The sequence below is a fragment of the Neurospora hispaniola genome (genome assembly GCF_033458365.1).
Source record: "Neurospora hispaniola strain FGSC 10403 chromosome Unknown B0T23scaffold_11, whole genome shotgun sequence".
NCBI lineage: Eukaryota > Fungi > Ascomycota > Sordariomycetes > Sordariales > Sordariaceae > Neurospora > Neurospora hispaniola.
Genome location: NW_026944416.1, coordinates 288,365 through 360,453, shown reverse-complemented (window position 1 = coordinate 360,453; position 72,089 = coordinate 288,365). Strand labels below are relative to the sequence as shown.

At 37.3% G+C, this 72,089-nt stretch overlaps 7 protein-coding genes across 7 annotated transcripts; 4 read left to right on the top strand and 3 right to left on the bottom strand.

Moving 5' to 3' along the window:
• Positions 1-10,507: 10,507 nt before the first annotated feature.
• On the top strand, positions 10,508-11,312 carry B0T23DRAFT_327420 (uncharacterized protein; the record flags this gene model as incomplete). The annotated part of the gene is made up of 2 exons (XM_062835613.1): positions 10,508-10,731; positions 10,808-11,312. 2 exons carry the CDS (start codon positions 10,508-10,510, stop codon positions 11,310-11,312), a joined length of 729 nt encoding a protein of 242 aa, XP_062688055.1.
• A 17,990-nt stretch (positions 11,313-29,302) lies between these two features.
• B0T23DRAFT_327477 (uncharacterized protein) lies at positions 29,303-31,077 on the top strand (the record flags this gene model as incomplete). The annotated part of the gene is made up of 2 exons (XM_062835623.1): positions 29,303-29,377; positions 29,461-31,077. The coding sequence occupies 2 exons, from the start codon at positions 29,303-29,305 to the stop codon at positions 31,075-31,077; spliced, it is 1,692 nt and encodes a 563-aa protein (XP_062688054.1).
• A 1,168-nt stretch (positions 31,078-32,245) lies between these two features.
• Positions 32,246-35,669, bottom strand: B0T23DRAFT_433197 (uncharacterized protein; the record flags this gene model as incomplete). Its single annotated transcript, XM_062840419.1, has 2 exons — positions 32,246-35,571; positions 35,654-35,669. The coding sequence occupies 2 exons, from the start codon at positions 35,667-35,669 to the stop codon at positions 32,246-32,248; spliced, it is 3,342 nt and encodes a 1,113-aa protein (XP_062688053.1).
• Positions 35,670-37,091: 1,422 nt separating this feature from the next.
• Positions 37,092-38,778, top strand: B0T23DRAFT_51307 (uncharacterized protein). Its single transcript, XM_062841392.1, has 4 exons — positions 37,092-37,602; positions 37,669-37,855; positions 37,917-38,409; positions 38,464-38,778. Exons 1-4 carry the CDS (start codon positions 37,314-37,316, stop codon positions 38,668-38,670), a joined length of 1,176 nt encoding a protein of 391 aa, XP_062688052.1. The 5' UTR covers positions 37,092-37,313; the 3' UTR covers positions 38,671-38,778.
• Positions 38,553-41,150, bottom strand: B0T23DRAFT_436731 (Adenylylsulfate kinase-domain-containing protein; the record flags this gene model as incomplete). The annotated part of the gene is made up of 4 exons (XM_062840588.1): positions 38,553-39,320; positions 39,407-39,659; positions 40,476-40,489; positions 40,551-41,150. 4 exons carry the CDS (start codon positions 41,148-41,150, stop codon positions 38,946-38,948), a joined length of 1,242 nt encoding a protein of 413 aa, XP_062688051.1. The 3' UTR covers positions 38,553-38,945.
• Positions 41,151-42,617: 1,467 nt separating this feature from the next.
• B0T23DRAFT_327433 (CBF/Mak21 family-domain-containing protein) lies at positions 42,618-45,888 on the bottom strand (the record flags this gene model as incomplete). Its single annotated transcript, XM_062835617.1, has 3 exons — positions 42,618-43,415; positions 43,477-45,153; positions 45,211-45,888. The coding sequence occupies 3 exons, from the start codon at positions 45,886-45,888 to the stop codon at positions 42,618-42,620; spliced, it is 3,153 nt and encodes a 1,050-aa protein (XP_062688050.1).
• Positions 45,889-46,460: 572 nt separating this feature from the next.
• B0T23DRAFT_390751 (prolyl-tRNA synthetase) lies at positions 46,461-48,802 on the top strand. Its single transcript, XM_062837897.1, has 3 exons — positions 46,461-46,990; positions 47,050-47,132; positions 47,209-48,802. Exons 1-3 carry the CDS (start codon positions 46,780-46,782, stop codon positions 48,676-48,678), a joined length of 1,764 nt encoding a protein of 587 aa, XP_062688049.1. The 5' UTR covers positions 46,461-46,779; the 3' UTR covers positions 48,679-48,802.
• Positions 48,803-72,089: the final 23,287 nt, after the last annotated feature.

Sequence of the window (72,089 nt, the reverse complement as noted above, 5' to 3'; positions counted from 1 at the left end):
AATTTATACGCTTTAGACCGCTATCGGTCTAAGGGTAGTAAATAGTATTAAAAAACTGTTTAATCCTGAATAGTTTGTAGAGTCTACTTTAAAACCGCCTAGTTTAATTAGAGCCCCAATTACTAACTATAGACCGTAGCCAACCGTAGTACCGTACAAAATAATTTATAAATCTTTTAATATAAATTTCATTATTTATTAATAATATAAACTTTAATATAACGTTCTTACTAAGGCGGTCCTTAATAATAAGTAAATAAGTATTCCCTCTAATTAGCGGAAGGTCCGTGATAAAGTCCATCTATATTTCTCAGAAGAATTAGTCTAATACTAATATCAAATAGAATAACCCTTTTCTCTAGGTTCTTTAGTATTTAATAGAATTATATATATAGCAATTATAAAGGAATTATTTTATATAAATCCCTAATAATAACTAATAGAAGTAACGGACTAAAACCGCAATAGTACCTTCTCTACCGGGGTGCCCGAATACTTAGGAATTATATATAATCTAAATAATATAAATATAAAGCGGTCTAAATTCCCGGTTAGAATTAAATAGTTTTATAGCCTCTACTTTAATAATTACCGGATACCTAGGGATTTATAGCCTCCCCTAATATCTAAAACGCCTACGGTTATTAATAGAGTAATTGGCAATTTGGACCTTAAATTTAAAGAAAGGGGGTAAATCTTTTATATTATCCTTTACTACCTTAATAATTTATTAGTATATAGCGTGGTTCCTTGTAATAGAATTTCAGAACTATTATAAATTTAAATTTTCAAAAACTTTTATACCCTTCCTCCGGGTTATTCAAAAGCCCCGAAGGTTTATTACCGAAACATAAATATAATTATACAAGGCGGACTTAGGAATAAGCTAATAGTCTTAAATTTTTCTATCGTCCTTTGTAGGTCGGTCTTAGTCCTATTAAAATAATATATCCGGTATTACTATCTTTTTACCTAACTAATATTAGAATTTAAAAACAAACTAGGAAAAAAATCTAATTTAATAAATTTACTATTCCAATAAATATTACCGTATTATAAAGTATTTTAAATTATAGTAGTCTACTAGGATTATAAAACTATTATAATTATATAATTTAACCTACTATTCCTATAGATAATCAATAATCGCCAATATCTCTTTATTATAAATGGAGTAATTGTATTCGGCTAATTTTAACTTCTTTAAATAGAAGACTATAATATATTTCTAACTATCTATTTCCTAAATTAAATAACCCCCTAATATAAAATTACTGTAATCGATTTAGAAGAAGATTAGGCATTCGGGGTCCTATTCGGTTAATATAGGTATTTAAATAAATAATATCTTTAATAATTAAAAGGCCTCTTCGTAAACCGTAAACTATTCGAATAAAATTCCTTTACTAGTAAATACCGCAAGTAGTACTATTACTATAGCGAATTCCGGTATAAATATCCAATAGTAATTTACAAACCCTAAAAAACTCCGAATTCCCTTTCAAAATATTAGCACTACCTATTCCAAAATAGCTTTAACCTTCTCAGGGTTAATTTAAATACTAATACTAGTATAAATAATAAAATTAAAATATTTAACCTTTTTAATTACATACTTATACTTATCGGAATTTAAATGGAGTCTAGCGTCTCAAAAGCGCTCGAACACTATATAAACCTTCTATATATAATCCTCTTAAAACCTATCCATAAAAATTGGAACATCGTTTATATACGCTAAATAAAAATTATTAAAGAATTCTCGCAAGACCTAGTTAATATATTATTAATAAGTAATTAAAATTCCGTATAACCCAAAGAGGCCTACTAACTACTTAAAGAGACCGTAATATATTTAGAATACTATTTTATATTCTTCTCCTTTTACTATCTGTATTTTATAGAATACTTATATTATATCTACCTTCGAAAACTATTTAATCCCTTTAAATATTCGGAATATTTCCTAAATAAGTAGTAGGGGGTACTAATCTATTCCAATAATTACATTAAATACCCGGTAGTTATAATAAAAACGGAGACCTCTACCTAACTTTCGAATAAATAGGACGGGAATTCTAATAATAGAACTATTAATCCGGATAAATCTTTTATTTATTAAATTCCGAAATATTTTTTAAGTACTAAGAATTCTTCTTAAAATATATTATATAATAGGCCGAAGGGAAGGGGAAAGTCCTTACCATCCAATCCCTTCTTTAATTTAATCTTTAAATCGATACTAGGCTTATAATTATTAAAGTAATCTACTTTTTACTTCCCAAACAAGGGGATAAAATCTTAGAAGTCCTGAGGAATAATTTATTAAAATTCCTTATCGGTCTAAACCCGCTTAAGGGTTAGAACTTTTCTAATATTTTCGAACCGTACAACGAATATAACAGCTTCTACAACAGCCCGGCCTTTAAATTTCGTAATCCGACGGAAATACCCTATAAAGGTAATAGCAAAAATATATATAACTCCTTTAAATTCTTTAAAAAATAGGGTCTTAACTTTGAATTTATTAATATAATTCACATAAAATTATATAATACTATACTAAAGCCTCTTTTTGTCAGGAACTGAATATATTTAATTAACTATCAATTATAATTTCCCGAAAATAATGGGGGTTTTCGAACTCCAATACTATATAAGTATAAATTAGAAAAATATAGCCTTAGGATTCCGTAAGGAAGTAGGTAATACTTTGAATAGTAGCGCCCCCTATAGTAGCTATAGCACTTCGGATTTACCAAACTAAAATCGGAATAACGGGGATTTAAAAATTTTAAATAATATTTTTACTAATAATAATATAATATTAGTAACCTTTATTAATAAGGGCGTAGAATAAATTAGTAGAATTAATAACAATTAATATTAAAATTAATTTTATCTCTACTTAAATTTTGAATTCTTCTACTTTACTTAGTACTTCGGGGGTAAACTCTAATACCCGACTTTATATTAGAACTATTCTTTTTCCTAATTTAATTCAGAATCCGAAATCTCAATTACTCGAAATTTATTATCAAATAACAAAGCTACTTAAATAGCCTAAGTATATATTCCCTTACTTTAAAAGTTTATAGCCAGGAAGTACGGACATTTAATAATAATATAATTAATAATACTATAATAAATATACTATCTTTCAATATAATACTTATCCTTCTCTTCCTAAAATACCTATTTAGTACGCCCCTTTAATTAAACAGCAGAGGAACCCTTACTTTGAATACTACGAATATTAATTGTACTTATGAAAATATTACTATTAGTATTATATCTCCTTATACCGTTGCAAATGAAGGTGGAGCCGCGGGGTAGGAAGTGAAGGGCCGGGGCGGAGGTAATAGTAAACGGAATAAGGAGGCGGGAAAGTAGAGTAATAAACGGGAAGATAGGATGGGGTAGTAGGGAGAAGGCGGAGGAAGGAGCGGTGGATATTAGGACGGAGGGACGGTGAAGGGAAGCGGCGCTCTAGGTTTGGATCCTATTCCTATTATTCTAATTATTCTAATATTAGGATAATATAGCGGTAGGAGAAACGAAATCAATTCGCTATAGCAATAGGTAAGAACCGCTATAGCTATAAATAAAATAGGAGCGGCGTAAGATCTATAATTAAAATATAGTTGGGGGTTTTTATTTAGCGGCGTTTAACGCCGTACAGTTTTCCCCTCTAGGGAACTAGAAAAGGACCCTATGCTAAGATGGTACTATAGTTATATAGTATAGGGAATAAGATTATTATTATTAGTATTATATCGAATCCTAAAGGACGAAGTAGAGGGAGAAATATAAATTTAGTACTAAGAATTAAAATAATCCGAAGCGGTAGTAATGGAAATATATATTCCAAGCTGCCGATTATTCCGATTATTATTCTTTAAATAATTTTAATAGAAGGCCTAAAACTCTATAATCTTTTTGTATTTATAAATAATATTCTAAAATCACTCTACGTAAATAAAGTAATTATCGGAAAATTCTACAATAAAAAAGTAATTACTAAACTTCTTATTAATAGTACGGCGAAGGAACTCTAATTTAGTACAGCTATCCTAATTATAGCCGCTAATTTTTAAGAATTTATTATTAAAATTAATAAAAAATTCGAAGAATGAATCGCCGTCCTTCTACTTCATTTTAATAAGGTTATTAAAAGCATAATCCTAGATATAATAGGTATTAAAGATTTATTAAATCTATTCGAGTAATTCGGTCGGGTCCTTATTATTAGAGAGGGTACAGGCGGTTTAATATCCTTTTAACTGCTACTATTTATTAATTAGTAGGGTATTAAGGATCTTAATCTACGTAGCGTTGGAATTAGTATATAGACCAGCCTTAAAGTCTATATTACATATTTTAATTAACTTATTATAATAGAAGAGAAAAGTAGTAGGTTTACTATCCTACTTAGGGAATTCGAACGGCTTCTATTAATACAATTTATTAAAATTACTATTAAATTCCTCATCGTCGTTTTAGAACTTTCCTTTATCTTTACTACTACTAAGGGAATTCTATTTAATAGGGTATATAAATTTAAACTTTAAAGTAGGCTAGGAATAAATAGAAAAGAAGATTATAAATTTAACCTATCCCTTTAACTTTAGACTAGCCTATAAAGCTCGGAGTAAATTACTAAATAAACCGGTAATATCAGGGGGAACTCTAATACTCCCAATCGCTAAAAAATTATAGAAAATCTCTATATTAGTATTAATATTATTATTATCATTTAATACAAAAAAAGAAACCATTCCAATACTAGTCTATACCGCGTTATTAGCTACAAACAATCCTTCCTTCCAATCGATTAACCAATAGGAAGGTAGAACCTAATATAAAGGGATGATAGAGTAATATATAGGTACTAGCCTTATATATATATATTAAGGTTTTACGAAGAAAGAAAGAAGAAAACGCTACCCTCCAGATAGTTAGAATACTAGAATTTAAATAACTATACGCTCCAATACCTTATAGCCTAAGGCCGCTAGAAAATACTCTAAAAGATTAGAGCGCTACTATACCGCGGTCCGAATCGACTAGGGTAGTCTCAATACGGGTTACCGTCTTAGCACTCGAGTTTAGCTAATTAGAGCTAGATGCTCTATCCAGCGCCAGTCCTATAATAATTAATAATATATTAGCCTCCACTTTACTTACAACCTAGGCGAATTTTTCAATTCTATTAGGGTAGGGCGACCTATTTCGTTAGTACGAACTAAGTATATTCAAAAAGTAGCCTATTCTTCAATTATTAAAGTTCTCCCCATACCTCGGATTCATCTAATAGCCTTTAAAGTTATAGAATAATTAAACTTTTTTAATAATATTCCCAAAATTATAGAACGACCTATTCCAGGGTTATTATATACTTTAATATATAATTCGTTGGAGTAAAACTTAATTTCTACGCATAAGTAAATATAAGTAGATAGGAGTCTTTACTTCATATTTCTATTATTAATTTCTAGTACCTTTTTAATAGTATATTTAATAATTATAAGGACGAAGGGAGTATTATCTAAATTAAAAACCTAGAAGATAATATAGGGTTTTCTAATTTTATTCTATTAGGCTTACTATATATATTTGAAACGCCCATTCCTTTACAAATTCGTTGTCGGGCCCAAAACTCGTGGCAGAAATCCACACTAGAGGTCGTAGTGCCATGGGCCCACTTCGAAGCAAAGAAGGAGCGGCGGTTCTATCTATAGCAGTCCAAATACTATTAATTGCGGAGCCCTCTATCCTAAAGAGGAAATTCGAACATCGAGCTGAACTCGAAGCCCGTGCTTTCAACTGCAAAAAGCCACTTTTTCCTTTACAATTGAAATTGCTTATCAACCGTCGCGTGTATTAAAGTATACAGGGTATCAAAATAATGAGAAAAATAAGGCGGTCATTTTAGTACCGGTTGTATTATAGTATACGTTCTAGTTGTCAAAAAAAAGCAAAAGAAAGTAAAAAGAAGAATTTTAGTTATAATAACACCTTTAACCCTAATTTCTAGAGAGAAGGTTAGGGTTAGGGTTGAAAATGAAATATCGAAAATTCTGTAAAAGAAAAAAAAACTTTTAAATTTTTCTATTTAAAGTTTTTTTTTCTTTTTTCTTTTAACCTTTTAATAATATAAACAAAGAAAAAGATATCCCTTTTCAATAATCTGAGTTAGTCACCCAATAAGCTTAGTAGCTTAATGGTTATTATATTGCTCCAACGTTATAGAGGTCGTCTGTTTAATCCAGTTTAGAATTAAATTTTTATTTTATAAAAGAATAAAAAAGTTATTTAAAAATGGAAAATCAATATAAATATATAAAAAAAAATTTATATAAATATATAAGTATTAGAATAATAATAGTATCGAATTCTTTTTATTACTTTACTATTTATTAAGTTAAGATAATAGGCGTTTTACTGTCTTCGTTGGCCACATCTGGCTCCGGCCAAGGAATGACTATTTTATATAATAGTATATATATATAACGGATTTACGGGTCTATATAATACTCTACGAATATAAGCAACTATATGTGGGTAATGTATAATATATATATATACCTAATATTTTTAGTTAATTTTTATTGATTTTATTCGATTATATATATCTGTAGTTGAAATTCTACTATATAACCCTAACCCTCGTAGAGGGTAGTCTACCAGGCTCGCCAAGGCGGCCCAGAAACCTAGTGTAGCTTAGGGAGGCTTAGGGAGCCTCAAAGAGTCCCAGGGTAGAGGAAACCTCCCGGGTAGACAGGGGTCAAAATTATAAGTGGTAAATATCGTAGATCTTTTAACTTCGTTAACCTTATCGATTTCATTACCACTCCCGTTAGTCATTTCTTGACGGAAACAAACAAACAGACCATCTTCGGAATCTCCGGAAGCCGAAGAATCCGACGGAGTAAACGGCCGGACCGTAGGACAACCGGTTAGTTTAGAAAGTCTATAAGAATAGAGTTTTCCCTCGAGAAAAAAGCTTTGTTTCTTCTCCTTAAATACTCTTCTATATCTTTACTAATATAAAAGCTATATATATAAACTACATACCGTTCTACTCGTCTTTGACTCCTCTACACAACCTATATACCTTCGAAAGCCTACCGTGCAACCATCTTTCTCCACAATCAGAATCTAAATATTATTTATCTTCTTATCCATTCCGACTAATATTTTAGAGCGTTTACAACCAATTCATTATCGAAACCAGTCCTTATACTTACTTCCTTTCAATTTCTAAGGTGGGTAGTTAGTTTAATAGTTTAATTATAATTACTACTTAGTATAAAAATTTAGGATTCTTATAGAAAACTTTATATTTAATATTCTAAGTAGGAAGCGTAATACTTAAGGAAGGGAGTAGGCTAGTTGGAGAGAGCCTTATAGTCTAATTAAGTAAGTAATTACAAAGCTTCTAAAAGGTACTACCCTTCTTTTAGTAAATAGTAGCCTTAGTAAAGTAGTTATAAAGGTTACAAGAATCTTTATAGCCTTAGTAAAGTAGGTAAGGCTGGCTGGAACTAGCCCGGTACCTACTTGGGAGTTTTAGAAGGTAAATTTTTTAAGGTAGGGAGTATACTATTTATTTATATATTGTATATTTCTTATATTAATAGGATTAACGCTACTATCCGTAATAGAAGATTGTTTAGTTGGATTGAGTAAGATTACTTAGAATAAGGACGTAAGAAGTATATTACTTACAATAGTTACTACCGTAGAGTTGTAGCTACTATCTAATATAAAGGGTAACCTTTATATATAATAGTAAATATAATAAAGAAAGGAAAATATTATAAGAAAGAAGGAGGTTACTAGCTAGCTATTTATATGTAGTAAATATATTACATAATAAATTAGAATATAAGTTATAAAGTAGTTTAAGTATAGTAATTTAGAAACATAAATTAAGTACAGTACGATATAGTAAGAAAGCTTCTAGTAGCTTAGTTAATTTAGGCTATTATAGCTAGTTTAAGTTATAATATAGTATAAATATGGAAATTTAGGAATTTTCTTATTAAATTACATTTAAGGTTTTGGACACTGCTTATTTTTAATCTTATTAATAGTTTTATAGTTATAGAAAATGAATAGTGAGGGTAGCCTTAACGAGACGATTCTAATAATATTATTTTTATAACGCTCGAACCACCTATTAAGATACTGCAACCTCGAGGGGGTAGTATTCTATTTTTCTACCTTAAAATTTATTTAATTTATTAATTCGTTTGTAATATAACGAGAAAACTAATCCCGTATAGAGAATGTCCTTATTAAGGCGGTTCTAATAATATCATATTTATAAAGCACGGACCACCCTTTGGAGTAATGTAGCTGAAGAAGAGGAATCCGGATCTTCGACGACGGTAGTTGTAAAGACGGTATCGTTAATAAGAAAGTTAGAAGGATGGATAATAAGATAGAAATAGTCTTTCTTTCTTTTGTGGAGGAAAATGGTTGCAGTGTAGGAAATCGAAATTTCTTAAGGCATAGGCGTATAGAAGAGTCAAAGACGAGTAGAACGGTATATAGTTTGTATACGTAGCTCTTATATTAGTAAAAATATAGAAGAGTAACTATAGAGAAGAAAGAAAGCTTCTTCCTCGAGGGAAGGCTTCCTTCTTATAGACTTTCTGAACCAACCAGCAGTTCTACGGACTAGCCGTTTTTTCCGTCGGATTCTTCGGCTTCCGGAGATTCCGGAGATAGTCTATTTGTTCATTTCCGTTGGGAAATAGCCGAAGGGGGTAGTAGTAAAACCAATAAGTTAAACGAGATTAAGTCTCCACTTTTCATTTCGACCCCTGTCTACCCGGGAGATTTCCTCCACCCTAGAGCTCTTTGAGGCTCCCTAAGCCTCCCTAAGCTACACTAGGTTTCTGGGCCGCCTTGGCGAGCCTGGTAGACTACCCTCTACTAGGGTTAGAGTTATATAGTAATATAATCGAATAAAATCGATAAAAATCAACCAAAAAAACTAGGTATATATATATATATTATATTACTTATATATAATTACTTATACTCGTAAGGTATAATATAGACTCGTAAATCCGTTATATCTATATACTATTATATAATATATATAGTAAGCCTAATAGTAGCCTTAAGAGGGTAAAAGCTTTAAAGTTCAAAGCCTTACATCTTAGCGAATATTAGTTGTATACGAAAATTAAAACTACCATTAATACTTAGTTATTCTTCTATAGCCGACGGCTAAAAACTTTAAAACCCGCTCAGACTTACTACTATAAAAATAGGGGGTAGGGTCGGGGGGTAGGGTGGGTTTTAGAAGTTAAGTAAGTTATAAAAACTATAACTATCTTCTTCACTAGTTTCAATTCTTAGACCTACTACCTCCGAAACTACCCTACCCTACTCCACACCACCCGTTTCTACAATAGCAGGTCTGAGCTAATTTTGAGCATTTTAGCCGTAGGCTATAGAAGAATAACTAAGTATTACTATATATTATAATTCTAATAAAATTAGTATAACTAAGTAAAAATACCTTTTATATAGAGTTTTCCACCTTAATTCCAATAGTAGTATTAATTTTCTTATACGGCTAATATTTATCGAGATACAAAGCTTTAAACTTTAAAACTTTTATCCCTTTAAGGCTATATTATCTTAATAGGTAGTCTGTGCTTTATGAAAATAGTACTATTAGAACCGTCTTATTGAGACGATTTTCTATATATAATTACTTTATTTATACGGCTAGTAATAAGGTTAAAAATAAAAAAAATTTAAAAGTAGAAAAATAGAATACTACCCCCTTAAGGTTATATTACTTCAACGGGTGGTCCGTATACTATAAAAATAGTACTATTAGAATCGTCTTACTAAAGCTATCCTCTACGTGCTATTTTTTTCCATTATATAATAATTTTCAAATTTTAGATTAAGGAGTATCTAAAAGTTCTTAAGCTATAGCTACTAACGAAGGTTTACCTTTAAGGTTGCATTACTATAACGGTTAGCCCGAGCTCTATAAAAAGTATATTTTTAGAAAGAGTTTAAAAGGACTAGCTTCTGAGTATCTTATTCTTAATTATACTATTTTCCGTTAATTTATTATAAAGAAATATAAAAAAAGTAAAAACTCTAGTTTATATAGGATTTACAGCGCTTGACGGCCGAAATGCTCAAAATTGGCACAGACCTCCTCTTACAAAGTTCGAGGAGACCCACATTTCATGTGGGGCGGGGGGTACGGAGGCAGAGGGGGTCTGTAACAGAGACTACTTCTTCACTCAGCCTGCCCACTTTTGCTAAAGCAGACCCAAACTACTGTGTAAAGCTTGGCGCTAAAGCTTGGCGCTGCTCTCCCCCCGGCCCTCCCTTTCCCCTTCCTAATCTTCTCTTTTGAGAACGCCTATTTTGAGAGACTACCTAGGTAGTGGGTGCAGCTTGGGATCCCAAACATAGGTAGACACGTTTCCACTGTCCCTGAACAGCTGTAAACAATCAGATGTATTCTCACACACCACCTCTTCTGCCGCCCAAGCCATCAGGAAGTCACGAGGCGACACACATAAACATAGCGGAAACCTCGCCCTCGCCGCGGCCCCCCGAACGTCCGGAGACAGGGGGTCCCGGTGCCGATGGCTTTCAACAAGGAGGCTTGACCCACAACGGGCAAACCATCTCGGACCCCGGCGAGCAATGGTTGCCTAAGTTTCTCCAAGACAAGTCGTGAGTCTTTTCCTTTACAAAAGCGATTGTTCGAATTCGTACTCCAGTGACTGACGCCATCTGATCGCTGGAATAGCAAGCAAGACGATCTCGCCGTGATCCTCTCCAACTCATCGCTTCTCTCCGCCTTGACACACTCACCGGAAACCATCCACCCCTCTTTACAGGCGTCACACGACACATTGCAGTCTGCGCTGGCTGAGAACGTCCAGCGGGCTGCTCAGCTGCTGAATCTCGAGGCACGCCTTGCGAACCGACGATCATCGACTCAAGCTCAGCTTCTGTCGACCCACGCCCTTGAACGCCAATGGCGGGCCAAACAAGCCGAGATGGACCATGCCCTCACCCCCTTTGCCCCGGTACGGCTGTACCAACGGCTCAGCCAGGGCTTGCAGGAGCAAGAGGCCGTGTGTTGTGCTCTCGAGGAAAGTTTTCTCGATAGTGGTGGCGATGGCACGCCTGCGTCGGAGCGAGAGACCAGCGACTGGGTCAGGAAATATAGGGAGGCCAAGAAGCTATACTACCTGCGGCAGGAACGCAAGGAGAGATGGGACGAGGGGAGGGTTGGTGGATGGCGCTGATGAATGATGATGTGATCATGAAACGACGAGTGCGTCTCTGTCCCCGTCTGGACCGTGCGCGCTGATTGTCAACTGGCACGCTGGAAAGATACAAGCAACCCGATGACCCAAAGCAACCCAACGCTGTGTCTCGTTGAAAGGCATCTCCAGCCATGCTATGAAGGTGTGGTATCTGAGATGTTGGGGCTCAAGAAGCTCTAGTTGCTCGGCTTTCCCACAGGTGCGTTCCTTTCGGCACTTTTCTCATTATCAGTCATGCGAAACGGATCTTATAAAGACGTATATCCGGGTCATAGCCACCTACTACTACAAAGAAGAGCAACAACGAGTTCAATGGATATGTGTGGTTTCTGGAAACTTGCAGGTCTCTCCCCTGAGACGAGAAACTAACTGGAACGCCCTGGCTGTCACAACTAAATGCCCCTTGGCCTTGCTTGGGAGGTTTCTTCGAACTACTCAGGCTGCCAGTTAACCGCAACGGAAAGTAAAGAAGAAAAGCAGGAAGAAGGGGGGCACACGAGACCTTGCAAAGAAAAGGTACGACTCATATTTGTAAGGGAACAACGAACCACTCGTCCTTAACGGTACCATCGAGTTTAAAGTTCACTCGTGCTATGAAGGTGCTCCGTGTATGAGTTCCACCACCCACAAGGAAATGGTCAGGCATTGGTAACCCGAACCAGCAGATGTTGGGACACTCATACCTGCCATAGTCGGAGAGAGAATGGTGGTCAGCAGCAGGGTTCACAGCTGTGTGCTTTTGGAGGCTGTTGACAGCTCGTTGGCGAACATTGGTACAAATAAACCGAACACGTTACGGTCAGTATATCAGACCTTGAACTCCACTCCTAGGGCTTACCTGGAGGCACTTGATGGGTTCTGGCCGGTGTGTCTTTAAATTCCTAGATTCCTATTACAGCTTTGTATTGGTCTTTCCCAATTACACCGAGCATTATCGGACCATCCATCCCTGTTTGGTTTGTACTTGCGACCGCTATGTTAGTAAAGGTCGAAATCCGGTCTCGATCTTTTCAGGAATGCTTGCATCATGAGAAGCTTCAATATAACCTGTGGTTAGTCCTCTGATTATACAATTTCTCGTTCGTTCTATCGCTTCGCAGCTCCTTTCTATGGGTTTCTGATTCAGAACCGACCGGCACTGGTGCCAGTTCGCGACGAAGCTTTTCTGGCCCGCTCCTATCATGTTGCGAATGGTCACTGGAGCGATCAAGACTCCAGTTGGACTCCTGTACGGTATTCTCCAGTTCTCGCCTGTGTTGTTATTTCCCTATCACACAAACAATCTTGACCGTTGGCTTGTCGAAGAGCTTGTTCGCTTATCTCGTGCGTAAGTGCCACAACCCCGTGTTTAGTCAAATGGTTTATAGGGAGCGTATACGTTCTATATATTGGAGTTAGAATAAATGCCCTTCCTGATGGGGAACACTGCCAGTGCATACTTCCATAAAATCTTTCAGTAGCTAGTCCTATCTGCACCATCTTCTCAAATCTGCCCATCTACATAATTCAAACCCCGCAGCAGCCGGTATCCCCCATCGACTAGAGAATCTTGGAGCCTGCGATACCTTTGGCCTCCAAGTTCTCGATACCGTCTCGAGCCTGAGCACATAATGAGAAAGTCTTGATGTTAGGGTTTCGATAAGTTCCAAGAGGCTCAACAGCCATTGTCCGAGTGCCGTGTCACCCAACATTTGTGTATAGGGGCCAAGGCATGGCAGATAAGCAAAGGAGGTTATAGGTAAATATGACCCGTCTAATATCGACCTTAAAGTTAATTCGAAGTAAAAGAGCCGCTGTCAGTCGGTCATATTGCGTGATGGCGTAGCTTCTGGGACGCTTGCAACGCTGGAGCCAGTGAGCGACTTTCAATGAGATATTTAAAAAGAACAAATCAAGTATCACGCAAGTTATCTTTAGGCCGCATAGACCGCTGACCCTGTCTTTATAGAAGATCAAAGGACGGATCTAAGATGGTAAAGATGTGGATAACAAGATTAGCTGGCAATCGTGACAATACTTTGAGATGACACACGAACTGTTGATATTTACAGAAAAAGCGATGGTAAATGCAACCCCCAGAAAGTGCAAGTCCATACAGGGGTACCTAGAAACGCAAGTGTCCTGGCGGCCTGGACTTACTAACTTGTATAGTAAAAACCCTGTAAATGCGACTATTCCAGGCTTCATGGAGACTCTTAACAAAAAGTTGCATTTTCTGGAGGGTTGCGCTTGGCCGCTTGGTAGCTGGAAGATTGGCGTCCGACCGGCAGGTGTAGCGTAACCTCTTACTTGCCGGATGTTTGGCGGGCATCGACAATGAGATGAATGTGGGCCATTCAACACCTCACGAGGATCAGTCAACGAACCTGTCATACTCGATGCGAAACCAAGCATCAGAACCCACCTCGGGAGATTGGGAAACAGTCCCGGCGCTCACAAAGCACAGGATGCAAGCCCCATCAGCCTGACGGTGGCGACGCCGCCGAAAACGCCGGAGAGAGAACGGCTGGGGAGAGAAGGTTTCGAACGAAGACACAATGGACAAGTCAAAGGGAGAAGAGTGCTACAAATCACCGGAGTAAGGCCGTGATGGATTTGTGGTTCAAGATTGTCCGTATTGTACAGCTACTACATATGTACGCTGTGTTGTGCAAGTCGAGTCCAAACTTGCTCCAGTGTTTACCAGTTTGGTATTATGAATGGTCACTTTCCTTTCGATTGAAATGCCAGTGCTGTGTAGCAGTTGCACGAGAACAGCCGTAGAATCGCTCCGTTAATGAGTGTCTACTATAAAGGTTAGGCGATGTCTGCGTGGGGTTAGTCCCTGAAGGTACAATACAATGTAGTCTTAGTGCTTAGACCTACTTTAACCTCCAAAGCCCACCCCACTTCTAGTCTCTACCACATTAACCCCCGACGACAACCTTTAGCGGATCCGGTCTACGAATATGGGGGTCTTCTCTTTTTAAAACTATTTTATATATATAAACATTTTATTAATTATATTAATAATAAGGTTAGACAAAAAAGGAATTTAATAGTAAGATAGAGGGGTTAGGTAATAGAGATTACGTTTCTAGAACTTAGGTAGTAATTTTATCTTAGTCTTATTTACTTAGTCTGTCTACTTTAGCTTCTATTATAGGGCTAGCACCCAGGATCAAAAACTCGGCTTTGCTAAGTCTGCTAAATCGGGAACGGCCGTATTAATAAGGATGCGAGTATTCTAATTAGTTGGATTCTGTTACGGGGCTGGCGCCCAGGGGTATTGTTTGCCTGGCTAACACCCGGTATAAGCCAAGCGTGCCCTCTGGTTAGGTGTATGGGCTGGTCGGCTGTCAGCAGCCGTCTTGGCGCCTAAATATACTACGTACTATTAGGTACATCCCTCGGGAGCCGCACGGGCTATATTTCTAGCCTTAGTATCTTTAGTGCCTTTAATGCCTACGCTTTCTATATATTTAATTGGAAGTTTTGCACTAGTAGGGTACAAACTTCCCTCTTCCTTTTTATTAATTATTATAAATTTTTTTAAGACCTACTTATGTATATACTTTGTAGATCCCTTATATTATAACCAACCTTCTTCTTAAATCTTTTTCTAATTCCCTCTAATAGTCTCTAATATACTCGCTGCGCTGGTTTCTTTTATTTTTACTATATTAGTCCCCCTAATTACCTAAAGAGTATTCTCTAATTACCAACTTTTTTTTCTCTCTTTTACTTTACCGTATTATATTATAATTTCAATTCTTTAAGTTAAAACGTTTCCGAATGTTAATAATAGTTCGTTATAGTTATTTAAACCCTTATTAGCGAAATTGGCCGTCTTTAAACGATTATAAATAATTCCAACTAACCGAAGCCGGTCCTCCCCTATTTTAATAAATTTATAAATAATGAAAAGGGCTTTAATACATAAGTTTATATAGCCGAAGCGAAATTATACGTTGATAATTAGGCTATTAGCGATTTAAAAATTTCATTTTATTACTTCTACTCTAGCCTTTCGCCTACTATCCGCCGGACCTTATTCGCCTCTACCTAATCTTTTCTAATTAATTAAATATTAGAGAGGTTGTTCGAGAAGTTCTATTTCAATTATAGTAAAATTCATTAAAGTAAGAAAGCCGGACTCGAATTTTTTAATTTATAGTAAAAATCCTAGGAATCTATTTCCTACTTTCTTATTTATTTTAAAAAAAGTCTTTTATAGTGCCAAAACTAATATATAGTTAAATTAAACTATTATCAATTCATTAATATTTTCCTTAAACGATAAATAGTCTAGGCGCTTCCATAAATAATTAAAAGCTCCAAATAATTACTTAAAGCTCTATAATTTCCTTCGGTATTTAAATAGTAATAATTTTCTTAGGGGAAATATAGCGTTGGGCTATAGCTATAGGAATTCTAATTCTAACTATAACGTCACCTATATTGATAGAAGAGAACTAATAAATATTATTATTATCCGGATTCAGCCTACCCCAGCAGGGAGCTCCAATATTAATAATCTAATAGAAACTCAACGGAAGAAGTAGAAAAAGAATGGTACCTATATAACTTACGGCTTACCTTCCTATTAATCTAAAGATTATAAGAAGGCTAAAATCTGATATATTTATATTATTCTAAAGTCGGAAGGGAATTTAGAGAAAAATAATAAAATTGATAATTATAATAAATATTAAAGTATAAATATTAGCCTAGTAAAACCCGAAGGGCGCTAAAGCTTTAAATAAGAATTATAATCAGGCTTTAGAAATTCCTAGCCTAGAAAGGCCGTATGTACCCTACTAATATATTAAATAGTAACGAATCTTACTAAAAGTATATATATTAAGTATTATTATTATTAAGGATAGAAAGTAGTAGGATAATAGTTTTTACAATCAAATAAAACTAAATATAATAGAGCTGGGGTTTAAGAAATCTCAAATACTTTACCAATTTAAATACCCGGGAGTATTCGGCTCGGTATAATAACTACCATACAGTTCGGGGGTATAGCTGGCACTAGCGTACGTATAAATAATAAGTATTAAAGTAATAAATAGGACTTTCCTAAGGAAATATATTCGAGTAATTCGGACCGTTAATTATTTTTTTGATTATTTCTATTACAAAAATCCAGCTAAAAAGGAGTTGGGAGTATTTAGGAGTACTAGGGTTACTAAAGCGATTTCCTTTTATATATAGTGTTTCTAACTATTTTCGAAGGGAAAGGTAGGAAGTAATATTACGGGGCTAGCGCCTAGGGGTATTATTTACTTAGTTAATACCCGGTGTAAGCTAGGCGTACCCTCTAGTTGGGTGTACGGGCCGGTCGGCTGTTAGTAGCCGTCTTAGTACCTAAATATACTATATACTATTAAATATATCCCTCGGGAGCTATACGGGTTATATTTCTAACTTTAACATTTTTAGTACCTTTAATACTTACGCTTTTCGTATATTTTACCAGAAGCTCTATACTAGTAGAGTACAGACTTCCCTCTTCCTCTTTATCGGTTATTACAAACTCTTTTTAAAGCCTACCTGCATATATACCTTATAGATTCTTTACAGATCTACATATTTGCCTAGCCTATTAATACCGGAACAGTATCACCAGCGTTATCACGTATCAGATCACCTAACCAGATAACGCAAGTCGGTCGGGTTCAATTGAATGAACCGCTTACACAGGGACCCGCCCATATAGGTTATATAGATTAAATAAGGCTTGCGTACCCTTCTAAAGTTAATCGACCGTACGCAAACTTTCTATTCTAGATTCTTTTCTAGATTATTACTTTATATATATCTAATCAAGATATATATTATTACAACATTCAAATACCCTCTTAACGGTATTAAATAGTAGCTGTAATTTTAATTACTTAACCTAAACTATACTATATTATTATCGCCGACCGGCCTTATTTAAGAAGGTATTAAGCGATATTATAAGGCGATAGAGTATCGCTTCTTTCTTCTAACGAAGATAGGAAGTATTTAGAAGTACGTAAAACGAATTTAAGTAATCTTGCGACTTTAAAAACTACTATTCTAATTCGAGAGAGCGTCCTATTTATTTAATAAACGTAATCTATTTCCTTCTTTATAGCGAATTTGGGTAACCGCGAAGAATCCCCAACAATACAATGAATTTGGGTAATTACGAAGTTAATAATCTATATTCCTTTACTCTATACGGCGAATTTGGGTAACTATATATTATTATTTAGATCTTAGCGGTTGTAAAACTATTGGATACTAAATGTTTCCCCTATTATTAAATTTAGGTACGTAATAGTATCCGTTCCTATCTAATTCCTAATTACGTATTATTTATACTTCTAATATTAATTATTAATACTATAAGAATATACTTAAGTTTATACTTATCCAATATACTTTAGTTAATTAATTAGTTAATATACCTAATATATTTATTAAATCCGACGACCCTATACTAGGTTTTTGAAATATCCTTCCTATTTTTAAAATTAGGTTTAGCCCTCCTAACGTTCGACGATTACGCAATTACAATAGCCTAGTAGATATATTAAATATTTAAAACGAATATATTTGTAATATAAATACCGATTTTAAGTATATTAAAAACGAAGTTAACCTTTATTATCCCGATTATAATAAATCCTATATAACGGTAATTATCGAACCCTACGGTAAGTTACTACCGACCTATATTCATATTCTACCTATCGCAGATCCCCGTTATAAAATATAATACCCGTTAATAAATTATTTGAAATACGAAATAACCGTCGAATGCAACCCGACGTAGGTAAAAACCGATTGCGAATTTAGGACTATAAATCTCCTTTATAGCGATTTAAATAAGGTTCTCCCGGTGAGATTAGCTAAATTCGGTAATAATAAGGAATCAATCGAATATTTCGATATTAAATTTAATAAATAAATTAATATCCTATTTAATTAAATTACCCTATAATCCGTTAATATTTAGAACTCCTTAAATAAGGATTATAAGAAGATTAAAAATTTATTGGCGGGATAATTATCTAAAATAAATAATATATTAGTTAGGCAATTATAAAATATTGGGGAAATAATTAATTAATTAAATAAAAAGAATAAAGTAATAAACGACTTATAGTATTGCGAAATTAGCAGTGACTTTTAAACCGTACTAAACGAGTAAGTTAACACTTAGAAAAAACATTTAGAAATAATATTAAATAGTATTATTAAAAAGTTAGTTAATTAATGAAAGGAGACGGTTAAGATTATTATAAATAATATTATTAATTAAATTAACAGAGTCATATAGAAGTAACGAAGGAAATCCGGGAAGAAATATTAAAAGGATTATTTAATAACCTATATACCCTTCCTAACCCTATTTAAGTTTAGTTAAAGGAAGACTACAGCCTTTTAACCCTAATTAAACTATTAGTTAAACCGTTTATAATAATTACTTATAAGGCTAATAATATTTTTAACACCCCCTTCGAAATTATAATAAATGATTATTAGACTAATACGATTCTTAAAAATAAAGTATATATAAAGCTTTAAGCCTTCTACACCTTTATAAAAAATATACCTAAAGAAATCCCTTTTCGAAAGATATTATCTCTTACTAACCCTTTTTAAGAATATACTTTATTTACTAAATTTAGTTAAAATATTAATGAAATTATCAAGCCTAAGATGATTTTTATACCGATAGAATTATATATTACTATTAATATAATACGAATTTAGTTTACCTTTCCTTAAATTATAAATCTACTTCTTATAAAATAATTTAATTTTAAAGGAACATCGGTACTAGCCCCTACTAAAACTTGGATATTTTATTAATTTCGGAAATTTAATATTAACTCTAATAATTTATTTATTAGTTTACTAATTAAACCTATTATTATTACTAATAATAATCCTCCCGAATAAATATTAAATAATATTAAAACTATTTATAATAATAATAGCCTACTTTATTTTAATAGAGGAGGTAGAGACGGAGGATCCTTAAATTCTCTATTTAATAGAGAAAAAGGCGGTAGAGGAGGCTTTCCCCATACCCCTAGTAATAGAAGTCCCTACTATTACTATATGGTAGGCGGCGGTAATAATAATTCCCTATTTAGAAGAGGCGGACAAAGGGATAGAGACCCCGATAATAAGTATTGTAGGTACAATTATAATAATGATAATGACGAAGATTTCGAGAAGGTTAAATAGGAAGATATTAGAAGTTTTAACCTCGATGGATATAACCCTAAAAATTAAAGCGTCGTTAACGATAGTAAGTATATTATATATACCAATATTTATATATTTTATAAATAAATATTATCTTTTATTACCGATATAAGGCAGAGGTATTTAACGAGTAAAATGAATAAGCAATTTATATACTTATTTTATATATATTTAGTAAGTATAGCCTATATTTAATAGATAGTGGAAGTAGATAATAATATTAAATTAAATTGGAAGGAAAAGAGTATTTATAAATTGTTAAATTATTTAATCGTCCGTTTTTCGCCTAACTCTGCTACAACTATTATAAAATTTACTAAAAGAAAATTTTATTTCTATAATATTAATAATAACCTTAGTACTCTTATTTAGTACGTTTAGAAGTAAATATATTATATTAAAGTAATAGGTATCCTAATAAAGGATAATAAAAACTAGTATAGAGTAATAATGTAAATCTAGTTAAGTATAGACCTCTGTATTAAATAATATTTAAGAGTCCTAATAGAAAGAGAATCCCTAGTTAACTATATACAATTAATTATAGCCTCACGGGCTATACTTACAGCCGTAGTTAAGCAGGAATCTAATTCGAATAACCAATTAAACCCTAACAACCGGTCGAACTTCAATTCTCATTCCTATAACCGCAATAGGAATTAAAACTATAATTGCAATTGAAGTTAAAGTAACCGAGACTATAATTAAGACCGTTATTGTAATTGCAACTACAATTACAACGATTCTCGCGATATATTTATAATATAAAACCGAAGTTAATAGTACTACTAAGATTAGAATTGCAATTACAACCTTATATATAATAAGAAAGTATATAATTACGCCTATTATACTAAAGAGAGTAAAGGTAAAGAGGATTTAAATTCTGATACAGGCTCTATAAACGATATTACTATATATCTAGTCCTAAAATTAGTAAAGAAATATTATAAGTACTTTAAATACTTTAAGTTTCGAAAAGGTAAGGAGAAATACCGGCAGCGTTATAAATCCCCTCCCGCTATTAAAATTAAAAAATTTAGGACCCTATTACTACTAATACTAGAATAATAGATATATAATTATTGTAAAATAAGATGCGAATCGTGTAATAGATTGTTTCAATATTTTAAAAAGTATTAGATAATTATAGAAAGGAGATTAAAAGGGGAAGAACCTAAACCTATACCTTGTGTAATACCGACTCTCATCAAAATTATAACCCCAATAAAAATCCGTAAAGTATATGGTAATATTTATTTCTAATATTAATAATAGTCCTATTTCCAATTATACTTATATAAAGGTAAATACCCGACTATTACCCGAAGGCAATTTAATAGAAGTTTGTATAGACCTTAGTATAGGAAGAACCTTTATTGGAAAATGATTTTTAAAAACTCTAGAATATATAATTAAAATAAAGTATATTAAAGTAAAAGGAGTAGGAGGAAGATTAGTAAGTATCTCCGAGTGGGCAACCTTTAAAATCTATTTCAAAGAGTATAATAAAAAAGGAAACCCTACTTTAATAAAATTTATAAAAGGAGTATAGGTAATCGATAAATTAGAGTCTAACATTCTATTTGGTAATTATTTTTTACACTTATATACCGTTAATACGGACTATAAATCTAAAATTATAACCTTCTAAAATCTTAATAATTTTTAGGTCGACTTCATTATACAAATTAATTCAAAGTTATATCTTTATAAAGTAATTATCATCAAGAAAATTACTATTATATCCGGCTAATCCGAATATATCCTAATTTAATATAAATTATTCCTTAAAGGAAGAAGCTTTATAATAAACTCTAGGTACGTAGTAGCGGCTAATATAGTAATAAATTCTAAATCCCTATTTATAATATTCGTTAGTAATATTACTAAGGGCGTACTAGTTATTCTAAAGAAATTTTACGTAGGAAGTATTATTAAAACTACGGATAACGAATATTTTATTCTATTAGAAGGAATAATAGCAGATCTAGCTACTAGAATACAAATAAAAACGTCGCTTAATTATAAATTCGAAGTTCCTATTATTAAAGTTTTTAATATAATAAACGAAACTAATTATGATATTGAATTGGAATAATTCCTATATAAAACGCCCCCGGGTAAATATAATTATATTAATAATATAGCGGACGAGGAAATTCTAATGGAATTCGCTAAAGAGTTCCAAAATGAAGATATAGTATATAAAATTATTAAAATATTAAATAGTATAGTAGATATTGAGAGCTTACTACTATAGCCGAGCGCTAAAAAGTATTTAATATTAGGATTTAAAACTTCCGACAACCTATCGGAAAAGGTTACCGATAGAAGTATTTATATATATACTCAGGACCCAGCCTTCGTACGTAAAGTCGAATATATTATCGATAAGTACCCTTCTTTATAGGAAGAAGGAGGCGTTATTTTAATAAAGGAAGACGATATAATACGTATATTATTAGTAGAAGGATAGTAAAATTAATATATCCGATCCCGATCCTACCCTTTGAGTAAGAAGGATTGTAAGGTCTTAAATTAAGTTTTTAGATCTTTATATAAATAAAGGAAAATAGATTAGGTTAACCGTGCTACGCCTTTTATCTACCTAATTTACATAATTTAACGTATTATAAAGGGTTAATAGAAGAGTTACGTTATAATAGACCTCCGAACGTTAAATAAGGTTATAATCCTAAATAATTACCTATTACTTTTGTAATCTGAGGTTATTATATTCTTTAGAGGTAAAGGATTTATTACTATCATTAACGTTATAGCCTTTTTCTATTAATTCGGCGTATAACTATAGTATTAAAACCGGCTTACTTTAATTAGCCTACGAGGCCTAGAGTAGCCCAATATTATATTAATAAGTTACCGGAATTCACCAATATATGTTCAACGGTTTATAAATTAAATATTAGCTATATTCGCTACCTTTTATTAAATATTTATTAATAATATTATTATTTTCTCCAATATAGTAAAAGAATACCTACATTACTTAAAGTAGGTATTCGATCTATTCGCCTTTAAAAATATCGCCTTATTATTTAAAAAGGTCCTTTATTACCTACTTTAATATAGAATTACTTAGATTTAAAGTAGATACATTAGGACTTTTAATTATAGACGAGAGAATAGCCGCCTTTTGGAATTTGGAATTTCCTAATACTTTAAAATTATTAAAAAAATATATAGGCCCCTCGGGATTTATTTGGCACCTTATTCTATATTACACTAGGATAGTCGAACCTTTATAGGAGAGAAAAGTTAAATTGTTGGTGGAAGGATAGAAAACGGGTATAATAATAGCCAGTAATTTAAATAAATAAGCTAATTATTATATTAAAATTATTTACGAACCTACGGATATTAAGAAGGACGTTTTTAATATAATATAAAAAACTATTTGTAAGGATATAAAGTTATACTATTTAGACCCCGATAAATAAGCGTTCTTTTAGATCGATAGTTTATTGGAAAGAGAATATAGTATAATAATATATTATTTAAAAGATGGCTACTATTAGACACTAAGAACTACGATTCCAGCGAATTAGGTCCTACCTATTATATTCTTTAGTAAAGCTCTTAATAAGGCTAAAATATATTACGGCCTATCCGAAATAGAAGTAATCTATTTGATTTGGGTAGTTAAGCAACTCCATAATCTTATTTATTTTTATAATTATTCTATCGTTATATTGACCGACTATATAGTTACTAAAGGCATTTATAAATAAACTATCCTTAATATATTATTTATAGACTGGGGTAATCAGCGATTAATTAATATATTAATATACCTTTCCTAATATAATTTATAAATATACTATATCGCTAGGAAATTAAACTTTATACCGGACGCACTAAACCGGCTATTAGTAAAAAGGGATAAAGAAGGTCATTTAAACGAAGTACTTATTTTAGACTAAATATAGTTTATAAATTATACCTATTTTATTAAAGCCGAGGTATAGATGAGCGAAGTTATAAAGAGGGACTTTAAGGAAGCTTATAAATTGGATACTAAATTTAGGCCGATTATAAGCGAATCAAGAAGCTATTCGGGTACTACCGAGGTCGATAGTATTATTTTTTACCCTAGGTACCTATTTAAAATTATTAATAGATTATTCTATAATATTAACCTAACTAATAAAATAAAAAGGCTATATATTCCGAGGAAGATAGTCGCTACTATGTTGAATGCGGCCTATAACGAAAAATACCATTTTGGTAGAGACTATATAATATATAATTTAAAATAATTCACTATTATTAGGAAAACGTAAACTATTAAGGACTATATCCGATATTACCCGATATATTAATTTAACTGGACGGATAAAGAAGTTATTATTAGTAATTATTAATCAATTAATCCCGAATATATTAAATCTATAAGAATTATTATAATCGACTTCATTATTAATTTACCTAAAGTATTAATATCGGACACTCTATAGCATTTACCCGGCTTCGATTTCTTTAATATATTAATACTAGTATCTTACTATACGTCGAAGAGGACTAAGTTTATTCTAGGGTATAGTATATATACTATAGAAGATTAGAGAAAGATCCTAATTTATAAATTGATTCTAAATAATTAAGGATTCTTATAAATTATTATTTCTAATGGGGATAGGAAGTTTACATCTCGAATTTAAAAGGGTATATAGAAAGCTCTTAATACTAAATTTTTAATAATAATAGTATATTACCCTTAAAATAATAGTATAATAGAAAGGCGTAATTAGGACGTAAAAATTACTACCCGTTTTCATTATTTTATAAAACTAGAATCAAATTAAGTAGAGATATTACCCAATTTATAATGGAATATAAATAATGTTTATTCGGATCTAATTAAATTACCTTATATAAATAATTATTCAGATTCAACTTAATAGGACCTTTAGAAATACTAGCTAATTCGGGAACGGCTACGAATATTGCCGAAAATTACGTTACGTTCTAAAATAGCTTTTAGGAAAATATGTAATTAATTATAACTTTTATGGTAGTTAAAGTAAAGAAGTGATATAACGCTAGTTATTAGTAGTATAAATTTATAATAGAAGATAAAGTATATTTTAAATTTTATAAAGGATATTATTTTTTAGGGCGCCCTTCTAGAAAGTTCTTATAATAGCGAGTAAAATTATTCATAGTAGTAAAGTATATTGGAAAGTTGGTATATTAATTAGATCTACCCTTAGAAATAATTAGAATTTACTTTATTATTTTTGCTACGTACTTTAAAGGCGTACTTTAGGGAGAGGACCTATTTTATTAAATATAATTACCCCTAGGATTTGTAGAAGATAGTTAATAAGATTTTAATAATAAAAGAGAATACGAAATAAATATAATTTTAAATTATATAGAGGATAAGAAGAATAGAGGATAGAAATATTTAGTAAAATAGACCGGTTACAGCTACGACTATAATAAGTATTTGTTTAAAAAGGAAATAAGGAACGTTTAAGAATTAGTAATAGAATATTAGGAGCGTTTGGGAAGTTGTGAGAAGGTTGCGGTAAGGAGTTCGTTGTATAAGAAGGTCTACTTTAAATAAGATAAGGTAAAGGTCCCTATATACGGTAGGAATTTAAGGCTAAGGAAGAAGTGAATGAGGTAATTTATATATATATATTTAGTAAATTATTAAAGATAGTAGTAGTTTATTTTAGTAGCCGGGATTTAATATTGGAACGGTATTACTAGCGTTATTACGTATTAGATTACCTAACTAAATAATGTAAGTTGGTCGGGTTTAATTGAATGAACCGCTTTTACGGGGACCCGCCTATATGGGTTATATAGATTAGATAAGGTTTGCGTGCCCTTCTAAGGTCAACCGACCGTACGTAAGTTTTCTGCTCTGGATTCTTTTCTAGATTATTACTTTATATATATTTAATTAAGACACATATTGTTACAACGTTCAAATACCCTCTTAACGGTATTACCTATATAGTCTTAGCGCCCTATACAAAACCTTCTCCAGACTACACCCTTTTAGTATAGTCTTTCTTTTACTCTCTTTATTAAATATAGTAATTTAATTATACACGACTGCTCGCTGTGCAATACTTTGGCAGATCTACTATAGCTTCTACTATTAAAGATAGTTTGAGCTTAATTTGGAGAAAAGTAGAGATTTAATACAACTACTAAGGCTACCCTTTTATTTTCTTACCTTTTCTTTTAAAAGAACTTTTTAAATAAATATTTAGTATTATATATATATACTTTTAGAATTGCCTAAATAAGAAAATTTTTAAAATATTCTTAGTTTCTTAGTATAATAGAAAGAGGGGGTGCGACTATAACGGACATCCCTCACGATTAGCTTACGGTAACCCTTCCGTAGGAGGTTGGCGAAGTTGGAGTATAGGGGGTGGGGAAGAGTGCGAATATTAGTGGGCAGGTCGTTATACTCTAGGCGCGTATATATACGATTAGCGAAATTATTAATAATATAAACGAAGGACCCTAATTTCTAATTAAAACCAAGCTAGCTACCCAATAGTATAATAACAACTACTGCCTAGATAGCGTTACGGGCGTTATAAAGGCTAGTAAGGATATTTAATATATATTTATTAATAGTATAAATATAGGTCGTAGTCTAAAAGCCGGTAATTATAATATAAGAATTAAATAATAATAAAGAAAGAAATAGAAGGACAAAGAACCTACTAGATATTAAAATATAGTAAACCTTATTAATAATAATTATACGGAAAGTATTGGGGGAGGCGGGCTTGTCGTTAGTCTTCGGGTAAGTAGTTAAATTTAGGGTATAGTATAGGTAAGGAATTTTATAAATAATACTAATTGGGTTAGTATATAAATTAGAAGGATAGTAGAGGAAATTATACTAGTTCTAGGGAACTATAAGGTTAGGAAAATTATAAAGGAAGCGGACGAGGGTTGTAGGCTCTAAATATGCTAGGGACGTAGGGCTAAGGAGTAATTTAAGAAAGGAGATTTCTATATTAGAAATTAAATTAATTAGATTAGGGTAATAATAATGAAAGGAAATTATTTTAAATAAAATTATAATAGGGAAAAAGAAGGATAGGAATTAGAAAGAAGTACTATAAAGAGGATTATATAGAAGAAGGAGAGAATCTTTATACTATTATAAATAGAGGTGGAATTATAGGGTAGGAAGTAAAAGGTTAGGGTAGAGGTGATTGTAAATAGGATAAAGAGGCGGGGAAATAGAATAATGGATAGGAAGATACGATAGGGTAATTAAGAAAGGGCGGAAGAAAGAGCGATAAATATTAGGATAGAGGGATAATAAAGGGAGGCGGCGTTTTGAAGTTAAATCCTATTTCTATTATTCTTATTATTCTAATATTAGGATAATATAGTAGTGGGAGAGACAAAATTAATTCGCTATAACAGTAGGTAAGAACTATTATAATTGTAAGCAAAGTAGGAGCGGTGTAAAATCTATGATTAAGATATAGTTAGGGGTTTTTATCCGGCGGCGTTTAACGCCATACGGTTTTCCCCTCTAAGGAACTGAAGAAGGACCCCATGCCAAGATGGCACTATAGTTATATAGTATAGGGAACAAGATTATTATGATTAGTATAATAGAAAATAGTTGAAATACAATTGAAAACGTTTTTCTTTTTTCTTCTTTCTATAGAAATTATTATATTTTTAATTGTATTTTAGTTATTTTCTATTATATAGAAAACTTAAGAGTGTTATAAGGATTATCTCATTAATGTTATCTTAATAATATATTTTTCTTATTTTAGTATTATATATAAGGGTTAATTTTAAAGAAAAGGAAAAGAAGCTAATATAGATATTAAATTCTCCTCTTCAAGGTAGTTTTTCTATAATGGGATAATCAAAGCTAAAAATAAAATATATTTTTAGGATTATCTCTTTAAGACTATTTTTAAAATCATTTTAGTATTCCTATATTTTGACTATTAAACTTAAAATAATTAAGTAAATTTGAGAATTTTAGAGAATTCTCTAAATATTAGGCAATTTTTTTCAAAATAAATATAAATGTGAATCAAAAGAGCTTTCCAAAAGTAGACCTATATTAAAGCTTAGTACTAAAGGCCCTCTCCCTTTTTTTTCTATTATTTTCTTTTGAGAATGCCTATAAAAAGTTCAAAGAGAGGAGACCCACGTATTTGTAGAGTAGGTCTATCAAAGGTTATTATCAAGAGTTAATATAATAAAGGTTAGTTTTTAGAAACTATTCTATTTATAGTTATAAGTACTATATATACTAGTCTCTATTATACTAACCCCCACTAACAACGCTTCAGCGGACCCGCCCCACAAATATATAAGTCTCCCCTCCTCGAACTTTTATAAGGTTGGGGGTAGGGTAAGTTTTAGAAATTGAGTGGGTCTAAGAACTGAGACTATATGTGTACATCGATATGTCTTTCAAGTTGCTGTGGCGTGCAGTCATCCAAACAGATAAGATGCTCATTTTGTCCGCTTCCATTTATACCCTATACCACATAGTGCACATGCCGGCCAGTTCTGCCTAACGCAGAAATTCAGTCAACTGGCAAATAGCTAATACATAAAAACCCTAGATATCAAGCAAGGTGTGCTCCAAACCGCAGGCAAGATAGCGGTGGATACCTAGGTAGTGTTGTAGAGCTGTCACTAATTGAGCGGACATACTTATGTAAGACGTGTGCTGCTTCCTGTGCTTACTTAGTTGTACTGTCGGGCGCTTAAAAAGGAGATTTTCAATTCTGGATCTCTGGAATTTCTACGGTAGTTTATCAACTTTTATTACTTCCTTTTGTTCGGGTGCGGTTGTTATCTGTTTGAGCGTCCATTGTCGCGCCTGAGCACATTGGCCTCTCAGCCCTCTGTACGCAGTAAAACTCACAGTGTTCACCTGCAAGGCCTGCTGCGAACACCCGGCCTGCACACTGATGTGTAGTTGAAAGGAAGGGACCTGCACGGTAGAAACACTGGGTCCCCGTCCGTAGTAGGTAAGTACAGTGGTTTTCGGCTCCGAATTGCCACTTCCACCGGAACCCACCCATGCACACTAGATACTATTCCACCTTGATCCGATTCCGTCTCCCCCTTCCCGCGTCCCGGTATCCCAACTACTCCACGAGGGTCCGAGGGTCTCCTAGATCGAGGAGGTAGCAGACTGGTCGGTCCTAGTCGGTCCACATCCTAGGTACCTATTCTTGTGGTCTCCTCGAATTCCGACTTCGCCGTGTCACTGACGGACACCCGTTCGCCTACCAGCTGCGACCAACAGCCACAACATCTTTGACTGCCCTGAGATTTTCGACAATCATTCGCGCCTGTCTTCACAACTCTTCTTGCGCCCGGTCCGCCCTTCTAGCCGACTCTGCCTGCCACCTCCGACTGCCTACCTCCTGTCGCTTGGTGACAACCGCCGGCGCCGTTATCACCTCGCCCAGCGATCCATACGAGTCATCGCATTACACGGCGGCGCATGCACCTTGATCGACGCGCAGTGCCCGCTTGCGAACCGCGAACCTGAATGCGACGAAGACTGCCCGGTCCCGACCGATCCTTTCTCAACTTCACTCGCCTGCTCCCACGTCTCGACGGCTTCAATTACACAACATCACGTCTTTGGTCTATACAGTGGGAAGAGCCATACTTCTCCTGCCGGTCAATTTCGACTCTTTACTCCTCGACACTGATGCTTTACAATGTTTGAACTGCGACCAGCTTGCGTCTTCGACACGAAACACATCGACCATCGCAGCTGTTTTGTTGCGGCATCGGTAAAGAGGAGGTGGTGCCGCTCGCCCTAAAAGAAACCCCCCCCAAAAAAAAACAAAAAAAACCACATGAATCATCTCTCTAGTTTGCACCGGTTCTCCCCAATCCTTTCTTGACCCCGGGCACCCTTGCTCAGCAGACACCCAGAGAGATGGATTCTCTACACATCACCGAGTTTGGTTCGGAGCGATATCTGGACAAGATTAATCGGCCGCAGACAAGCATTACGCCACCACCTTCCACTGCCGCGCCGCCCTCACAGTTCCTTCTTCCTTTCAGAGGTGCCTACCCTCCCGAAGCCGAAGATGCAACAATCAGGGCTAGCGAGCAGAAGCGTACCGAGAAGAAAGGCTTTCTCAGTTTTCGAAAGTTTCATGCCAAGGCGACATCGAGCTCTAACTCGTTGGATCAAGGCGAACGTCGCTTCTTGGCCACAGAGCCGTTGCCCCGGCAGAGCACCTCTTTCGATCGACAATTCCACTTTTTGCCTACCGAGCTGCAAGTCGAGATCATTGCCTCACTCCCACTCTCTGACATTCTCAACTTACGACTGGCATCGCGGTCGCTACATGCTTTAATATCGCTCAATGAAGCCCCCATCGCACGCCATCATCTCGATAACCACGTTCCAGCTTATGCCAAACGACTATACCCGCCCCCTGCACCATCGGCCCTGAATCTTCACTATCTCTGCGGAATATGGCACAGGCTTCATGTGGCTGCTAAGCTATCTTATTTGATGTGTGAGTGGATATCGCGGGAGCTCTTCCTTCGAAACACTGAAGAAAAGAAAAAGGCCTTTGCGCCTCAAAGGGAACGGATGCGAAGACGCCTGATCCCCCTGCTATTCACCATCTTTCATTTTTTCGAGATCTATCGGGAGCACCACCTAAAATATCTCGCCGAAAATGACGGCAAGGGCCTTCTCCGAGAACCGTACACGATTAACCCTATAGAGGCCCAAATTATGAGTTTGTATGATGACAAGACCTTGCTTCGAGTACATGAGGTATTTCCCTTGGTTATATCCTCCTTCTGCCGTCGCCTTCGTCCGCCGTCGTATGTCGGCCTAGTTGAAAGGTCGATCAGGGGTTATTTGAGGGACAAGCCGCCGGATGAGGTGCATGTTGCAATCCTGTGCATTGGGGGCCTCAGAGAGGTGGAAAGGATATGGGAGGTGAAAGGATACAATACAAGACGGGCGGCCGTGGATAACTGGTATAACTCCATCACACGCGACACGGCCGAGCAAGAACCCAAGAAAAAACGGGGCATGCTGGGGTTGAAACGCAAGAAGTCCTCCTTCGGTATGGGAAAGAATTCGTTAGGAGACGCGGTGGTGGCCAATGCTCGGGTTTTCGGAGAAGCCAGTATGACGGCCAGAGATCCGATGAGCGATCTCGTTTTCAACACTAGCCTATCCACTGGCAGGCCTATGGGGCCACTGGCCAGGGACCAGCTGAAGCTATTGCTTTCCGACCTCCCAATACTGCAAAAAATCTTTCTGGAAACCGCCGAGGCCCTGATTCTGGAACGGAAGATAGTTGAACGTGCTTCTGATATTAAGCGCAACGCTCAAATATTCATCGATCTGATCTGCGAAGACAGGCTTGAAGAGGAAGACCAGTGGTGGTATGGCACTGTTGCCCCCGAGTCTGTACGACCCAATCTTGAGGCCATCGAGGAGGATGTCCTAGAATGAGTAAGCTTAGCAGTCCATTCATCTGTCCTGTCTCCGGTGCTCAACTACTGCAGCAGAAACATGAAGGGTGTATACTTCACATACTATAGTATTGGTCTTTTGTTTCCTCATCCACACAGCCACAGTCCAGCGCATACTGAGACGGCTTCACCAAGCGGATGCCCACGGCGTTTTTCATCAAATCTTTCCTATTTGCACTTTGTACCAGGGTATTCATATCAAAAGCATTTGAAGGCGTTCCATCTCTTTTTTCTTCTTTTTTTTTTTTTTTTTTTTTTTTTTTTTTTTTTTTTTTTTTTTTTTTTTTTTCCCAATGGTATCCGTATCTTCTTGCTTTGTCTTCCTTTCAAATTCCATATGTATGGTAGTCTTAGTTTACAACCGGTGTCTTTGAATGGTATACTAGAGCCACAAACTAAGAGGGCCACTTGTTAAATTCTCTGTCGAACGTGATGCGGCTTGATCGGCTCAGAGTTCCTCATGCTTCCCCGGCGTTACATTTTTTGTCGCAAAGCATGCTATGTATAGCACGGGATCATAACAAACATAACAACATGGTGTTCTTTCAAGCTACAATTCATGGCTTGTCCGAGACACTACACGAACGCAACGCATACATACATCTAATGAGCTGCACAATTATCAGCATCGGATAGCGCGAGGGTTCGTCCTGCGCAAAACAGCATCTCAAGATGGTCTGAAAGTACACCATATCAAGGTGGCGCGATCCCGTCAGAAACAAGTTTCACTGATAGTGTATTTGGATATACAGGAGATCAGTTGAATGCTCTGGAATCTTTCACACATCTATCTTACGCTCACGAAACTGGGCGCTCTGTAGCTGGTCAATGACACGATTGATAACGCGCGAGGAGAAGAGATAAAAAAAAATACATAACAAGCCTCCGCAGTAAGTATGTAGAACTCGCATTTCCCGGAAACCCTTTTGCTCGCTCGTTTGGGCGTGATCGGCTCAAGATAAACCACCAAATTACTTCACTGCCGAGCGCGAATATCGGCATCGTAGTGGTACATTCATAGAGACAAAACACTACGTTGTACTGCATTCACTCGGATTGGTTGTCCTCCAAGTCCAAGCCAATTTCTCTTCGAGCATGGGTGAGCCGACCAACCTTCCCCTGCGTGAATGAAGAGGCAGACTTGTGGACTATCGTCGTCCAAGCTCAAAATACCTGTTGTTACCTCCCAATGATGGAAGTCCGGAAGCATCGAAATTGGCCATGGTGCTCGCAGTGAAAGGCGTTCCTGAATTTGAGGTTGACCTCACACTAGCGGTATTCATAGCGTACCCGGTGCCACCCATGGTCAGAGCCCCTTGACTTCCAGCGCTGTCGAGGGTACTTGGGTTCAAAAAGTCCCACTCAGTGTTGTTCGTCCCGGCGAAAGACTGCATGTTGCTGATGGCTTGAATCCCTTGACTAGTCGGGTGGGTTGTGCTCGAGCGATGCAGTGCTGTTCCAGGGTTCGTTGTATAAGACGGTGACTGATGGACCATATTATGCGTACTACTCGTTCGGTACGTCGAAGCCGCAGATGGCGCTGACGACTGACCCTGTTGTGACCCGTAGGTCGGGTTGCTTGTACTCCCAGTAGACCCTCGGTAACCAGTGTCTGCAGAGCCAAATGCGTTTGTTGATGAAGGTGTGAACTGGGGTGATTGGTGAGTAGAGTAGGCGCTTGCGGTCGTTGTACCTGTGGCCAAGTGTTGTTGATAGCGTTGCTGTGAAGCTACTGACTGCTGAGTTCCGCTGTAGTGGCTATGGCTATCCTGGTACGGCTGTTGAATAGAACCGTAGGGCGGTAATTGATGGGTGTTTGAATACTGCTGAGCAGGGGTAGGCTGTGGTGTTGTCTGGGCTTGTTGTTGTGCAGTAAAGTTTTGAGTTTGTTGCTGAGGGGATGGATAGCTATGCTGATGCTGGCCTTGACTATATGGCGATGTTGAAGGGCGGTACTGCGTATAAGGATGGTTTGCCCTATTTTGCTGCTGAGACATCATGGGGCTTGGGGTCTGGGACTGGTGAGCTTGTAATTGTGCTTGAGTACTTGGCTGTGAAACAGAGGTTTGGTGCTGCTGCGATGGCTGCTGCGAAATCGAGTGCGGTCGTTGTGATTGAGGTTGCTGTGCTGATGATTCAGGTCGAGGGTGGGGCTGTGAATGTGACATGGAATGCTGTGTATGTGATTGTGACGGTTGTCGTGAATGTTGTTGGGTCGGTGGCTGCCTTTGCTGTGACTGTTGCTGTAGATGATTTTTTGTTACTATAGGTCTTGGAATAAGGCTGTGATGCTGTGACTCAATGTCGCTCTTCAGCTCCAGTTGCGCCTGTAGCTGAGCTTCATAATTCTCCAACGTCGGAGACTGAACGTCGAAGTGACCTTGAGGCGAATGAGCTAACGGCATAACTTGTTCAAGAGGCACTGACGACGACACAGGGGTCACTTCTGACCCTATTTCAGGGGCCGTATGAAATGTAGCGGGGGCGGTCGCAGGCGCTTGATTTGGACGGGGAGCTGGTGCGGGAGTGGCAGCCTTTATCTGAGAGGAAACGGCTGGCTCGATGGAGCCTGGAACTGTCATATCATTCGACTTCTTCCCTTTAAGTCTAGACTCTCTGCTTCTTCGTTGCCGTTTCGCAGCGGGGATTCCCACTCCCGTCGTGATTGCAGGGATGTATTGAGAACCCTGCTGAGTGGATGGTGTCGGCAGAGCAACTGCGCTTGAGGACGGAGTTGTCGAACCGATCCCGTTGATGTTGTCAACGACACCAACATCTTTTGCAGTCTTCCGTTTTCGCTTCTGGCCCCCATTGCCAGGCACCTGGGCAGAGTCTATAGTAGTCGGAGCTGGGACCGTACTAATTGATGGAATCTGTAATCCTTGATCAGAGTGGACGCTTTGCTGAACATGCTTTTGGGTTGGGTTGCCATCCAGTCCCACTGTCTGTTGCTGTTTAGCAGCAGATGGTACAGTGGTCTGCAGTTCGTTTGGTCCTGAAATGTCCGTTTCTGCGAGAGCGTCCACCTGCGTTCTGGGAGCGGAATCCTTTGGCCGCGATCCCTTTTTCTTGGCCGACTTAACAGAAGCGACGGAGTTCACAGCAGTAAATGAAGCATTGGCCGGTTGATACTGCGTACCTTCCAATGTCTGTGATAACTGAGCAGAAGTGTAGGAATCATCCGCTGGCTGGACTGACTGTCTTGGAAGAACGGCCGCATCGAACACCTTTGGCCGATTTCTTGACCCCTTAGGCCGGCCTCTCTTTTTCATATTCCCGGGGGTCTCAACGACAAGACTGTCGTTGCCGGGTTCATGATGCTGTATGGTACGCGCTGGAATAGTCGCTGCTACATGGCTGGTAACCGTATCCGGCCGCGTCATTCCTGGAGCTTCAACATGAGCTGGTTCACGGTGAGGGCTTGCGGCTTGGGCAAGCAGCATAACATTAGCATCCACCATGTCAGGAGCGCTTGTATCGCCGCACTCAGCGTCGACCCAGTTCCTATCAGTACCAGCCCCTCTGTGTGTCCGGTCTGTATCGGGGATGTCCTTGCTAGAGCCCTTCTTCAAGCCTTTGTCCTTACGCACCTTGGTGGCCTTGCTCCCTTTTGGCCTTCCCCGTTTTCGCCGAACTGGTTCAGGTCCATCCATTTGACGAACAGGGGCCAAATTTTGCTGCCCATTGTTACCTCCAAGTTTTGGAAAGATTTCGGCTATCCAGCCAACAAACAAGCTTCCCGAACCATTCGCCTCGGCGCTTTGGGGAAACTCACCGTTCGCGGGCGGCGGAGCACCAGGTATGCCTCCGAAAAAAGCGAGGGCCTTGCAAATCTGATCGACGACAAGAAGCGGCTGCAGGCTTCGGAGGAGCGTCAAAAGACGTGCTTGTTCTGATTTGGTTTCGTCGGCATTCAAGGGAGTTTGGCGGCCTGACATATAGGGCGCCTGAGTGGATGTGGTGGCTGGAACGAAAGGCTTCGCCGTCTCATCCGGTAACTGAACAAATTTGCTTCTCCTATGCGAAACATAGCCATTCTCGAAAGCTCGTTTAGCGGCCAGCTCCGTGCTCTCGCTCGTACGTTTGGCTTGAGCATCTCGTTCTGTTGCCTCGGCCCTCCCGGCCACCCCCATATGCATAACGCTGAAGTTCCCCTTGGATTCATCGGTTTTTCCTTTGAGCTTACTTGGAACGGGGTTCCGAATCCGGCCATCCCGGTGAGGGCCGTTCGCAGCGTCCTGGAGGTTTGACTCGGCCGGGGTAAGAAGGCCAAACCCGCCTTGAACGGCGGACGCAGTTGCCGAATCAAAGGCGATATTGGAAACTCTCCCGACAGCTACAGCCTGATTCGCAGACGGGGGAAGAGACGGTACGGATCCCGGCTTTGGCACCGGGACCGGAGTCACTTTCTGAGCGGGAGTATGCCGGCCTGGCGCGGAAATAGTGGCATCGGCCGGCCTAGCAGCCTTTGGGCCTATGAGAGCAACATGACAGCCAGTCAGCAAGATGCACCACGTATATGGAGGCGAAATGCACGAAGGGTTACTCTGGCCTACCTGAAGCTGTAGCCATGGAATCTCTACCCGCGGAACAAGCTCGAGTGGCACCCGGGCAGTAAATGTTGCTAGTGGGGCAACGGGCAAAATCTGGATTGGAGCGCCAGAAGGGGGCAGGGCGAATGGAATCCTGCTGTTGCCGCAGAGATTGAGGTCAGAAGTGCACAGCTAGAGCTCCTGCTGTTCACATATTACTAGGCGATGGTTTCTTAACCCTGGATGAGTGCCTAATTGTCTGTTACCGGGCGCAAGATTAGGGGCGGACGATTTGATGGCGGGAACAGGACGAAGAAGACGGGTAAGGGTAAGCGTATGGTGAACGGATTCAGATGCTGCTGAATAGGCAACTCTAGAGAGGTAACCAATGAGATCGAATCCGCCGGCCGCGGCGATGCTGCCGGATGTTCAAAGGGCGCAGCAAAACTTGATGTGCCGGTCGGGGAGTCGCAGCGAGCTGACCGGTCGCACCATGGACGAGTGGAAAATGATAGCAACTGAAATGGCTACTGTGATGGCAACTGTAATGGCGCGCTTATGGTCCGGTCCGTCTTCGACCACGGAACCTGTCACTATGTAAACGCCAGACGCCGCGGCTGCGTTGGACTACGCGCCTCCACTGTTGAAATGTACGTTGTAACGCTCTGTAGCCGGCCAAACTCGGCCAAGCGCGAAGAGGGAGGGAGAGCACAATCGCGAGATGTGTGTTTTGGGGGTCGCCAGAAAACCGAGTCGGGTTCGGATGTTGTTGTGCGGAAATGTACAGTCGGCCCTCGTGGTCGGGCTGTGCTGCTTGAGTAAAAGCGTGCGGGGATGACAGGTTGGCCTGCAGGCGCTCGAGGGCACTCTTTCCCGGTCGAAGGTAGGTAGAGGCAGCGAGGAACCTCAGACGAGATTGACACCCACAGAGAGGGCCACCGGTGCCTGTGCCTGTATACCTCTAGCTCTCTATGTGCTTATAGATAGCAAAATTGGCTCCAATTGTATCCTCCAGGTGCACCTGAGGCTCCAGGGAGTGACGACTTTCGCTTCCACTTCCGGGCACTTCTTCCGTGTAAAGTACCGCTGGCCCGTCGGTGCCTGTCTCCAGGACTTGCCTAGCCGCCTGAGTTGGTTGGTAGAGGTTGTTATCCCCAACCCTCAAACTAGAGTTCCTAGCAGAAGCGCATGCGTAGTTCGTGCCTCAGTGCTGGTCAATGTACCATCTAGCGGTGCTTAGGTTCGGGGAGTTATCAGGTTATCTCTAGTTCGTGACCTGTCTGGTGTACCAGATTTAAGGAGCTACCGCGCGTGCGGATCGGGGCTCCCGTCAACTCATCACCTCCCCTCCCCTCTTACGTAGGCCAGCTCGGCCGCTCCCCACTCTGAACCTCGCGGATAGCTCTACATTGGATCGCCATCCATCGTTGTCAATAACAGTCCTATTCACCCTTTCTCATCGCTTGCCGCCGCCGCATTGCCCCTGGTCGAATATTCCCTTTCATTTCTTCATATACAGTCTGACGTCAAGTCCCGCCTTCTCCTCGTCGACGCAGCTCCTCCCTGATTGCTGCCGAGTTGCGCACATACAGCCCAGCTTCACCATCACGACAGCGAATTTCTCTGGGTACAGTGGTAGGGTGGGCATAGAAGCATCGCTTTCAGTGCCCGAGGACCACCGACCATGGCACCGACAACTCGATACTCGCTCGTCTCTCTTCCTGTCCGCATCTTCGACGACGAGCCCCTCTCCGAGCTCACCTCCACCATTGGTCAGGACAATGGGGACATACTCGAGTTCTCCATACCCTCCTTCAAAATCGGTACACTTGATGCCTTGGTGCAGCATGCCGATGACCTGACAAAGCTCAACGCCATCTGTGAGGCAGTAGTGTCCAAAGTGGCCGATTCTCTGACAGGCATTCTTGACGGGGACGAAGACAAGATATCGCAGCAAAAGATGGTGAACGATAGTAAGCATTGCTCCTCCGTAGAACTGATGGCGCCATTGCTATGTCGATGATGCTAACAATACCCAGAGCCCACGGACAGCTATATTTGCTCCTTCCAGTGGAACAAGGTTCGCTACCGCGCTGAAAAGCCCCTGGGCGAGTTGATCGAGAATCTACAGAAAGATATCCAGAACATCGATAACGATGTTAAGGCCAAGTTCAACCAGTATAATGCCGTGAAGACGAATTTATCTGCCTTGCAAAGAAAGCAGACGTAAGTCACTCAATGTTGCGCCGTCTCTCGGTTACTCCGCAAGGCACTGACTGCTCTTCAGTGGCAACCTTGCAACCAAGTCCCTTACGCCCATAGTCCAGCCTGACGTCCTTATTCAAGACTCTGAATACCTGGAAACACACCTGATCGTGGTTCCTTTGAGTGCACGCAAAGACTTCCTTCGGAGCTACGAAACCATTGCCGAAATGGTTGTACCCAGGTCGGCTCTTCAGATAGCGCAAGATGACGAGTTCATCCTATTTGCCGTTACAACCTTCAAGAAAACCAGTGCCGACTTTTTGCACAAATGTCGCGAACACAAGTGGACACCCCGTCAATACAAGTACGTCGAGGGTGGAAAGGAGGAAGAGCAACGCGAGCTTGAGCGCATGGTCAGGGAAGAAAGGAAAGTCTGGGGCGAAGCTTTGCACATGGGAAGGTCAGGTTGGAGTGAGAGCGTCATGGTCTGGGCACACGTCTTGACTTTACGTGTTTTTGTCGAGACAGTGCTGCGATACGGTCTGCCTCTGGAGTTTGTGTGTGCTCTTGTCAAGGTAGGGCTTCGATGAGGGATGACGACACTGCGACTTACGCTGACACTGTGGCAGACCACCCCCAAGCAGGCCAAGAAAGTCAAAACTGCTTTGGACAAGGCATACTCGTACCTCGGTGGAAATGCCTTCGGGAGAGACAAACGGGGGCGGTTTACTAAAGATGATGCCTCTCTAGCGTCGGAAATGGCCGCGGCAGGTTATTCCGCGGGTGATGCCAACGAGTACACGGCTTATGTGTATTATGAATTTGAATTTCCTTGATGGGTAGGTTTTAGTTCAGAACCATGCGGTGGCGGCGACAGCAACGACGGCGGCGGCGAATGGTATAATGTGCGCACTTGGGCGTGATTTTCACGCACCATGTGCCATATACGTTGTCAACAGTAGGCATTACTAGATAGGTATTCTCCCCTTGAAAGCGCCCGACAAGGACAGCACATCCGCTCGTGGTTTCGGTTAATGACTTCATTCAGCTTTCACGCACACTTAAACGGGTCCCCAGGTGTGGGGTGATTGTATCCTCGTCCAGTTCAAGCTTATCTTGTCTCCTTAGTTCCGCTGATGAGACCAGCCTCGGCCAGGTAATCTACAATCTTCTTGACGCACTCCTCCACGCTTAGAAGGTCTGTCCTGATGGTAATTTCAGGCAACTCTGGTGCCTCGTAGGGCGCCGAAATGCCAGTGAAGTCCTTGATTTCCCCGGCGCGGGCCTTCTTGTACAGCCCCTTGGGATCTCTCTTTTCGGCCTCAGCAAGAGGAACGTCGACGAATACTTCGATGAATGGAAGCACGTCATCTCCAGCCTGTGTCGAATTTGCGTGGAGGTCACGCGCGATCTGACGGTCGGCGCGGTAAGGAGAAATAAACGAGGTCAGGGCAATTGTGGAAGAGTCGGCAAAAAGCTTGGCTACCTGAAAGGGCAAAATCCAAGAGAGTAAGCACGAGAAGCAAACAGAGTGAAGGAGAGAAAGCTTGGGAGCTGGTGGATTGGACATACCTCTGCGATGCGCCGAATGTTTTCATTGCGGTCCTTTTCCGAGAAGCCAAGATCCTTATTCAGCCCGAAACGCACATTGTCACCATCCAGCCGGTAAGCAGCCAGGCCGATGTGCAAGAGATGCTGCTCAAGAGCGGTTGCGACCGTCGACTTTCCCGATGCTGACAAGCCTGTGAACCAGATGGTGAAACCACGCTGGCCACGCAACTGGTTGCGTTCATGTCGCGAAAGCGACGGATGCCAGGTGATATTACTGTATAAGCCACGAGTCAATCAGACACTCAGTCAGTCTCTCTACCTGTCCTGGAAGCCACGCAAATCTAGCAAGATGCAGATAAATGGGCAGGAGAGGATCTGGACTTACGTCGCCATTGAATGAATGTGACTGTTCGCGGCAACTGTGATTTAGAATTGTGATGGTTGTGACTGGATTTCGGGCAGGTCCTTTGACGCGCGCAACAGGCAAAGACGGGCAATAGGAATGGAAAAACAAGGATGCGAATGACTCTTTTTTGTGCTATTGTTACCACTCAGTATGTTAGGTCCGGTGTAAACGCCGATGTATGTATCGACCCGCCTCCTTGGTTTGGCTAACGTATTGCGCAATCGCTCTCAGCGGCCCTTTGTGTGACAGAAGTGGGCCCGACAGCGCCGAGTACCGCAGTACCGAGGTAGGTACTCTCGTGCTTATCGACGAGGTTATACCCCAGTTCTTTCTTCCTCCGGTCTACATATCTTTTCGGCACTCCGTCTACAGATGGTAAAGGGGGCTACGATGCATACAGGTCGGGCAGTCTACGGACGCCCGTTGATAAACATGCGAGTTTGTATGTGTGCTAGAGATCTAGGAGGGTCTAGTATGCCTCTTCCACCCACCTTGTCTACGAAGTAGTACCGGAACTCTAAGTGTAGGCGGCCACCAAGCCCGATCAAAGTTTTCAGTCGACTGCTCACTCCTCTTCCTTTGATAACTGTACGTCCTACATCCAGCGGGCCCGGTGCTCCTGAAGGGGCTATATTACAGGCTGCAGGCATCATGTCCTCTATGAGCTTCTACTTGACAGGATACACTTTTGCCATTGTCTGATCATTCCAAAATTAGCTTGATAGACTCGAAAACTGCCATGGAGAGGTTTCAACGTACCGCTGCTTGCTTGGGGGAGATGTAGAGAGCGCTTGCTGTCACCAACACGGTTGGCTCCTCTCCTTCCTTGGACGGGAGTGTCTCGATGTGGCCTTCCACCCAAGCCTTTCGTCCTTCCACCTTGACGGTGGTGGCCCGTAAGACAAGATACTGGTCTGCCATGGCGGGAGCTTTGTAGTTAATGTCCAGCTTGGCCGTCATGCCGACGTTGAAAGGCAACACGGGGAAGCAGCATCTGGCCAAACCTTCATCGAGCATCGTAGCCAGAAAACCGCCATGGATGACGCCCATGTGACCGCACAGATCAGTTCCAACGTGGGATATCTGCACAAAGTTCTTTCCCGTCTTCTCGGAAAAGCTGAAGGGCGGAACCACCACTTTTCCTGGACCCATGAGGACGCCACCCGTCAGATTTCGTTTTCGCCATGCCTCAGGAATCTTCATGTGTGGACGTGACTCGATGAAGACGGGATTGGCCCTCAGGGAGAGGGTCAGGGGATGCGAGTTGATAAAGTTCTCCTTGGCCTGAGCGTCATCATCCGGGGGGGTAAATAGAGAGACGGTTTCGGCGTCGCTGGGCGGTGAAGTGATGGCAACCATGGTGTCGTAGGCAGGCGCGGCCGCGATCACAAAGCCGAGTGTTGTGAGAAGCAGAGCACGGAAAGAAAAGCGGAGGGTAGACAGAAACGCCCGAAAGAAGAAAGGCCGAACCGGCGATGCGGGGGCAGTGGCCAGGTCTAAGGCGGCAACATGCCGGCCGATAAGTCAGCAAGGCCGGTAGAGCAGCAGAAGCATAACGCCCGGGCACGGAATAAGAGGGATGTGGGCGGCTCACTGAAGTGACTGGCAGACGAATACGGCCGGCAAGGTGTGGTCCGGAGTATACCAGCCGGAACCGAGCGTGAAGACTGAGCGGGACGGCGGCGTATGAGCCAGGATGCAAGCCGAGAGGACATGATGCTGCAGTTTGGGAACCTGTCTTTTTCCAGACCAGCGGCCAGTCTATAACCTAGGATACAGCAGCGTCGAGCATCCGACGATACTGGGCTGCCACAGATCTCCAATGCGTACCAATATATGGTTTGTCAGGCCCTATGCCATCCGTAGATGTACCCAACAAAAAAGGGTCAGGAGCTGAGTTCGCGATACGTGCGTGTAGCGGGGCAACGGAGAAAATGGGGCCCACCTTTGCGCAGCTCCCTGCCCAGATCCAGTGTCTGCGGAATGGGCCAAACGGTGAAGTTATGGGATCGAAGCAGCAGCAGCGGCTATAATACGAGAGCTCTTTACAGCTGTGCAACGGCTACTGTAGAAGTGTAGTTGGGCGCGAATGGTGTAGTAGGTATTTTGACAGAAGGGCTAGGGCCAAAGCTTTCATGGGCTGGAAGATGAAGACTTGCGACACAACCCCCTTTCGGATCATCGTCATCATCGCCGACTTCAATTGAATCGTTGAAATGTCCATGCCGGGTACTGTCCGGTACACTGCCAAGAGACCCACCACGACTAACCTCTTCACATCTTAAAACCGATGAGTCGATGACCGCTAATGTTCTCCACTTTCTCCACCGTATACCCCTTGTTACATGTCCCTGCGTGGTTGGCCAGCCAGCTCATGTGTAAACAATATCAGTTAATCCCATGTGAAAATTCGTCTGAATAGGTACGTACGCATGAGGTATGTACGCTACGTAGCAGTAGATGTAGTAGCATTTTATCACGAGCAAGCATCAGAAACATCATGGCTACTCCAGTCATTGTAGCCAATACTGGAATCATTGCCTTCTTGAGCAAGGAGGCGAACAAACATCTTTGGTAGGGCATGTAGGCGAATGTCCTGCGGTTGCGAGCAAAAGTTTTACCTCCCTGTCAGGTATCTTACACAGACCACCAAAGCCAAAGCTTCGTGAGCACTGTGTGTCCAACGTCAATCCACGGGTTTAACTTACCCATCCTCGAGCCATCTCACCATAGTCAACAGGGGAAGGATCTTTAACCAACCAGGCTTCGAGAGCTACAGGCTAACTAGCTTTTCACCCAAAAATGGAAACGCTTTGCCCAACTACACTATTCGTCGGGCATGCCATCCTCACCAGCCAGCATCTCAGCGTAATCATCGGCCGAGGCAAATGTTGGCAGACCCCTCATCTCCTTCCTGCTAAGTCTGCCCTTCTTCTTTGCAGTCGAAGCATCCTCCTCGCCAGCGCTCTCATCCACCGCCGCTTCCTTTTCCGAGTCATCTGAATCATCAAAAATGCCTTCAAATGGCACATCACTGTCAGATCCCTCGAAGTCCTCGCGAGGGCCATCCATATCAAAGCCGACAGTGTCCATCTCCTCGTCTGAGTCGTCATAACCATCCATTCCGAGGTCGGATTCGTCTTCATCCAGCTCACCCTCGACCTCGGGTCGAGAATTGACCAATGCTTCCCAGATCTCGTCTTCGGCTTCTTCCTCTTGTTCTTCGCCGTCCAGACCACTTTTCTCCTTGGATGCTTTCTTGCTCTTTGCCATGTCTCCAGGCTTGCCGATGCGAGCAAAATACTCATGGAAGAAAACATCTTCGGGGGAAACCTGTCCTGGTTTAAGATTCCAAAATGAAGCCGAGTTGACGGAAGGCTGCTTCTTGGCGCCATCTTTGCTGGACACGACAGCTTGGGAGGCGCCACCAGTAGCGAGGACCGGCTGCATAATTGAGCTTCCGCGCTTGGTCTCGGTAATCTTGGGGTTGCGGTAGACAAACTTGTCCAGGAAATGCATGAGGTTGTGGTTGGCCAAATCCGGCTTCGGCAGGCCCTTTTGACGGACGAGAAGGTTACTGGCATAGACCTGTACGGATGGATGGAAATGAGATAGAAGAGGAGCCTGGTGGTTTTGAGGTTAGTAAACTGGTTTCACATGCAATCAGAGTTCAAATGGCACTTACCAATTCCCACAAGCAGCTTCTGTGCGCATTGCTATGCTCGGGATTTCTCTTTCGTCCATCATATCCTGTGGCACGACGAGAAGTTGGTGCATCTCCACGCAAGAGACTGCCCTGCAGAGCCGCATCATCATTGACATCCTTGTAAGCCTCCACGCCATCATCTTCATTCTCCTCAGGGACAGTAATCAACGAATGAAGGTCAGGAAACATGTTCTCCAGCTCGGAAATCAGATATAGCACCCCGCATGCGAAGGACGGCTGATGCAGGTTAAGCACCTGAACCAATCTCTTGACAAAAGCCTTCACTCTCCGCACGTCGGCATCATTCTTCAGGGCTCGAAAAAGTAGATTCATGTACAATGCTTGCTTCGATGACGTGATGAGTCTGGGATCCAATAATGATTCGTACAATGTCCGATAAAATCGGTCAACAGCGAGATGTTTGGTCACGGCGAGCTGTTGAATGAGCATGAGTGCTTGCACGCTGGTGTTGAAGTTCGACGAGTGGGTGATGCGAAACAAGGTATCGAGGTGTTTTTCCATGGTCTCATCGTCGGCGGTAGTGAAGGGTACCGCACGATTGACACCAGTAAGCAGTGCGGATACGAGTTTTTGTGTCGTATCCTGCTCGTTGGCAGAAGCCTCGGTGTGATTTTGCTTGCCCTTCTTAGCTTTCCTGTTGCTGCCGCCAGATTTGTCCTCGGAATTTAGCGCTTCCAGGTTTCCTAATGAGCCAGTTTTGAGGAGGGAAAGGAAAGCCTCGAAGTAGATTCGGAGTAGCGTGTTGGCTATAGCGGGCTCTTTGGTGCTCAAGATGGTTTGATTCAGGGTGATGATGGCGTAGTATTTGGTGCGCAGACCTTGGCCTGGCTTGAGCAAAACCTCTTGCTCTACCGTGCTGATGACAATGCTTTTCATCGCAGGATGAATGTTGAGCAACTGCAAGAGGAGGTATGACGCCCGAGATGCAATTTTCCGTTCGCGATCACCGAGTTTGTTAACAAGAAGTCGCAACAAATTGGCCTCTTGTTCCGGCTTGTCCCGGAGCAACGTGAAAACAAATTCCAGCGCGCGCATTCTCGAATGCTCAATCTGATCAGTCGACCAGATTTCGAGGAGCTGAACAATGCGAAAATACGCTGCTTTGAGCCAATCCTCGTATGCCCACATCATCAGGTGAGAATCAGTTAGGTTGGCTGGGAGCTTCTGGCCCTGAACCCAATGCAGCACAGCTTGATCTTGCAAAGCGGCCAGCAAGGCGGGTTGCATGTTAAACGGACGAAGCCGGCGAGTACTTGGCAGAACTGTGCCATTGCCCAGCAGATCCACTAGAGCGCCCAGGGCAGCGAGTGCCTGACTACGGCTTTTCTTGCCGGCCAACCCGATCAGGGTTTCAAAGGCTTTCTGGTTGTGGAGAGGAGACTCTTGTATCGACAAGGTTAAGGCAGATACCTTGTCGGATAAGGTGCCAGAAGACATAATGGTCGACATGAACTTCTGAGTGGAGCTGGAGGCCTGGAGGGCGCTGTATCTTGCCGCGTCCTCCTTCAAGAGAGCCTCCGCGTAAGCTTTGAGGTTGGCAATCGCTGAAGAATATTGCCTAACGTCGGCAGATGGTGTGAAGGCAGGTAGGCCCTCGAGGTCGAGGGCATGCCAGTCAGGTCTGGGCTCGAAACCCTACTCAAGTTAGCATACCGCCAGGTAAGTCTGCGGCAGCGAGAGCATCGAACTAACCAGCTTGTTCTTGCCTTGCTTCCCGCGCAGGGTGTCTTGGACGGTCGTAGTTGTGCTCTCACTTTTTACTGTGGCAGGAATGGCTAGAGGCTGTTCCTGATCCTGGCTGTCATCCTGTTTTGTTTGTTCCGCGTCGTCGTCTTCCTCCTCTTCGTCGTCTTCATCGTCTTGTTCCTCGTCGACGGGGTTTTCAGACGACACGCTTTCAAGGTCATCCTCGCGGGGTATGTTCTGGAAGCCCAGGCTCAAGGCGAACTTTGCCAGTTCATCATGAAATGACTTATCTAGTGATTTTTCGGGCGCCGACGCGGATTTCATGCCAGGTCCCTCTTCATTGTCGGAATCAACATTGGCGACAAGCTCAAGATCATCCTCGTCTCCGCCCAAGGCCAAAATTTCCTCCAGCAGAACCTCCTTTGTTGCATTGTGGGACTGGTCTTTGCTGGAACGGTCCTGTTGTCCTTCTTCAGCGCCCAGTAGAGCTTTCTGGCGCCTCTTTGCATCTCGATCATCAGCTGTGGTGTTCGGTCTCTTGCGCTTTGGTGACGCGTGTTGGTCAGTGCCGACGCCAGCGAGAGTTTTGTCGATCTTTTCGGTCAGTTGAGCAAGTGCTGCTTCGTCGAAAGCCGGCCCCATGCCTTTCCTCTTTCTTTGCCTCGGTGACTTGGATGAGCCCATATCTCCTAAATCCGTCTCTGTTGAAATCAATGGACAGCGGGCCGGCGCAATGTATCTCGAGGTTGGCTGTTGGTGATGCAAAACAAACCATCTACGAGGAAGGGTGGGAAAAAAAAAATGCTTGGATCATGCACCTAGCGGACCCTCGTGCGTCTTGCAGGAAAAGTGGAGCGAGTGAAGGTACATATGTACTCAGTACACTGACGGGTCTCTACCTATGTACTATGCAGTACACTTCAAGCCAAGTTAATCATTGGCGCGGTACTTCGATTGACACTTTTCCTTCTCAAGTTTTATTTGGTGTAGTCTCAGTCAGACCCACACCTCCAAAACCACCCCACCCTACCCGTTTTTGTGGTAGTTCGAGGAGACCCACATTTTATGTGGGGCGGGGGGTACGGAGGCAGAGGGGGTCTGTAACAGAGACTAGCAGGGACCTACGATACAGCACATACCTGTTGCGCCTGTTGCGGGTCACACTGGCCTACATAGTACGCCTACTTACCGAAGACGTGGAAAGACAACGGCGACCATGTGGTGCGGTAGTTTTAGAGGTAGGTGTGGTTGATCTTTACAAGTGTACCTAGAAGTACTGTCAGTAACCGCTCTCGCCTCCGCCGAGGTTGAAGTTGTTCGTCTTCAACCAGCTTCTACCATTATGATCCCTAGCAGTTTCCTTGAGCGGACTTGAGGGAGGGGGCGCGCAAGAGCACCCACTTATTCACTGCCTTTTCCATCAACCAGCCGCACGCGACGCGACGCGACAATGCTCCCCTGTGTAAACAAAAGGCGGAGCACCGAATATTCATCCGTACCAGTAAAAGTATTCTCGCGTACATTGACGTGTGGTCTATATCATCATCTACTGTGGCATCCATATATGTGAAAATCATGCTGCCGCGTTCCATACCCCGCCTTTCAAAGGTTTGGATACCAAGCGGAGGCTTTGCTGTTCCCGGGGTTGAAGATGCCCATTCAAAGCTCGTTCGCGCTGGCTTTCTTCGTCAGTCTCACGCCGGCATCTTCCACATGCTGCCTCTCGGGAAAAGGGTACAGGATAAGGTAGAACGACTGGTCGCAAAGCACATGGAGGAGTCGCTAGGTTAGTGCTCTCCCGTTGCTTTCCTGACCAAGCTACTCACACCTACCTTCAACCGACAGCGGCTTCTAGAGTATCGTTGTCTTCCATTTCAAGCGAAGCTCTGTGGGAGCGCAGCGGGCGACTGCCGAATATTGCACCCGAGGTGCGTTCCCCACACTCCCTCCTCAGCTCGTCAGCCTTTTGAGGCCTTTGTTTGGGCTAACGTGTTGTGGTGGTAGCTTTTCCGATTCCTGGATCGCAAAGGCAGTGCCTATCTGTTATCTCCCACTCATGAGGAAGAGATTACCAATCTGGTCGCGCAGACCGTCAGATCGTATAAGGATCTCCCTCTCCGACTCTACCAAATTACCCGCAAGTTTCGGGATGAGTTACGCCCACGTCACGGGCTTCTTCGTGGGCGCGAGTTTACTATGAAAGACCTTTACACCTTCGACACAGATCTAACGTCTGCTTTGGACACTTACGAGAAAGTCCGAGCCGCTTACTCACGCATCTTCAACGACATGAAGCTCCCAGTCCTGGCGGCAAAAGCTAGTTCTGGTGACATGGGCGGCGACCTGAGCCATGAGTATCACTTGCCCTCACCCTTCGGGGAGGATAGTGTCATCACTTGTGGAAGTTGTGACTATACTATCAACGAGGAAATAGCAACTACCAAAGTTGCACATGAGATCTGCCAAGCTGATCATGTCGGGGTTTGGCGGGCTATTACCAAAGACCGATCTACACTCGTCAACGTCTGGTATCCCACGAGAACGATCAGGACGGATACCGGTCAAGTGCGCGAGTACACAAACTCTGATATCAACATATATGCGATCAAGCCTCTTGTACCAGACTTAGATGCTGCAGTTTCGGACGCCACGGAATTCTGGGCAGCGGCGACAGAAGGCCCGGACGCCACAGCAAAACGACTGGTGAATCTCTTCGACAGCAGACTTCCACCGTCGTTCTCGGACAGTTTGAAAGGCAGCGCATCACTGCCTGTGTGGCCAGACACTGTCAAATCAGGAGCATCCACATTGCATGTTCAGTGTCACGGATCTTCCACTAACGGCGGAAAACCTTTGAATTTTCTTCGAATCCGCAAGGGGGATAATTGCCCACAATGCTCCTCCGGAACTTTGAATGTCCAGAAGGCGATGGAGTTGGGCCACACGTTTCACCTGGGCACTCGGTATTCGCAACCATTGGGCGCAAAGATATCGTTGCCGCCTCCCAGTTCGAGCGAGGCCAAACCTTCGACAGGGGATAGCGGCACTTCAAAAACAGTGAGCATGCAAATGGGGTGCCACGGAATAGGGATTTCGCGTGTCATTGGCGCCGTGGCTGAACACCTAGCTGATGATAAAGGTTTGAATTGGCCTGTCGCCATTGCCCCCTATACCTGTATAGTGGTCTTTGCTGAAGACAACTACGACGATGCTGTAGAGGTCTACAAGCGCATTCTTCACGCCTCTGGAGGCCAGGATGAGCGGCTAGACATCATTCTTGATGATCGCCAAAAATCATTGCCTTGGAAGCTTAAGGATGCGGACCTTATTGGTGCGCCGGTAATCGTTGTTCTCGGTCGAGAGTGGCGTATAGCGCGTCGGGTCGAAGTTCAGTGTCGGAGGCTTAACATTAATAAGGTTATCGATGTGAATAATCTGCCGTCCGTTATAGCCGAGCTACATTTGAGACTCTAGTTGTAAGATAGCTACTTTATAGGTTTTTCAATGAAAAAGGAGTAGACATTGTAAGAGCAATGATAAATAATATTAAAACCTCCTCAGACGTACTAAAGATATCCACGTACGTACTCTTTGTTATAGGGCTAGCGCCCAGGATTGAAGACTCGGCTTTACCAAGTCTGCCAAGCTGGGAACTAGCCGTATTAATAATGCGAGCCTTCTAGTTAGTTGGATCTATATATTTGCCTAGCTCGTGCGCCCGACTATAAAACCTTCTTTCGACTACACTCTTCTAGTACAGTCTTCCTTTATTCTCTTTATTAAATATAGCATTTTAATTATTAATTAGCTACTTATTAAATAATATTCTAAAAAACCAGTTACATTATATTCTTTTTAATTCCTTTTACTATCTTCTTACAAATACGTCTAAAGAGTCTCTCCCTATCGCTCTTATACCTTAGTAGCTCCTCTTATCTATAATATTTACTCTCACTACCTACTTCCTATTGGAGGAGGCACGTGACTCTAGGTACTATTTACCCTCGCACGGCCTCCTCTCGTTAGTCTTTAGCCCTCCAAACCTCTATACAGATTCTTTCTCTTTCTACTAATTTAATATATACATTAAGAGTAACCCTCCGCGCACCCACCCTATTCCCTATATATACCCAAAAACCCAAAATAGTGGGCCCAAATAGCTAATAACACCTGACATTGTAAATCCCGTTTTTACCCGCAAAATTTCGTCTTTTTAATATACGTAATATCGTTATACCTTAGTAATTTTTTCCCCCTTTTTTCACACGGCCAATTACACCCACTTTATACTACTAGTTATCGCACATCGCAATATATTATTAATATATAATAATACAACACTCTTAATATACGTAATTAAATCAATCGCCCTTAATCGTCTGCAAATATAATTAATCGCGTACAATTATTAATAATTAATAAATATCGTTTCTAATTTCCTAAAATACCTCCTCCTCAGCGCAACCTCGCTATTGTCGCGACTCGATTTCCTCGTTATCTACCTTTATAAATAATTATACCTCTTTTAATAGTAATACTAAATAGATTATCCCTCCCAACGATAGTACCTTTACTTTATTACTAGCCGACCTAGACTTTATAATAGATAAGGTTATTAAAATGTATTATTAGTATAAATTTAGGGTATTTATATTTTGTACCGACTATTTTAAAAAGGGACTATATATTAATAAGTTCTATTATAAAATCTTTTAATACAATTACACCGAACCCATACCCTATCTAAACGCTAATCTTTATAAGAAATAACGTACAATTATTCGAAAGATTGCTAATAAATATCCCTTCCGTATTATAGTATAATATTTAAAAAAAGAATAATTATAAATATACTATTAAGGTACTCGATCGTATATATAAAGGCCACCCTCTATTACGAAACTTATTAAACTATTTAATTTTTAAATAATAGTCTTTAAATATTAATAATTATTAGGATATTACGAATTTCCTTCGTTAATAGGAATTAATTATATATATTATATACGTAATAGTTAAAGAGCGTTACTCTAAGTTACTACTTACGTATAAGGACCTTAAGAATATACAATAAAGGATATACTGATAAGATAACGGGGGTTACGTTAATATACAAGCGTTCGTGCGTAATCTCGAGAGTAATAGGTTTATTACACTCCAATACTACCTTTTTAATTATTATAAGGATAACGAAGGTTAATAAAAGGAGGAATTAAGTATATTATAGTACGGTCTCTAATATTTAAAGAAGTAAGAGAAAATATAGAAGCGATATCTATATACCTTACTCCTTAATATTATATATAAAACGAACCGTTACTATATACTAATTGTATAAAGTATTATAATCACCCCTAAAAAGTCGTTTATACTAATTTTTTAAATAATTATTAATAACGAGAAGGATAAAGGATTTAATTAATTTATTAATAATATTAAGAAGATAATAAAAGAATTATTAATCCCTAAGCCGTTAATTATTATTATTAATAGTAATAGTCAATTTATTAGGGCTATTAACCGAATCTTCCCAACCGTTCAATATTAACGCTATATATAATATATTAACTATAATGTAGTTAAGTATTTTAAGGATAATTAGGAACGTATAGAACCTAATAATAAGTAAGATAAAGATAATAGGGAGGGTAATAAGGAGTTTAAAGAAGAGGAGGATAATAGTAATAATTTTAATAACCCAACCTTATATATATAACGGTTATATTAAGAACTAATCGACCAGAGTAATTAAAATAACTTCGATCGACTATACCGTATGTACTAAAAGGTCAAAATAGTTACTAGAATGTAGGTTAGGTTTAGTCCACTTCCTAATAAGGTTATTAATATAAGAGCAAGGTTCTTTTATATATAGTAATATATAATTTATACTCTATTAATAGTAGAGTTTGAAAGCGCTTTATTACTTCTACATTGTTAATTTAGGGATACCTAGGAAGCTATTATCAACTAGATTACGAATAATCTACTCCCTTACAAAATTAAATAGGCTAATTATTATACTAAATACTACTTTAATTGTAGGTAGCGGACTATATCGTTAAATAAATCTAATAATAGCTCTTTAAAATCGTATAGTTTATTTACTCGTAGTAGTTTAATTAATCTTTATCAAGCTAGTAATTAGTATATTATCCGTTATTATACTTATTTTAAAGAGGTTATTACTAAATTATCGTCTTGTATACGTATAGATTAAATTGGGCGCCTATAGGTAGGCAATACTCCTCTTAATATTATATTATAAGTATATAAATTACTTATATATTAATATAATTAATTAAAAGCTACCTTCCCTACTACGAATTATCCTAGTATACCTCTTAAGCTATATATTAAATAGTTTAAAGCCTAATATAGTCTCCCTTATACCTATAAAATAGAGGTAAAGAAGGAAGCTAGTAAGACGGTTTTAATTATAAAGGATAATTGCTATTTATTTTAATATTTAATTTAACAATAGGTAAAACTATTACTATCCTCTACCTAGGTTAATCTTATACTAATTATTATATTAGGATACGGTAAATAAATATCTACATCTTTATTAAGCCGCTAAAAGTATACCTAAAGGTCGCCCTTCTAAATAAGGTAGTCCGTTTAGAGATAAAGCTATTCTATTAAGTACCTTATTAATTAAAATAATCCGAAGTAAGAAAGTTAGTAAGAAGGCGGCAGTACCCCGCAGTAGATTAAAGAATACTTAACCTATACGAATATTAATATAATATAATTATTCTTAATATAAGGCGGGGCCTAATATCGAGTAGTTTGATACCTAAGACGAAGTATATAGTTGTATTAAGGTTGCTAATAATAATAATAGTAATAATAAGTTAGGAAGGTATTGGGTGGCGAGAGTACGGGAGTAAAGAGTAAAGGAGTAGGGAGTTATCGAGGTATTGTTAATTTCTTCGTTTGATGAGTTCTCTAAACTATTTAAACTATTAAATATTAGTATTTAGCAATAGAGCGTAATCGAGTCTGATTGTCTACAATTAATATTAATTGAATAGAACTATCAATTTTAATAGTATCGTTTTATACTAAATACTATATAGATATTACTAGAATTACGCAATTAAATAACCTAGAAATCTAACCAAGGTCCCTAATATACAAAACGACGAAATTTACACCTAAAATACGGTTATTTACATGCCAGCTGCCTTGGGGGTTTTTGGGTGTATGTAGGGAATGGGGTGGGTGCGCGGAGGGTTACTCGATATTAACTACTTTATTTCGTTGCTTTGTACGTTACATAAGTTATTAGCTCTCTTAAGCTATTATAATTAATTAATTAACTAATTGAGTAATTAATTAATAGTAGATTTGGTGGTTATTCTAGGAGTTATATTCTTTATTATAGGGAAAGCCTCCCCGCACCCTGTCGAATCCTACACGTACCCTCCCCCACACAGAAAAGTGTGACTACAGCTACATAACACCTGATACTGAAATTCCCGTTTTTGCCCGCCAAAGCCCGCCAAAGCCCGCCAAATTAAATCTTTCAAATGCAAACATCATCCCCTCCAACTAAATTATTTCTTTCACTCTTTTTCAGTCTATTTACATATAATATATACTGCGACCGTAATATACTATACTACAACGTACTACAGCGCAATGTACAATAGCGCAACGTACAATAGCGCAACGTACTACAATATAACGTACTATAATGTAATATACTATAACGCAACGTACTATAGCGTACGTAGTATAATATTTATACTCCCGATTGTGGTACGAGAGTTTTAATACTATAATAGTATTACTAGATTGTTTAGTTTGAGAATTTATAGGTAAAATATAGCTATTTTAAGGATAGGCATTCCTAGTAATATATTTAGAATATTAGAAATCCCCAAATTACTAGTTAAAACGGCTGGTATTATATGTCAGCTGTTATTATGTGGGGGAGGGTACGTGTAGGAAACGGGAGAGTGTGGGGAGGCTTTCCCTTGTTGTACCCCTTTATTTGCAAATAATATTTGAGTTGTGCGCGATTAATCGACCTTCGAGTCGTTGATAACCGACCTTCGAATTATTATAATATTGAGTAATAATAGCGCTTACGGTTGATTCTTAATTGTTTGTCGTCCTTCGTAGTAAGAATAATATTAATAATTGGGAGCGCGTTTTATATATTGAATTCGAGTTCGCCGAGCTCGACGATTATATTTATAAGACTGTGGCCAAGCCCGATAAAGATAAAAACTTAACGAGTATAAGAAATAGAAGTTTGGTCGCGTCTACTCGTCAGGTCTTCAAAACCGACCCTATAACTAGCGGGCGAGCCACTAGTCGGGGACGTTAATTCGTACATAGATATTAATTCGTACCGGATCCTTATATTGAGACGGTATATAGTGTGCATGTACTGGGCACTCATTTAGGAGGGATAAGATGCAGCTAAACCATATTTACATGCAGGAAGACTAGCTAATCGGCTTAGTATAGAGGACCTTAGCGCCAAGGGCTTTTACTAGCCAATAGAAGTTACTCGCACGGTACAAATCAATGTCCATATACGAATCAACGTCCCTAACTAGTGGCTCGCCCGCTAGTCATAGGGTCGGTTTTGAAGACCTGACGAGTACGCCTTTAAAATTATTAATATTACCCTTAAGGACGAGAAAGTTTTAATTACCCTTTGTATTAATAGTTGGGAATAGTCTAATAGAACCTTAAGTATTTCTTTGATTTTATTAAAATTATAATTAGTAAAATTACTAATAAGGTACGTAGTAATATTCTTTAGTAGTACTAAGGGCTTCGTCGCTTTAGCTTTGATTTTATAACTAATTTCCTAAATTATTATAAATTCCCTTATAGACGTATTACTATTTGTGGTTTGATTATCGATAATATTGTCGAGTATTTCGGCCTCTAGAATATAGTTAAACGAGACTACCCCATTAGCGCTAGATTGTAGGCTAAGAATATAATTAAGAATACCCTTACTACCAATAAGTTATTAGTTTAATTTTCTACCCTTAGTAATACGGAAGTCTATTAGATTAATTTAACTATTCAAGTTAAGACTACTACTAATAAGGTAGATAATAAGGACGTTAATAGTAAGTCCGGTAATAGTAATAATAATAATAACATTCTTATTCCTTTACTATAGCACTATAGCGCCTTATTAGTATAAGGTCCTTCTCCAATTCTTTAGAGGGGAAAACCGTATAGTGTTAAACGCCGCCGGATAAAAACCTCTAACTTCATTTCGGTGGTAATTTACCCACGCCACTCCTACTTTACTCACAACTATAATAGTTCTCACACACCGCTATAGCGAACCGATTTTATCCTTTCTTTTACTATATTATTCTAAAACTAGAAGAATAAGAATAATAAGAATATTACTAAGTGTCATAGCCTAGATCCACTGGCCCATGCCCAGGCCTGGACTTATAGTTGCACTGTACGATCGCCGTGATGCGAGCGATTCAATTGGTTATAAATTAAATAAGGAGAGTAGCCCGGGCGCATTGAGATTGGAGGTATAACTTCCAATCCAATTGCCTATATAACTTTTACTTTTTATTTTACTCTTTAATCGCAATTTCTATATTGAACATTAATAACACTGCAGCCCTATTTTACCCGTTATATACCTTTATACTATTTACGACTCATCTTTCTACCGGGGACGGTATTAAATATCCTATTTAAAGAAAGGCTACGGCGTAGCGATATAGTAATTAGAATTGACGATTAGGGTAAGTAAAAAATTTAATGTGTAGCGTATTGCAATTACCCCCTCCCTTTAGAAGGAAACTCCGAAGAGGAAATTAAACTAATTAATTATTTGGTTAATAATTATTTCAAAAATATTAATTATTATAATTTGTAATAATATTAAAATTACGTAATAGTACTATATTCATTTCAACCCTGACCTTTCAAGGAAGTACGCCCTTAAGGCGGGTTAATTTCCCCCCTCTAAAGTTAAACGTAAGTCCCTCAACCCTAACAATTTTATTAGCCCCGACTTTTAAGGTACCGCTTCCTATATAATCGGCTAAGGTAACGATAATGAAAATAACGAAACTGAAAAATTCAATTTATCAAACTTCGCCCCCGAAGAATTTTTCAAGTATTAATTTAAATAAATCCAATTTATCGCCCCTTGTACGTACTATTTTTGTAATAAGAAAATATTCATTTATAATTTAAAGGAATATGTCTAGGGCTTATTTAACTATATATATTATAACGGAGACATTTTTATACTATTTACCCTTAAATTTCTGAAGGTAAAGGCGATGTTAAGGTTAAGTCCTTTAATATCCTTATAATTTATAATTAATTTATTACTTTAGTTTAAATATTCCTCGAAGTTATATTTTTGGAGATATATATCCGTATTGCTTCCCTTATAAGTATTATCGAATAATCTGACAACTTTACTAATATATTTAATTATATTAATGAGGACTTTTCTATTTTTGAAAGTTAGGTTATCTGTTTTAGTTCCGTTACGGCCGGTCTGTTTTAGAAAATTTCTAATAGAGACTTTCATCCTCCGGTTTTTAATACGACCTTTCATATTTTTAACGCCGGCTTTTGATAAATCTTCGTAGAGAATTAGTAATTTAAGAAAGAGAATAAATATTTGTTAGCCTTTTTAAAAATTACTTTGAACGCTACTGGTAAGGTTGAAGGAGGTAGCGGCTCAGACGATTCTAATAATAATAATAATCTTATTCCCTATACTATATAACTATAATGCCTTTTTGGCATAGGGTCCTTCTCCAGTTCCCTGGAGGGGAAAACCGTACGGCGTTAAGCGCCGCCGGATAAAAACCCCTAGCTACGTCTCGGTCGTAAATTTCACACCGCTCCTACTTTGCTTATAACTATAACGGTTCTCACCCACCGCTATAGCGAACTAATCTCGTCTCTCCTACTGCTATATTATCCTAATACTAGAATAATAAGAATAATAGGAATAGGATCTAAATCTAAAGCGCCGCTTCCCTTTACCGTCCCTCCGTCCTAATATCTACTACCCCTTCCTCCGCCTTCTCCCCGCTACCCTATCCCATCTTTCTATTACTCCACTTCCCCGCCTCCTTATTCTATTTGCAATCACCTCCGCTCCGGCCCTTTACTTCCTACCCTGCGGCTCCACCTCCATTTACAACAATGCAAGGGCCTTCTCCTTCTTCTATATAATCCTCTAAACGATTCTAATAGAGATTCTAATAAGTTTATAATTTTTAAGGGTTTTAAGAATAGTAACCCATTTAATCCCCCTTATAACTATTGTTCCCGCTCTAATATATTTACTATTACAGCTGTTTTTACTACCCGCTCTATTAATAATGAACGTTCTATTAAAGAGAAGAATAATAGAAAGTTTTATAATGAAAATAAGGAAAATAAAGTAACCTTTAATGTTTAATACTATTAAATTAAAATTAAATTTAAAATTAATACCGACTACTTCAAAAATAACTAATAGAAATTTAGCTAGATTATTAACTATTTAGTAAGAAAGGCTACTTAGATTTTGCTCCCCTATTTAGACGTCGACTACCTTAATTACTTAATTACTTTTAATAATCTATTAAAATATTTGTAGGAAGAGTACTATAATTATAGTACTTATAAGAAAACTTTCGTAGAATTTGACAATTTAAAAATAAAATACAATAAATACTTTGAAATTTTCAAAAATGCTTTTTAATATTTGATTGGTCAGTACCGCCGTCCTTACGATTAATAAAAGAGTAGTCTTTTTTTTTTTAAATTACTAATGAGTTTTATCTAACAGTTGAATTTATTCATTTAAATCCTTCTAAATAATTTAACGATTATATACTTCTCTTTAATTCGTTTAACGAGGGTAATCGAATAGATATTTAGATGAGCCGTTAGTATGATGGAAAATAAGGTTTTCGCTATAATAAGGATTTTAAAGAAATTAATACTACCGCCCCTAAAATTGTAGTAAAAATTCCGGTATTTGAGCGTCCTATTTCAAAGGAAATAAGACAATTCGTTTGTAAAAGCCGCTATTCTAATCACTATAAGAAGGATATATAAGTAGTAAAAACCATTATAAGGAAAAGTTTATTAAGTATTTTGATATTTATTTAAATTCTATTATTAATACTATTCAGGGTAAGGATTCTTCGAATCTTGAGCAGTTGTTCGATATTTCGTCCTTCGACGAAGAATTTATCCTTTTTAATAATAAAAATATTGTTTTAAGATTTATTAAGGGAAATTGAGTATTTTAAACTAAGTTTCCCTTTAGGGTGAGGTATTAATGATAAAATTACTCGCCCACACCCCCCAAAAACTTACATGCACCCACCCCCATAAGAAAAATAGGGCGGTTCAGTTAATAATACCTAATATTGTAAATCCCGTTTTTACCCGCAAAATTTCGTCTTTTCAATGCACGCAATATCCCCTCTAACTTAGTCATTTCTTCCACTCTTTTTCACACGGCCATTTACACCAGCACTTTGCACACAGTTGCACTACTAATTAACGCCAGCACCCTAATACTTTATACCCATTGATTATACCCTCAACGTACGTAAAGTCGTCGTATTTAATTGATTTATATACTAATCGATCGCTACAAATACCCTTTTCCAATAAACGCCCTCGTACGTTGGCCCTCCAATGCCTTCGCCGTCGCTGTTGCGCGTTGGACTCTTTAATTAATACCTTCGCTTCTAATACTTCCTTCGGCCCCGATACTACTTGGACTATACTAATGAATAATCCCTTTTTCTCCCTCGACCTAATTGAAGATTATAATAAACTATTCGCATACTTTATTAATTTCTATCGTCGCTATCGCTTTAGTATTACAATTTAATGTAATTATATATTTAAAAAGTTTAATTACGAAGAAAACAGTTCTATTATTAAGGCTATCTTTTATTACGACTATACTAGTAATTATCTATCGCTAATATAGAATTAGAATTTAAAGAGGAGGTCTATATTACGAAAGAAAGTGCGCTACTATCCTTTTAAAATCGTACTCCAAATTAAAAAGAGTATAAGATATAAGTGGACTACCCGGATATTAGACTTAATATACTAAGGCGATCCCCTATCACGTACGTTAGAAAGCTATTTTATAATTTATATTAAGGCGTAGGACTATAAGGTTAATCCTAAAGCGAATAAATTTTTAAGTAATCTCTTACTATAACGGAACCTTGTAATATAAATTATTTTTGCTACTATAAAAGATAAATATCCTAAGATTCCCTAGACTTATAATAACTTTAATAATATACGCTAAACTACCCGCTGTAACCTTCGAAAAAGATATAACGATACCTAAACGTTCATTAAGAGATTGTATAAAGATTTAAACCTTATATTCAAATGTAAAACTTTCGAAGGGGATAATAATATACTATACTATACTTTCTAGGTTATTAACCGGCAATATCGAATATAGTTTAGGTTCCTATATACTCTTTTAATTAATATAATGTATAAAACTAACCGTTACAACCTCCCTCTTATTTAAAGTATAATTCTTACCCTAGAAAAAATATAAATACCCGTCTTTTAAACGCTTTTAAATAACAAAAGAAACGAAGGGTTTAATTTCTTAACAAGGTATATTAGGGAAGCGGTTAATAATTTTAGAATCCCTTATCTAATAGTAGCTATTATTAATAGTAATTCCTAATTTGCTAGTGCAATTAACTAAACCTTCCCTAATATTTAATAATAATATTGGATATAACATTTTAATTATAATATTATTAATTACTTTAAGAAGGATTAGGTACGCGAATAGGTATTATTATTATTATTATCATTATTATCAGATGAAGAGCAATGCAATAAAGAGGATTTCGAGGAACTAAAGTGGTGTAATACTAAAATCACTATAATTATTATAGTTGCAGCCAATTTCAATCCCTTACCCAACAAAATCGCTAATATAAGGTTAGTACTATTCTTTATATAGTAATATATAATTGATTCCTTTAATATAATCGACTTTAAGTACGCTTAGTCCATTTTATAATATTAGTTTGCTAAGTAGGAGGATATTATCTTGTAATTTAGAAAGTTACTATTATCCTATAAGAGGGAGTAGGTGGGCTATTATATAAAATGTCACGGCACTGGCGGTCGTGCCTGCCGGACAGGCATAGGGACGGGATAGCCGTGACAGACCATACCGGCGCACAGGGTACCGGAGCTCTGGGTTAAAACCCTAGACCCTACGTACACCTTTGTATATTTCTTTCTTTTCTTCTTCATCTTCTAATTCTATAATAGACTTGGGAATTAACGTGTTTAGCTTGTCTCTCGTAATTACGTTGCTTGTAATAATTATAAAATTAATTTATATACTTTCTAGGGAGGAAATCAAATATCCTGTTACTTTTAAGAAAGTTAAAATGTATTGTATTGTAACGATCTTCGATTAATCGCCTTGCGATGGTGTATATTCTAAAAGAGAAGGTAGGTTAGGCCTCGCTAATGAAATAGGGATAATAATCTACTTCGTAACTTTTATTGAAGGGGATTATTATAGTAAGTATTTAAGTAAGTAAGGTTTAGAGATAGGCTATTAGAGCTTAGAAGGATAAGGTTACTATTGAGTAAATTATTTTCGAGATTGATCATATATTTATTACCCTAGAGTTTATAATAGAGTAGAATAACGCCTTCTATCGTCGATCGATTAATATTGTCACTATTAAGGATAAGTAGGATGCCCAATCTCGTACCTTCGATATATTTAATCTCGATAATAAGGATACCCTAAATAATATTAATAAAATTATTATATTTTTCAATTAACAAATTACTATTAAAATGCTTAATGTATATTATACTTTTAAGAAGGAAGATTTGTATATATTCTTATATACAACGATTAGTATATTCATTAAATATTATTCGAAGAAGGGAAACAGTCCTACCTTCGCCTTTAAATTTTTTATAAAGGCCGGTAAGGATTATTAGTCTTACTATTTCTAATGTGATAAATTGTATATTAGTCCTCTCCTTATTAATTTTACTATTTTTAAGAATATTTATAAGGGTGACGAAGTTAGTAGAGAAATTATATTTTAAGAGATTAAATTGCGGGTAATTTTAATAGAGGCCGCTCTAAATTGGTAGTAGGGTTATTAAGTTATTACTATTAATTTAAATACGAATTTGGGTAAAATATATAAGTATACTCCAAGTTTGTTAAATTATTGGAAGGCCGCTAAGGACGAGAACCTTAAATTTAAAAATAAAATAACAATTCTTAAGAATACGGCCGCCAATTCTTAGTACAACCCTACTACTCCTTTCGAAGCTAATATAGATACTAAGGATTTGAACTAATTACATTATAAAAATATAGCCCTATATAAAAAAACTTATAATTTATAGGAAGAACTTACTTTCGACGTTATTGAATTGAATACGGTAATAGGCAACCGAATTTGAATGGAAAATAAGTAATTAGATACGGCGGGTAATTGTAATGGAGATTCTTATTTTAATAATTAGGGTTTATACGATAATTAGAGTGACGATAGCGAAGAATTTCCCGAGTATAATAAATCCGCCGCTCTATTGGAGGAATACTACAATTATATAAAATTATTAATTAAGATAAATAAAGTATAGGATAGCCTATTCCGAACTTAGTACGAATTACATAAGACTTAAAATTCCTTAATTACTATTACTATTTAAATTAAAGAGTTAGGAATTAAGGTCGTATTAAAAGAAGGCGAGATTATCGATTGGAACGTTATAATTGTTTATTTCACTAAAGAAAATATGGAATTATAGAAATTAAAGAAGAGGGTTATTATCGACCCTATTCTTTAGAATATGATTCTTTAGAACCTAATTTAATATTATTATAAATATATTAATAATTTAGATAAGGAAACCGATTTTACTCGTAACGATATTCCTAATACTAATACTTCCGTTAGTAATTCCGGACGTTTATCTATAAAGGAGAAGGACCTTCCGTATTTCTACAATAAGAAAGATAAAGATATAATTTCTTTTGATATTTAGTATTATTGTATGTAAAATAAGTTAAAACTAAATATTGATTATTTTTCGGACAATAAGGCTAAGAAGATATATATTAAAAATTATACAGTAAGTAAGGTAGTTTAGGATTTAGAGCCCTATTTTAAGGAGGGACTTTATTATATTAAAATTTTCTAAGAGTTGTTAGATTACTTGTGAGATCACGAACAACGAAAGCAAGCGTATATACGGTTGATTGAGTATATTCATAATGCTATAGAGAAGAGGAGAGAGACTGGCTAGTCTGGAAGGCTAGATATAGTACGGTCTAGGCAGGGCACAAATGGGCACGGTCCATAGGACAGCCCTATACCTACCGGACCCACCGACACACCCCCATAGACTGGAAGACTACCAGAACGAACATCTAACCTCTATATACTATTTACATAATAATAATATCTTAGTATTTAAACCCAGGGAACCTTCTCCTCAACCATACCTATAAACTTAACGAATCTAACGTACTTATTTAATTTTAGTAGTTTTATAAGCCTATCAACTGGCATCTCATCACCCAACAAGTACTTAATTGTAAATACCTTCCTATCTACCTCTTAAATAAGCTATTTATACCGTATATCAATATAACAATTCCTAATAAGAATATTAAAATTGAAAACACAATCCCTAACATTACTATTATCCGTATAAAGAATCTTATTAACCTTTTAAAAGCCTAAATTCACATTCAAATCATCGAATATACCTCTAACCTATTCTAGTACCTTTACTATAAGTACGAAGTTAATAAACTCCGCCTCTATTATATTAATTATAACAAGATCTTGCCTTTTTAACTTCTATAAAATAAGGCCGTAAGTAAAGAACACGAGATAACTAACTATACTCTTCCTTAAAGGAATATTATCGGTAAAGGAAGTGTCCATATATATATAAAAGAATAGGGCTATTAACGGCGAAAATATACTTCCTAGGACTATACCCAAGTCGGCGTACTTAGAAAAGTATCGCCAAAAGTACTTCATAACTTCGAAATACTTGTCAATTAACTTCTAATTCGCCTCACAAAACTTACTAACAATAAAGGAAATATTTAATCGTATACTCATCAACATCCAATTTAAGGCGCCTATCTTCTTAGGGTAAATCTCAGCCTCATCAATAAATATATCAATACCCCCATAGAATTCAAAATCCAATAACTATAGTATTTTAATACTATAAAATTTAATTTTACCATCATTATACCGTATAATAACTATACGAACATATTATTCTTAAGATATAAAGACTATACGAATCTAATAGTCCCTAACGACGTTATAACCTAGGAATATCCATACTTCATCCAACTCTTTAAATTTAAAATAATTAACTAATTATTTTTTTACTTAACTAACAATATCGGTAATCGCTACAATAATAAGGAGATTATCAATATAAAGAATTAATAATACCCCTAGCGATTTATTAATAAGGAAATAGGAATCTATAAAAACAAGTTTAAATCTAATAATTTTTAAAACCAGTAAGAGAATGTAACTAATAAAATAAGGAACTTTTAAGACCGTATAGAACCTTATTAAACTAATAAATTATATGTTCTTTATTATATCCAGGTATAGCCTTCTCGAATATAATCGGCTATTCAATATAATATTTAATATTATCTAGAATAGGGGCATCAAAGAATACTATATCGAAATCGAACTAATAATACTTATAATTATTTATAACTATAAAGGCCAGAAATAACCTCACACTAACAAAATATACCACTACTACATAAATCTCCTGCATCACCCAATTACCTACCTCGTAATTACTACAAACCACCCATCTCGCTCTAACTATTTAGGTTTTATTGCTAATAATATACTTTTTATTATAAACCTATTTACCAAATAAAACATCCATCTCTTAAAGTCTAAGGACAAGGGTATAAACTTCACAATCCTCAAAAACCTTAACCTACTTTTTTTATAACCGGTAGCCAATATCTTTCGTAATTAACTTACCTATATACAATTTAATAATTCTTAAACATATATTACTAAACTAATACAGTAGTAAAATATACTATATTATAAATAACTTTTATAATTGTAAAGCAATACACTAAATCGACTCGTCTCACTAATCGCTCTAATATACTATAATAATTATTAAATAGTATAACCGAATCTTCAATAATATTACCCTAACTATCTTTAACTTTCTAAATACTATATTTATTATCGGCCGGTCTAATAATAAACCTACAAAATCTTTAAATCGTAAGTTCAAACTCCTCCATTATAAGCTCAAACCTCTAAATTATAAATTTAGGACCTTAAAATATAGGCTCTTAATTCGAAGGAGGTCGCAACAACGGTCGAAATTATAATCTACTAACACATATAAATAGCAACAAAGTATATTAACGTATACAAACAAAATTTAGCGTACCAATCAATAGCAATCGCATAACTAACGCGGGGTTTTATAGGGTATTTAACAAAGGAATACTTAATACAATATAAACTATTAGCTCATTATCTTAATTAAAAGAATCACGGCAATCACAAGGTACTAGGTCCTCCTTATCAAAATTCTCGAAATTTAAAACATCCTCCTTAATAAACTCTATAATATCTTGTTAAAGCGGATCTAGCAATAAACAACGTAATAATATAACCATATTAACTAACAACATCAATTAAAATATCAGATCCAATTCTAAATCTAGTACTAAAATTACTTCTAGGGAGGTTAGAGCCTATTAAATAATAAACGGCTATCATAGAGGATCTAGAACAATAATCGAAATCGCTAAAATAATCAAGGGTATAACCGAAGGTACTAATATAACTTCTAAAGAGAGAAGTAATATAATAATAATCTCCCATAGCTTCTTAACAACATATTAAGGGGGTAATTAAATAACCTTCTATTATTAAAGTTAGGGAGCCTTACTATCAACTTTAATCCAAATCTAATAACCACTATCAACGACTATATTAATCTCATCGACAATCTAATCAAAAACAATAATATAATATTCAACGATATTACTATTACTATCGCGAACAAATTCTTTCTTAATTACTAAATCCTCCTTCAAAAAAGTAACCGCGCTAACTCGAAGGATTTCACTAATATTAGGATTCTAAATAAAAACAATACGACTATATAAATCATCGAAACTAATAAAATAACCCTTCTAAACTCTAATTCGGAACTTATCACCCTATAGCCTCTTCTCTAATTTAATAAAATAATAAACAATATGAAAATAGGACTTTAAATACTTAATATATAATTCCTTAATTTCTTTTAGAAAATTAACAACCTCAATAAACAATTCCCAAGGATTCTTATTATCGTTATTAACCTTTAAAAGAAATAAATTAAATACCCTAACGATATAACTAACAACGAAAGGACAAAAATATTTAAAAATACCCAAATCTATTATTAAAACTCTAATCTATTATATAATAATAGCACCAACTCTCTCAATCTTTCTTTATATCTATAGAATATAGGGCATTAATTTCAAAAACTCAACTCCCTCTATACGGGCTTAATTAATAAATTTATTATATTAAAATTCCTTCGTACTAAAACCAAATTCTAGGCCACCGTCAAAACTAAATGCCCTAATTTCAAACCCCCCGCTTTAAAGTTCTACCTACTTTTTAAACTCCTTAATCCAAATAAAAGCGTCTCCCTTTTTAGCCATAAATTTAGCCCAATAGAATCCCGTTACTTGGTAAATAAAATAAATCATATATTTATAGCCTTTATAGCTAAGGAGGGTATAAAAAACAACATCGACGTAAATATACACCATAGGTTAAATTGTTACTTTACTAACAATCTTAAGAATCACATTGTAAGCCTTAGCTTTAATACAAACTTCGTAAAAGTAGTCTTAAGTATTACTAAATTTAATACCAGCCTTCTCATATACTTTAAAGACTTATTCTTTACTTATATATATAAAGCGACAGTATATTATTAAATAGTTAATCGACGCTATTATAGCATAACGGGTATTTTGAAGGAAATCTTACTAAGCAAAGACTAAGAGGACTAGAAGGTTATTAATCCAATTACATTATATTATAACATTATAAACCGAAATTTAATTGGTACGCATATCCTATACTATACTATTATTAAGAAGACCTTTTATTGTTAATAGATTTTCTAAGGTCGATAAACTATAAATAACGTTCTTAATCCTAATTCTAATATTAATATTACTAATTGTAGGTATATAAAGTTCAATAGTACCTATATAATAAGCATAGGTCGAATATCTATTACCGATTATATATACTATAGGGTAGGGAAGAGGCTAGATATCCGTAAACCATTTAAAGTAATTAAAAATATTGGAAGTACAGCCTAAATCGTAGATAATAAGGTTTTTAAAACTATTTTATTATTACCTTTAAACCTATTAGACTTTAACGAAATTATTAAAGGTATATTAAAATTGTAAATAAGAATTTTAATTTAAATAACTAGATTAATTACTATTAATACACTAAATCGTATCTACTAGGGGCTCTAATAAAAATCCATACTACCAGAGCCTATACTACTAATTACTATAAAGATTCCTCCTCTATATAACAGAGTAGAATTTAGGGTAGTAGTAGCGGGGGTAATTAAATTAATAGAAGTACTATTAGCTAGGGCACTAGTACCAATAGCAGTAGCCTTCCTAACAATAGCCTCTTTCTTAAACTTCCAATTATCGGGTGCCTTCTCTAAATTATAATACTAATAAATATTTATTTTACTAGTAACGTAATAACCGTACGCTATATACTTTTAAGTAAAGTATATCTTCTTATCGTATTTAAAATAATTAATACATCTATTATCCTTACCCTTCTTATTCGAAGAACTAGAGTCCTTATTATTATCATTATTATCTTTACTATTACCTAACTTCTAAATATTAATAATAAGGTTAATTATATATAATTCGGTATTACTAATATTATTAAATTTAACGAACAAATTACTAATAATCATAGTCTTATTCTTATCTTCGATAACAACGGCCCAGTACTTTACATTAATAGGGTACTATTATTTAACAATGTTAAGTAGAAAAGTAATCTCGAAATTATTATTAATATTAAACTTAGCATCCTAAACACGCTTATACAAAAAGGTATAACGCGTAAGAAAGGAAGCTATAATATCAAAATTACCTCACTTAATAACTAAGAACTCAGCAAGAACTTCGCTACAAGCCTCGTTAGTAACGCAGGTAATACAAAATTAAATAAGGGTATAAAGAACTTTAAAATCCTTATCCTTTCTATTCCAACTATAAATTGTAAGGGTAATCGTAATAATCTTATCCTTAAGGGTAATTAGAAGGATCTTTATAACTATAGCGCACTCTATAAACCAAATCTTATAAACGTCCAATTTAACTACCTTATCAAACTTAGGGACGGTACTAAAAATATAATCAATAAAACTAAGGCAATCGAATTCAACTTCGAATCCTTACTCCCAATTATCAATATTAGCCTCACCGTAAAGGTAAACGAATAAAAAAGTAGAAAGAAACATAGCGGCTTATATCGTTAAATTAGGTACTTAATATAAAAGGGTAATTTATATCGCTAAACCTCCTCTAAGAATTATATAATAAATGAATCGCTTAACTAATTATTAATTAATATAATTATCGAGTAAGGGAGGTCAAACAACAGGTATTAGCGAAAATCTTCATATAGCAGGGAAGCTTATAAGTAAACGGAAGTCGCAATTTTAACTATCATTTTTAATTATCGCGAATATTCAACCCGGTACTATAGCGCTTTAATAATAATCCTGATTGATTGCGCGATACGCCTATTAATACAATTACAAGGAAGGTAAGAGAGGGCTTATAACCTATAAGATCACGAACAACGAAAGCAAACGTATATACGGTTAATTGAGTATATAGATAATACTATAGAGAAGAGGAGAAAGACTGGCTAGTTTCGAAGGCTAGATATAGTGCGGTCTGGGCAGGGCACAGATGGGCACGGTCCATGGGACAGCCCTGTGCCTGCCGGACCCACCGACATTACTTGAGAAATAAGTATTATAAATATAACCGTAAGGAGAAGGCTATTCTCGAATTTAATAAATTATAGTAGAAAATGAAATAAGATTTCTAAGAATTTTATAATATTTTCGTACGCTTTATTGGTGAATATATTGGACCGGCCGATATTTAGAAGTAAAAATCCAATTGGAAATTCCCTACGGATATTTAGAATACCTTATTATTTAGTTACGGAGAGGATATAATCGATTTTATTACTTTTATTCGTGTAGTTAAGAAAGCGGTAGAAAATAATTGGCGGTTGTAGAAGTTTAAGTTGAAGGATAAGGGTAAGGATAGAGAGGGTAGGGATACGAATTCTTCTTCATTTTTATCAAATTCCTTTAATAAAGATGAAGGTTCTTTATTTTTATTATTATCCGTAGTTAAAGGTTTGGGTAGTAATTGCCGTCCTTCTAATATATTGAAGGATAAGGCCTGTAAATTCTTAAAAGAGAATAAGTATTTTATCTATAAGTAAATTAATTATTACTTCCGAAAATGTCCGAACTAATATAATAATTCTAACCGTGTTAATAAATTTATTGAATAATTTGTTTATAAAGAAGTTGAGAAATTGGAGGAGGGAAAATAGTTACTTTAGGAATTATAAATTTCCTTTTGGGGGATGAGTTAATAAGTATTCGTTTAGTAGATTTAAAAGAGTTAATTATAGTAGAAGTGGTAGAATTAAAAGTAGAAAAGTTTTTTCTAAAAGATTATTTTAGTAGAGAAGTTCTATTTATTTATTATATTATAGTATATAATAGTAAATTGTTATTTATATTTGATGTACTTATTAATTAGGGAGTAAATAGAAATATTTTTGTGAACTGAAAATTCGCTAACCGCCTTACTATTTTACTTATTGAATAATTTTACGGATTTAAGCTATATATATTATTATTATTATTAGTTTTATACACGCTAACTATTTATATAGTTCGCCCTATGGGCATGCGGTGCTACTTCGCTCATAGTCGGTAGGAAAAACCGTACTATAATAGCCGGATAAAAACCCTCCGCTTCGCTATTGCTATAGCGCTGTATCGGCTCCGTACCGTCCCGTTTTCCTTCCTCTTAGTATAACTTTACTATTATAACCAAAGTTATAAATTTTTATTATATATATAACCGACCCTACCCTAACTAATCGCCGCCCTCCTTCTATCTTCCCGCTATTATTTCCTTACAATTAGTAGCCTTTTATCCTATCTTTCTTTAATTATATTATCCTAAGTTATTTAATTTATTTATAAAGGAAATTTCGACCCGGCTCTCTCTTTCCTTCCCTCTTTCCTTCTTTATACTATATTACCGCTTCTACTATATTATATCCGCATCCTAACCGAATCCGCCGCCGTCCTATATTCGTATCCAACCCGACCCAATATTGCTACTATTATATTATACCATACAAGACACCTCCCGGCGCTACGAAAAAGATGCTTACTTCAAAAGCGTCGGAGGCTACGGCCCCCCCCGATAAATTAGAAGGCGAAGTTGTAGCGGAGGCTATAGTAATTAGTGCCGGCCCCGCTAATTCGCCTTACAACGACGCCCCGGTCAAGCCCGTTACCCTCGAGAAGGTTAGAAAATACCTATCGAAGGAGACGCAGGAGAAGAAGGGCGCCGCTATAGGACACTTCCAGCCTCCCGAGTCTTATAAATGGTGCAACTCCTGTACCCGTGGCCTGCAGCGCATTCTTCCTAAGCTATATATAGTAGGTGTATATAACGGATAGAATAGTAAGACTATCGATTTATATCTTTATAGTACTTTATACGTTTAAAATTGGATCCTCCCCGATAAAGTAATAATAGTTGTCAATTTAGGCTATAATTTAATCTTTAGTAAATATTCGTTATAATGTTACGGAATTTTAATACATATTTATAATTATTGTTTTATCTTCCTTAAGATAAAGGAAGAGGAATTGGCGGCCGAAAAGGCTGGTTCTAATAGGTTAGAAACCTTTATAAAAATTAAATACTGTATTATAGAGTTGGAAGTTTTTAAATAGAGATCCTGGTAATGAAGGCCGGAATTAGAAATTTTTAAAGTTTAGGGCCGTCCTATAGAATTATTCGAAGAGTCGAGAATTCGATTGATGAAGCGTAGAAAGGATGGGAATATAATTAAAATAGAATGCGAATTTTATAATTAATAAGTATTAGCGTAGGAGGAAGAGTAATTCCCTATTCGGCGCGAATATATTGTAATATTAAATAAAGAGCGAAAGTAAGATCCTTACTAAGGTAAGGATCTATAGGGCTATTACCGACTAAAAAGAGATAAGATCGGTTAGTATAAGTATTATAATGACATCGCTGTTGTTGGAGTAGAAGCCTTTTTTTAAATTTGTGGAGCGGGAATAGATAGGGGTAATTAATTTTTACGAATTGGATTTTTTTAATGATGATTTAAAATGAAAGGACTGGCTTTTAGTGGAAGACGAGTAAAAGTTTAGAGAAAGGGTTAAGAGAGAAATATTTGAGTATGTTTATTAATATTTGGATATTTTTAGTAAAAAATGATTAAATATACTCCTAGAATATTGCTTAAATAATTATAAAGTTAATTTCGAAAGGGATGGCCAATTAGAAGACCTAGGCTATAGCTTACTCTATAAAATAATTATTGATGAATTGGAGGTATATTGGAAGTATATTAATAAGGCCTTTGTAAAGGGATTTATTGAGAGTAATTTAATATTTTAGATAGTATTAGTTTTATTTATACCGAAAGTTAACGGCGGTTTCCGATTTTATATTAATTATTGGAAGTTCAACGCTATTATTAGAAAGGATCGGTACCTATTGCTACTAATTGAGGAAACGATCGCTCGTATTAGCTAGACTAAGATCTTTACGAAGATTGATATTAGATAGGTATTCTACTGTATTCGTATATACCTTGACGGTGAAGAATTAATAACCTTCCGTATTCGATATAGCGTATATAAATATAAGGTTTTACTATTCGGGTTTATTAATAGTCTATCTACTTTCTAATAGTATATTAACAATACCCTAATAGGATATTTGGATAATTTCTATAGCGCATATATCGACAGTATCCTTATTTTTTCGAATAGTATAGAAGAATATAAAATCTATATTAAGAAAGTTCTAGCCCGATTGGAAGTAGCCGGATTATAAGCGGATTTAGATAAATGCGAATTTTATATTGAAAAAATAAAGTTCTTTGATTTTATTATTAGGAAGGATAGTATAGCCGTAGACCCCTAGAAAATTACCGTTATTTAGGATCAGTAAATTTTAAAGAATATTCGAAGCGTATAATCTTTCTTCGACTTTTGTAATTTCTATAGTAAATTTGTAAAAAATTATAATTGAATAGTGAAACTTTTAATAGTATTAATAAAAAAGGGCGAGGAGTATAATTGGAATAAGGATTGTTAGGTTGTGTTCGAAGAATCTAAATAATACTTATTAAATACGTCTATTTTAAGATACTTTAAAATAATTATCCAATTGAAGTAGAAATAGATACTTTGAATAGGGTAGTTGCTGGCGTTCTTTTATAGGAAGTGGATGGGGATTGGAAATTAGTAGCCTTCTTCTCGGAAATTATATATAGTATAGAATATAACTATTCTATCTATAATAAGGAATTAATAGTTATTATCCGTGCTTTATAGTATTAGAAAGCGGAGTTCGTAGGATTATAGATACTATTCCTAGTTATTACCGATTACAAAACTTTAAAATATTTTAATACTAAAAGATTATTTAATTTCCAATAGGTAGGCTAGGCTGAATTCCTAATATAATATGATTTTGTAATTTCCTCCTAGCCCGGAAAGGAGAACGGTACTATTAATACATTATTTTAAAGATTTAAAGACCTAAAAACCTAGGAAATAAAGTAGGAAGCCTATTGAATAATATATATTTTTAGAACCTTAGAGGATAGGTCGATAATCCATTCGGGAGGAGAAACTCCTTTTGTAGTATTGCTTAATATAATACTATTACTTACTATTATAGTTATTAATATTATGATTTTAGAGATAGATCTGAGGGTGATTAGGGATATATTTTTATTGGACGAACGTTTCGAGGGATATATTTTGATAGACCGCCTTATTTTAGAGAATAAGATAGATATTAAATTCGAAATTTATTGAAATATAATTCGTCGGAGGGAAAATAGGTATTAATTCGTTGTATATAATAGGATCCTAATAAAATATAGTAAATTAATAGTACTATTAGGGACTTTACGAATTTAAATAATTTACAAACTATATACGAATATTACGACCGCCTACCCCAGCTATAATAAAATAAGACGATTAGTGTGACGGCGCGGCTTAGCCGCTGGTCACTCTAGTCATTCACGCAGTGGCCCTGACGGACCTATTGCAAGGTTCTTGGTAGAGGATCTATGTCCTTCACACTGCAGATTCATCTTTGTATTTTAGTTTTCTTTCTTTCTTTATTTTTCGATCTTTATTCAATAGTAGGGTTATTGTTGCTTTGTTGCATTCCTTCCCTTTGTTCGCCGTGACGATCGAAAGATTAATTAAACCTTATTGGGGACGATTTAAAATATCCTACTAGAACCCTAGAAGATTGATCGCGTACGATACGACTGTTGTCCGCCTACCGATATGAACGTCGACCTAGAATTAGAAAATTGAATTAAAAAACTCTAGAACCATAGCGTACGACCCCGAGGAAGCCGTTTAAATAA

What these genes read in the sequence shown, in the direction of transcription:
- B0T23DRAFT_51307 (XM_062841392.1), top strand. Translation starts at nt 37,314, where the DNA reads ATGGCACCGACAACTCGATACTCGCTCGTCTCTCTTCCTGTCCGCATC. An exon ending in GCAAAAGATGGTGAACGATA is followed by an intron (nt 37,603 to 37,668) that starts GTAAGCATTGCT and finishes AACAATACCCAG; the next exon opens with AGCCCACGGACAGCTATATT. An exon ending in GCCTTGCAAAGAAAGCAGAC is followed by an intron (nt 37,856 to 37,916) that starts GTAAGTCACTCA and finishes ACTGCTCTTCAG; the next exon opens with TGGCAACCTTGCAACCAAGT.
- B0T23DRAFT_390751 (XM_062837897.1), top strand. Translation starts at nt 46,780, where the DNA reads ATGCTGCCGCGTTCCATACCCCGCCTTTCAAAGGTTTGGATACCAAGC. An exon ending in GCACATGGAGGAGTCGCTAG is followed by an intron (nt 46,991 to 47,049) that starts GTTAGTGCTCTC and finishes TTCAACCGACAG; the next exon opens with CGGCTTCTAGAGTATCGTTG. An exon ending in TGCCGAATATTGCACCCGAG is followed by an intron (nt 47,133 to 47,208) that starts GTGCGTTCCCCA and finishes TTGTGGTGGTAG; the next exon opens with CTTTTCCGATTCCTGGATCG.